This window comes from Vigna unguiculata, chromosome 4 (genome assembly GCF_037176805.1).
Source record: "Vigna unguiculata cultivar grain cowpea cultivar isolate G323 ecotype 2 chromosome 4, ASM3717680v1, whole genome shotgun sequence".
Taxonomy (NCBI): domain Eukaryota; kingdom Viridiplantae; phylum Streptophyta; class Magnoliopsida; order Fabales; family Fabaceae; genus Vigna; species Vigna unguiculata.
In genome coordinates, this window is record NC_140795.1 from 48,518,423 (window position 1) to 48,571,113 (window position 52,691).

At 29.0% G+C, this 52,691-nt stretch overlaps 3 protein-coding genes and 1 pseudogene across 4 annotated transcripts; 1 reads left to right on the forward strand and 3 right to left on the reverse strand.

Moving 5' to 3' along the window:
* Positions 1–5,579: 5,579 nt before the first annotated feature.
* Positions 5,580–16,343, reverse strand: ARF (ADP-ribosylation factor). Its single transcript, NM_001376047.1, is given in 7 exon segments — positions 5,580–5,841; positions 6,957–7,038; positions 7,232–7,350; positions 14,431–14,550; positions 14,988–15,058; positions 15,876–16,048; positions 16,256–16,343. Coding segments are annotated over 6 exon segments (546 nt in total). The 5' UTR covers positions 16,024–16,048; positions 16,256–16,343; the 3' UTR covers positions 5,580–5,835.
* Positions 16,344–16,760: 417 nt separating this feature from the next.
* On the reverse strand, positions 16,761–20,924 carry LOC114181534 (Pectin lyase-like superfamily protein). Its single transcript, XM_028068009.2, has 6 exons — positions 20,659–20,924; positions 19,913–20,044; positions 19,528–19,734; positions 18,729–18,936; positions 18,030–18,220; positions 16,761–17,376 (listed from the first exon to the last, which is right to left on the reverse strand). Exons 1-6 carry the CDS (start codon positions 20,851–20,853, stop codon positions 16,990–16,992), a joined length of 1,320 nt encoding a protein of 439 aa, XP_027923810.2. The 5' UTR covers positions 20,854–20,924; the 3' UTR covers positions 16,761–16,989.
* A 14,834-nt stretch (positions 20,925–35,758) lies between these two features.
* DRM2 (domains rearranged methyltransferase 2) lies at positions 35,759–43,630 on the forward strand. 2 transcript variants are annotated; one of them, XM_028068686.2, is made up of 11 exons: positions 35,759–35,890; positions 36,133–36,178; positions 37,751–37,791; positions 37,921–38,055; positions 38,917–39,016; positions 39,097–39,143; positions 39,875–39,991; positions 40,337–40,436; positions 41,671–41,762; positions 41,942–42,679; positions 43,044–43,630. In XM_028068686.2, exons 3-11 carry the CDS (start codon positions 37,789–37,791, stop codon positions 43,476–43,478), a joined length of 1,767 nt encoding a protein of 588 aa, XP_027924487.1. In that variant the 5' UTR covers positions 35,759–35,890; positions 36,133–36,178; positions 37,751–37,788; the 3' UTR covers positions 43,479–43,630. The 2 variants fall into 2 exon arrangements, with proteins under 2 accessions (XP_027924487.1, XP_027924486.1); XM_028068685.2 differs by having other exon boundaries at positions 35,852–36,016.
* Positions 43,631–45,998: 2,368 nt separating this feature from the next.
* On the reverse strand, positions 45,999–48,407 carry LOC146887360 (uncharacterized; annotated as a pseudogene).
* Between the last annotated feature and the right edge of the window lie 4,284 nt (positions 48,408–52,691).

The window sequence follows — 52,691 nt, forward strand, 5'->3', positions numbered from 1 at the left end:
AAAACTTCATAATTATAATCTTACAAATCCATTCAATATTGCAGTCATAAACGAATATTTGTATTTTATGTTTAAATTAGGTCTAAGTGCAATATTAATCCTCTATTTTGCTTAATTCCAATTCTAGTCCCTTTATTTTGAATAAAGACATTTTAGTTAATTAAATTATAATTGAATATTCAATTTTGTTTACATATATCTCTTTTAAATTTTAGTTAATTAAATTTTTTAAGTGGTCCCTTAAATGAATGCGAACATGATATTAGAGGAGAAAAAACAGCCAAAGTGATTAGAAGGTGCATTGGTTGAAGCATGTTCACCCCCAAAAAAATTAAAATAATTTTAAGAAAACCCTTTAATACTAGTACCTATGTATGTATAATGTATTGTTAATTGAATTAATTGTCTTTGGTAAACTCATTATATAAAGATGCATTGATATTATTTTTTCATATGTTAAAGTTTCAATTAGTTGTTTATTTTTTACTTTGTTGTATTTATAATTATGTTTTGATGAGAGAGCAAATAATTATATTAAGGTATATATGAAAAGAAATTTTAAAAAATGTATGTTATAAATATTGTATTCTTTTTCCATTATATATATATATATATATATATATATATATATATATATATATATATATATATATATATATATATACTTACATATGTACTTTAAATGAGATTAAGATCCTAAAAAAAGAAATGTGATCATTTAATACATAAAGTCTAATTGATTTTATATTGCACTATATTGCTAAATCTTAGATAAAAGTTCAAACAGTTAATTTGCACTAGTTAAATATCAGTTTAATAAAATATTTCATCCCATTTCTTATATATTATTTTATAATAGGAGTGATTAACATAAACTAAACTAAAAGCCACATTAGTTCAAAAATAGTGCATCTATTAAGTCTAATTTAGCTTTACAAAATTGATTTAATAAGGTTTATTTTAATTTATATATTGTAAATTAGCTTTATCTTTTGTTAATGTAGAATTTTCAACACATCATTTCATGCTAAGGATATAAAGTGTGCAAATTAAAATAAGCATAATAGCAATTGGTACAATAGGTCCAAATCTAGACTAATATAGGCTTTAAATCACTTTGATACCATATTAGATTTTGATATCATATTAAGGTAGTGATATTTATTTTTAACTGAACCACACTAAATTGGTTCTCTAGGATGAGGCTTGTTGCTTATATATTATAAATTAGTCTTATCTCTAGCGGACATTGACTTTTCAAGACAAACATATTAGAGAATAAATGTTGATGACTCCTAACTTGCCAATGAAATGATTGAAGATGGTAACAAAATTGTGAATATATAATCTATTTAATGCTTAGTTCTGGAATGAATGAAAGTCAATAGTTGTTTTTGAACATATTCACGAATAAAGTGACAATCAATTTCTATATATTTGGACCTCTCATGGTAAGAGGGGTTAGAAGTAAGGTACATGAAAAATTTGTAGTCGCAAAAGAGTATAGTTGTGTCAATTGAAATTTAAAAATATTTGAGTAACCATTGTAGTTAAACTACTTCACTTAACATTGAACATAAAACACAATATTTTGATTCCGTTGAAAACTTGAACAAAATACCTTTCTTGACAAACTTCCAAGAAATTAGAGAATCATTAAGTACAACATAACCACTTGTTATTTTTATTGTATCTAAACAAATGCCCTAATTTGAATCAATATATGCTAAAAGATAAAGTTTTTTAAACAGACCTTGACCAGGAATGGACTTCAAGTATTGTAACATGTGATAGAATGTGGCTAAATGCATGGTTAATTTGCATGTATCGACTAAGCTTGCAAACTATAAAAGTAATGTCTGACCTGGAAATGGTCAAGTACACAAGTCTCCCAATTAATCTTCTATACAAACAGGGGTCCTCAATAAGGTCATCATCATTGAGGATAAGTTTCAAATTGAAATTCACGTGTAATGTAGTTGGTTTACTACCTAAAAGATCATTATCATCAAGCAAAGATAAAATATACCTTCTCTAACTAAAAGAGACACCCTTACTAGATTTGGCAATTTTCATACCTGTATTATATTTAAAAGAACTAATAATCTTTAATGTCAATTGTAGCTTACTAACACTAGAAGAATTAGGGTTTGTTATGATGTTGTCTACATAGACCAAAAAAATGACCAATAAATAACCAAAACCATGAGTAAATAGAGAGTAATCATTATTGGACTGTGTTAAACCATGTTGCAGTCAGGTTGAAGAGAACTTGCAAAACCATTGTCTAGAAGTTTACCTCAGTGATATATAGATTTATTCAACTTGCAAACTAATCATTTTTTTTTCTTGTTATGTAACCTTAGAGAATATTCATGTATACTTCTTCAAATAACTCACAATTTAAGAATACATTGTTGATATATAATTGTTATAGGTTCTAACTTTTCCAGCAATAACGGCTAATAAGACTTTTATAGAAGTTTAGCCATTGGTGAGAAAGTGTCTGAAAAATCAATTCTAGTATGTTTTGTGCAACCTTTGTCTACCAACTGAGTTTTGTATATGTCAACTAAACCATCAAATTTAAAAGTCCATTTGTATCCTATGCAATGTTTGTCTTTCGGTATATGAACTAAAAGCCAATTGTCATTATCTTCCAAAGTTTTAATTTCTTGAGCCATGGCATATCTCCATTATGGGCAAGGAACTACTTGATGATATAACTAAGGCTCATAAGTGATGAAAATTTGATAGATGAAAGTTTTATACTTTTGAATGAGTTTGTTTAGAGAATAAAAACTCCAAATGAGATAAGGGTCTGAGTTGCTAGATCCTAAATAATCAAGACAAATAAGAGGGTTCTTAGATACTCTAGATGATCTCAAAAACAAAGAATTCAAAATCATCAATATTGGACATTGATGTTTCATATGCATCATGAGGCTCACTAAAGTGATGTATAACAAAAATATCTATGAAGACAATTTATTACTAATGGACAAAAAGAATTATCATATCATAAATGAAAGAGAAAATTTTTCTAGAAGTCATTTTCTTATTAGAAGAAAAAATGTTTTACAAAATACAATATCCCTTGAAATAAAAAGTTGTTTGGTCTTTAGGTTGTACAATTTGTATTCCTTCTAGCCTATAGGATAACCAACAAAAATGCAGGAAATGATATGAGGAGTAACTTTTGTTTCTAAAGGAAGACAAAGTTGTTGCATAAGTCAAACATCCAAAAACTTCTAATGAGTGATAATCAGGTTTGGATCTATATAGAATCCGGTAAGATGATTATTGTTGTACTACCGAATAGAAAACCATGTTAATTGAATTGGCAACTAGGATTGAAAAAATAAAATTAAAGTCAAATTCAATAGATGTTGATATTTTCTCTCAACTATTGAATTGTTTAGGTCTTTCCACATAAGAAAATTGATCTATGAAACAAAAAAGTTTTCATCTATGACATTAATAAAAAAAAAATGAGAAAGAGTCACTTTTAATATCATACTTAAAAAAAAGAAAGAAAGAAATGAAATTATTCATTAAATTAAAATGTATGGTTTGCTAAAAAAAATTAACTATATGTAATAACGAAACATATTAATAAGCTAAATAGAAAAAAAAATTATAATATTTATAATATCTAAAAATTAAATAAATAACTAATTATCTATAATATTTATAATATCTAAATATATTTTATTATAATAATGAATCCATAGAACATAAAAAATTCTAACAATATATAGACTTTCTTATCAATGTCATGTATATACAAAATCAATCAAATCTATTTTAACTTGAATTTATTTCCTTAATAACCTTTTTCTAACATTTTTATATGGAAATTTGTATGTTGTTTTCCTAAAACTTGTTGAAGTAGATTGAATCCCTTTCACTTCCCTTCTAGGTACAAGTCACTTGATCATTGTTTTAGAATAGTGTTAAAAACTAGGTTAGGAAATCCATTAGGCTAAAATTACACATGCAAAGTGATTTAAAATAAAAACCACAATTTCAAATCAAACATGTCATGTGCAAAGGCACTCTTAAATTTCTGCAACCCAATCTAATATGAAGAAAAGAATAAAGATGTTTGAATAGGGTAGGGTCTATCATTTCTTTATCTTAAATTTCTTTGTCAGAATTATTCTTTTGGAGAGAAAGAGACAAATCATATTCATCCACAACACAAGAGATTGCCTTAGCTGTATGGTACTGTTTTCTACTTTCTTCCACAAAATTATCATTCTAAAGAAAGTACCATCTCTATCTATTTATGCAAGCCTCAACAATTTGACATGACTAAATTTTTTGCTTTATTATGCAATATAATTATTTAAGTTATTGTTGAGGAAACAAAGTAGTGAAAAATATATTTTACTGAAGAAATTAAAAATATAAGTAAAATTAATTAATATATGGAACTTAACAAAAAAAAATACATGATGTTTTGATTTTTATTTTGTTGAGAAAATATATATTTTGTTTAATCTATTTTAGGTTTTTTATTTAATTTTTTTGTAATTTTTGTAATTTTTGTTTGAGGACAAATATTTATCGAAAATAAAAATAGTATAAACGTTGTACTAATTAAAAAAATATAGTGAAATAATAAATGATAATTTTAAGGGCAGTAATTTAAATGGTATTTCATATTAAAATAACCAGTATTTCGAATGGCATCTTAATTATTTTCACAATCATTCTTAATTGACATGTGTCCCCTTTTTAATGAATTCTGGCCTTTCAAAACAAAATCCATTTAAAATTGCATTACTTTGATAAAATAAATTTTATATTAAATTATTTCTATAAAATTGAATGGATATTCCATATTGAATTAATTAGCATTTTAAATGATTTTTTTTCGCAAATAAATTAACATTTCTTATTTAATTTCATTTTGATTGTTTCCATTTGAGATATAATTATTTCTAAACATTAAATCCTTAAATAAATTAATATCTCCTTTAGTATTTTAATTAATCACTCATTTGAAATCAATTATTCATTTAAATTTTAATCCATTAAAATGATATTAAATAATATCGAATTGTCAACATTTAAACCTCACAAAAAAATTATATTATTTATGGAAGAAACAAGGCTTGGGTATTTTATTATATTTCATTGAGCTAATCTAGAAACAAGTTAAAATGTCAATGCTTATTAATTAATCCAACTTGGCATTAACTGAACAGTTAAAAAAAATGTCAAAATAACATGCGAAATTTTTACTGTTTTTTATTGGATCACAAATGTAATTGCATATTAATTATAAATTATAATATCCAACTACTTTGAACGGAGAGAATTTGATATTTTAATACCAAAAGTGTGCGATTTTCTAATGCTGATTCAATAACATCACCAACAGCAATACCCATGAAAAAACCGAATTTGAATTTTCTGTTGATTTTTATTGTGCTACTCTTTTACTGTGTCTTTATAATACACCGATTATCACTAATTTTGATATTTTAGGATATATTAAAAAAATATTTAAAATACTAACACAATATATCTTTAATGTTCAGAGTACAAAAAAATATCAGTAGAGAATTTGAATTCGAAAAAACTCAATGAAAATATTCCAATCGATGATGAAACTAACAAAACACAAACAAAAGTTCCAATTATTATAGCTAAAAGTATTATCTAATTTAAACATTCATACAAAACCAAGTTAACACAAAATACAATACTTACAATAAGTGTTCAGCTATTACAACCTTAACCATATAAAACATAAGCATCTTTCTCCAAGAACCGCCAGACTAGCATGAAATCTCAAGACAAAACCAAGTTTTTTCAAATGTCTCACGCCTAAGAAATCACGAAATTTTGGTAAGTTATCAAATATAAAATATAAGATAACATACACAAGCTATTAACGATTTAACCAGAGCTTCTCCCATCTTGAAAGCAATCAAAGACAGTTTTGTAGCAAAACAGATTTTTCTATTTACACATTACTTGGATCAATATTGTTCGATTTAGTAGTTAATTTTACGTTTCGAAAAAATTTAAATCTAAAAACCAGTTTGCAGACAGTTTCAAACTATTTTCGGTACTTAAAATAAAGGATTAAATATGTTTTTATCCCTTAAGTTGTAGTGAATTTTATAATTAGTCCATCTTCGAAACTTTATACCAATTTAATCCTTCATCTTTAAAAATGCATGGATTTAATCATTTTTACCAAATTTTATTAAATTTATTTGACATTTTAAAGGCATTTTATGATAATATTTGAGTTAACATTGAAGTTAAAATGTGTCAAACAGTGTAAACAATTCAAATACTATCATGAAATACGTTATTATGAGATACACTTGAAACGTTAGATAAACTTAACAAAATTTGGTTAAAAGGACTAAATTCATATATTTTTACAGATGAAGAACTAAATTAGTCAAAAATTTTGAGAAGGGACTAATTTCAAATTACAATTAAAATTGAAGAACCAAAGATATAGTTGACCCTAAAATAAACAAAGAAAAACATACAAACTTGTAGCTGTTAGGTTTTCTACTCAGTTTTTTATTTCTCGTATTCTTCCTTAGACACTCATCTTATCCCTCTTCTATATATCTAAAATATTATTTTTAAAATCTGTTTTATAAAATAATCTTAAAAACTAAAAAAAAATCTTAAATAAAAATAGAAGTGTTTAAAATCTGATTTAAAAATTAATTGAACTCTGTTTTAATGTAACTTTTTTGTCTAGAGGTTTGTATTTGAACACAAAAAATTGGAAACTTAACCACCCGAAATATATATTCATTTTTTCCCTTTCAAATATTTACATACTTAAACATCAATAATGTTCCAAAAATAACCACATGGGAAGGCAATTATAAAAGACAACAAACCAAATCATGCACATGGTGTCATCCTAACAATAACATTTTAATTAGAGCTACAGCATCAAGACTTACCTTGCTGGCAATGTTGTTGGAAAGCCACTCCAGACCCTCATAGAGACCCTCTCCAGAAGTTGCACAAGTGCTCTGGATATACCTGAAATAAATCAAGCCATTTAATGAGAAGGGGTTGCTCACACATTCAAATCTCTTTGGTCAAATTAAATATTGCACTGAAGTTAGAGACTAATCAACCAGTGTTCGTGTTCCTCTCACATATATGCAAGAAAATTCAAATCATCAGTATTATCAATGGAATCTTTTAGATAAGGACCATATCTTCATCATACCAGTGGCGTTGACGGAGTGAATGAAGACCAAGCTTGTCGGTTATTTCTGCAGCATTCATTGCATTAGGAAGATCTTGCTTGTTGGCAAAAACAAGCAAAACAGCATCTCTAAGTTCATCCTGAAACGAAATCACCATCAAGATTCAAAAGTCACCTTAATAAATTTCCAGTATACTGTCACGTCATTTAATCCCAAAATCCATTGCTTACACTGTCTTCAATTTGGGTTGGGTCATAAACCCAAAATCTAATTCATATGGCCTTGCTCAACTTTTTATAAGCTCTACTTCACATCTATAGTTGATGTCGGATCTCAACACCCTCTCTCTCACCTATAGGATTGGACATCATCTAGAATGTAGCGATTGTAGGACAGATTTTTTATGAAAAATGATTTTTTGACTACTAAATTTTGACAACTTTCTCTTACAATCTTATGTGTTATTTTTTTAATTGATTTTCTATTTTTTCATTTTCTCGTTCTCAATATTCCAAAACCACATAAGAGATGACACTTCATATTGTAAGAGAAAGTAGTCAAAATATCATTATAATTTTTTATTTATATTATTGCACCGAGAAAGCTGCAGGGCTGGCTTCTTATATATTGCAATAGAAAAGCAACAGGGCAGGAATATTTTTGGACAACGGAAGGTTGTTGAACAATAACAACAAGAAATTTAAGGTCAATAAGTCAGTATTGCAACAGAGCAATCGAATTACATCCATCAAATCTACAGATCTTCTTTTGAGGTAAAAAAATCATAATTAAGAAAGTCCCAAATCAATGCATAAATTAATATAAAAAGTAAAACACCTTTCATTCCTTCTTTTTTTGTGTTTTCTCTTTTTGGCTTTTAAAAAAAGAAAAAACTTAAACACCTCTGAAGAAAACTAAAAAATATGGTTAGCTGCCACTACAAGAAATTGTCAGACTTCACAGAAAAATTGAGAAGAAATGTTAATTTGTAGATGATAAACACTCACGAGTCAAGACTAAAATACTTTTAATAAGAGGTAGTGTGGCTAGTCTTAGGGCTTTAGATAGAGATCGGAAAAACTGACAATGTTGGAAAAACAATCAATGAAAAGAAAAAAAAAAACAAAGCATATAAGAGTAGACCAAACCTCTGAAGCTCCCTAAATCCTTGTGAATGGGAAGCCACACTTTTGCGGGAGGGAATATATATCAAATCATCAAAGGGAAATTATTCCTATGTACAGCTCACAATGGGCAAAAATTATATCTTAGTCTAACCACAAAAAAGCAATATAGAAAAGTATGGACAAATTTCTAGATAACACACTTACTAATAAGACTCCTTCTTCCCCTGATATGGGCCTTTTTCTTTTATTTTTGGGTCTATTTAAAGTAAAATTTGTATAAATAGGTTCAATTTTTTTTTTTTTGTAAAAAAGGGTTAAGATTTTAGGGTGGGGGACTCCATCCGGCCGGTTTCTTTAATTATTTTCTCAAAAGCCATGTCGTCCTTACATAGGACATTTTGTGTTGGGAAAAAAAATGAAGTCGTCCTCTCTAACATAATGACTTAACTTTTTCATTTTTTTTTTTTACAATTTTTTTTCGTAATTAATGGATTTTGATTAATTTTTAGTTTAAACTTATTGGACGAATAAATAGTAAAAAAAAATAATGCAATAAAAATAAACATTAAATTAATATATTTTAACATTGATTAATAATTAAAATACCACAATTAAGTTAGTAGAAAATTATTTATGTCCTCCAGTTCTACATGGAGGTCGTCTTCTGGGTCTGGTTGGTGGTTGTTGTTGATGTGGTTCATCATCTTCATGTTGATGACTTTGAGAAAATTGGGGATGGTGAAGCGTTGTTTGGGGGGTTTGAGAAAACATTGGTGGAGGATAGAATGACATTGATGATAAAGATCCTGGATAACAGGCAGATAGTGGTGCCATGGCTAAAGTGCCAAACATCTATGATGAACCAGCACCATAACCTGACTGATGCAGTAAGAAACCGTACAAGGAAGGGACATGTTGGCATTGGGTGTTTGATGAGTTGCCAAACTGAGGATGTGAATGTCCAAACATTTGACCGTGACCCATAAACGAGTGTCCAAAAAATTGTTGGGGATGATGTATAAAATCTGGAGAAGACCCAACATGGCCAATGTAGGGTTGTGAAGCACGTTGGGAAGGTTCTTGTGACATATCATACTGTAAAATAAATAGCTAGGTCATTGTCATGAATAAGTACGCATGATAAAAAGATGCACAACATTGTAGTAAAACTGACTTCATCATCGGAAGATTCAGTATTTGGAGATATATAGCGGATAGTGTGGTTTATGTACCACTGCATGTAGGGTGTTTCATCACGCAAATGGTTGTTTCCGCTAAACGGTGTACCTTGAATGACCAAATTCTGTCGGTCATTCCAAATTGCAATCCACTGGTGATGATGTGCCACCCAATCTCTTTCATTTCTCCCCCTCAAGGCATCCTTGTGGACTTGATCCAGGTTAATCGGGTTATGCGGGATGTTTTTTCTTAATCCAAATTCACGCCGACCCTATCCGCATGATGGATTTCGACTATCGCAAAGCAAATTACAGGGAGTGTTGCTCTAGCCACTGCATAGATGTCAACCACAATCAACCGACGAACTTTGTTTTGAATGCAAGGCCTCCACAAGAACTGAAATAAATTTGTAAACATTAGTTTTAAATTTAGAAAAAAATATATTTCAATTAACTTAATTATTACCTGTCTTGTACGAATTTGATCAAATTTCAAGCGAAATTCATTAACTAAATTGGAACCAACATTTTTCCGATCCGCTTGGTTCATCCACTTAAAAAGTGTATGAATTTCAAGTAAGTATAATTACAAGGCAAGCACAGGCAAAAAAAATAGTTAAGTTAAAAATTAGCTTTTACCTTCTGCATATGGGGAAACCATCCTTATCGGCTACTTCCTCATCACTTAAAGGCTCAAGTTGTGGAGCTATAGAAGTAATCATCTCCCAAGCCCAACATTGTAACAAATCATCCATCCACCAATATTTTCTTGGCTTAGGTGAATGCCATGATCTAGGCCACAATATAAACAGGCCAAAACTGTAAACCCCCAACTATAATTGCTGACTACATTCAAGTCAGCTAGTTTAAGTAGATACATCACATGTACCTTAGCAGCAGACATGTCTGGCATTAAAATGCTTCCAATCAATGTTAGTATGTACGCTCTTGCATATTGAGCAATAACATTGTTGTTTGCATTATGTGGAAGTTGTTGGAAAGTACTATTTAACCAAGAAACTCTAATTGAGTTTCCTTTTATCACCGTCGGTGGTGGAATTACCCCTAGATGTTCATGGAAGGTCGAGAATATGTCTTCCACCGTGGTGGCATTGGTGACCACATCTCCATCTATCAGTAGGCCAAGAAGGACTGCCACATCCTCTAATGTCACAGTGGTCTCTCCATGTGAGAAGTGGAATGTGTGAGTTTCTTTCCTCCACCTTTCTAATAAGGAAGTGATTAGAAGGTGGTTGACATCCATGTCTCGAATATACAAGGTGTGTCCAAATCCAGCATGTTCAATTAAATATTTCAGACGCAGATCAATTAAATCTTTGTTTGGGTTGCTTCATTGTACACTGATTTTCTAGAAACACTTCTTCACCAACTTCGTTGCTACTATTTTCAAGGTTTGCATTTTTTTAAGTTTTATTTTGCACATCAGATTTTAGTCAATAATTATGATCTTTATAATTAATATTTTCGTCTTACTCTAATTTCCTTTCACCCATTTTTTTTAAGCATGGCTAACAACTTACGCCTTCCCCAGATATGTCACTACTTCGCCTTCAACATGAACATATTACAAAGGACTTATGGGAAGGCAACGAACGAGTTCTCAGACCCAGACGAGTTGGAGTCTGGATTCTAAATGACCAAGATTTAATTGATCCGCATGTGAAATATTTAATTGAACAAGCTAAATTTGGACACACCTTGTATATTTCAGACATGGATGTCAACCACCTTCTAATCACTTCCTTATTAGAAAGGTGGAGGACAAAAACTCACACATTCTAATTCCCACATGGAGAGACCACTGTGACATTAGACGATGTGGCAATCCTCCTTGGCCTACTGATAGATGAAGATGTGGTCACTGGTCCCACCACGGTGGAAGACATATTCTCGACCTTCCATGAACATTTGGGGGTAATTCCACCACCCACGGTGATAAGAGGAAATTCTATTAGAGTTTCTTGGTTAAATAGTACTTTCCAACAACTTCCACAGTATGCAAACAACAATGTTATTGCTCAATATCTGAGAGCGTACATACTAACATTGATTGGAAGCATTTTAATGCCAAACACGTCTGCTACTAAGGTACATGTGATGTATCTACTTAAGCTAGCTGACTTGAATGTAGTCAGCAATTATAGTTGGGGGTTTACAGTTTTGTCCTGTTTATATTGTGGCCTAGATCATGGCATTCACCTAAGCCAAGAAAATATTGGTGGATGCATGATTTTGTTATAATGTTGGACTTGGGAGAGGACTACAACTTGAGCCTTTAAGTGATGAGGAAGTGGCTTATGGGGATGGTTTCCTCATTGCAGAAGGTAAAATCTAACTTTTAACTTAACTATTTTTTTTTGCTTGTGCTTGCCTTGTAATTTAACTTACTTGAAATTCATACACTTTTTAGGTGGATGAACCAAGCGGATCGGAGAAATGTTGGTTCCAATTCAGTTAGTGAATTTCGCTTGAAATTTGATCAAATTCGTACAAGACAGGTAATAATTAAGTTAATTGAAATTTTTTTTTTTCTAAATTTGAAACTAATGTCTACAAATTTGTTTCAGTTCTTGTGGAGACCTTACATTCAAAACGAAGTTCGTCGGTTGATTGTGGTTGACATCCATGCAGTGGCTAAAGCAACAGTCCTTGTAATTTGTTTTACGACAATCGAAATCCATCATGCGGATAAGGTCATGCGTCAATTTGGATTAAGACAAAACATCCTGCCTAACCCGATTAACCTGGATTAAGTCCACAAGGATGCCTTGAGGGGAGAAATGAAAGAGATTAGGTGGCACATCATCACCAGTGGATTGCAATTTGGAATGACTAACAAAATCGGGTCATTCAAGCTACACCGTTTAGTGGAAACAACCATTTGCGTGATGAAACACCCTACATGCAATGGTACATAAACCACACTATCCACTATATATCTCCAAATACTGAATCTTCCGACGATGAGGTTAGTTTTGCTACAATGTTGTACATTTGGTTATTATGCGTACTTATTCATGGCAATGACCTTGCTATTTATTTTACCGTATGATATGTCACAAGAACCTTCCCAACCTGCTTCACAACCCTACACTAGCCATGTCGGGTCTTCTCCAGATTTTATACATCATCCCCAACAATTTTTTGGACACTCGTCTATGGGTCACAGCCAAATGTTTGGACATTCACACCCTCAGTTTGGCAACTCATCAAACACCCAATTCCAGCATGTCCCTTCCCCGTACGGTTTCTTCCCACATCAGTCAAGTTATGGTGCTGGTCCATCACATATGTTTGGCACTTCAGCCATGACCCCACCATCTGCCTATTATCCAGGATCTTCATCATCAATGTCATTTTATCCTCCGCCAATGCCTTCTCAAACCCCCCAAACAACGGTTCACCATCTCCAATTTTCTCAAAGTCATCAACATGAAGATGATGATCATGATGAACCACACCAACAACAACCACAAACACGACCAACTAGACCCAGAAGACGACCTCCATGTGGAACTGGAGGACACAGATAATTTTCTACTAACTTAATTGTGGTATTTTAATTATTAATCAATGTTAAAATATATTAATTTAATATTTTTTTATTCCATTAATTTTTTTTTACCATTTATTCTTCCAATAAGTTTAAACTAAAAATTAATCAAAATTCATTAATTACGGAAAAAAATTGAAAAAAAAATGAAATAGTGAAGTCGTCATATGTTAGAGGACGACTTCACTTTTCCCCAACACAAGACGTCCTCTGTAAGGACGACATTGGCTTTTGAAAAAAAAATTAAAGAAATCGGCTGAGTGGAGGATGATTTCACCTGCAACTAGTCCCTCACCCTGACGACTTAACCTTTTTTGCAAAAGAAAAATTGAACGAACCCATTTATAGAAATTTCACTTCAAATAGACCCCAAAATGCAAAAAAAAAAGCCCTATAACAAAGACTTAAACATCGTGAAACAAAATCAGTAAGAACACAAAACTACTAAAGTCATAAAAGGATAGATAACAAAGATGAGATGGAAAAGGGTGTAATAGGGGCATTTATGAGCAGTTATGCCCTGTGGCAATTATTTTATTTGTTTAATATAGGAGTAGCGTGTGATAAGGAAGCCATGTGCATTATAATTCTAAATTCAGAGCAGAGAACAGTATCTGTCATGATGCACGGATACGATACGTGTATCGAATTCGATACGTATCTGATACGTGTATCGAATACGACACATATCCGATACGTTAATACGTTTATTTTGAAAATAATAGGATACGATATGTGATAGATATGTGATATATAAATATTGAAAATTGTACAATAATTCTTAAAAACATAATAAATATATCATTGTTAGTAGCTAATGCTAGTAGACAATTTAGAAACCAATTATTTTGGTAGTCAAAACATTGGTGGATAATGTTAGTAACTAATTTAGAAACCAATTCATAATAAAAAAACTATTTTAATTATCAATGTAAAGATCAATTATAATTGTTTGGAACTATTTTAGCTGTCAATCATTTTTAGTTTTTGAATAGGTACCTAAATTGGTCACTGTATAGTGACTAAATATTTAATATTTGTTGTCACTAAAATTTGTCATTATTCAAAAAATTTCTCGTAGTGTACTACGACTTTATAAATTAGATAATTCATTAATAAGTATCAATAAAGTATCAATAAAGTATCATAAAGTATCGGACACGGATACGTGTCGGACACGGATACGTGACTCAAATGAAAGTATTGGTGCATGTAACTGAGGGACAACGCAGACAGTTATATTTCGATGTGATTTATTAAAATTTCTATCAATTTATCACAGGTGCTCTATCAGAAATCAGGATATATGTGAGTGAAAGTAGCATGCCTATACAATATACCTCATTCAGCATCCTGTGCAACTCATCCCTTGCCTCAACCACTCGATCTCTATCATTGCTATCAACCACAAAAATGAGACCCTGAGTGTTCTGGAAATAATGCCTCCATAGTGGACGAATCTGCATATAGCAACTAGAGTTATAGAAAAAATACATAAACCCTTATAATAGAAAAAAGTAAAAATTGAATAAGCAACATGAGACACTAACAGGTCCATCAGTGATTCCAAAAAAGAATAATTTAGCAGTAAATTCATCACATTAATCAATTTATATAGCAATATACAGGAGAGAGGCTTAAGAAAAGCTAATCCACTTCCCCAACCAAACCTTCGTAAGAAATATAATATCTAGTAGCAAATTCACAGAGTCCTCAACTCCATAGATCAATCAAACCAGGTGGAGATCATGCAAATAAAAGCCTTGAACAGAGCCAGGAAGTATAACATGAAAGACTCTTTAGGATTGAGAGTCATAGCCATGCATGACTATACTAGCTCTTGTTACAATTACAATAGGAACAAACAAGCAGAAAGAGACAGAAAGTGCAGTTTTACCTTGTCCTGACCACCAACATCCCACACAGTGAAGCTGATGTTCTTGTACTCCACAGTCTCAACATTAAATCCTACAAAGAAAAATGTGGCTCTAATTTAGCAATTTATACTTGTACAATCATAAGAGGAAATACTGCTCTAGCAAACCCAACTCATAATGTTTAAATTTCCACATTAATAATATCATTGCACAAGTGCCAGAAATATCATACTAAATAAATTAATAAGTGAAAATTAATTCAATAAATTAGGATCTCTAAGGACCCTCACACTGAGAAATGGACATCTCAAGAGTATCAAGTTTGCAAGACAGGACATTTGCAAGTGGTCCAATGACGGCCCAATAAGCCCACCAACAGTCATTAGGATAGTCTGTTACCACCTTAAACTTTGGGTTTAGAGCTACATCAATACTAGAATACAGACTTGGAAGGTGTGAGCTATCCATCACTTGTATGCTTTAAATTAATTTAGTCATATCACTAGTGATCCTATATTCTCCAGCAATTCCCATAACAAAAAATAATAACACAAATATCACCCCTGGCCATTCATCAGCTTCTGTAAGAGTTCAAATTTTCACATACTCAAAAATAACAAACAGTATGCCAAGTTGTATAATAAATTCTTGGTGCCTGATATGCACAATTCTAATTAATTTTCTTTAGTTTTCCACTGTGTTCTCCTTCAGGGACAACCATTTACCAAACAGTGAGTGCGGACATCTAGTTGCATGGATTCAAATCTTACTACTGCTACTGTTATTACTACTACTGATACTAATACTAGTAGTGGATTATAAATATAACACCAAGTACAACCAAAAAAAGTAAAAGAAGCATGTTACATGGAGCATCTATTAAAAAGGAAAACCGATAGTGAAATTACCGATAGTGGGGATAGTGGTGACGATTTCTCCAAGCTTGAGCTTGTACAAGATGGTTGTCTTACCAGCAGCATCGAGACCTACCATCAGAATCCTCATTTCCTTCTTCGCGAACAACCTACTGAACAGCTTCGTGAAAGACAACCCCATCGTCTCTGTCTCTCACTCCAGTTCGCTGTCCAAACCACACAACCAATCGCACAAATCCATCGCCAACAACACACAAATTTGAATCAGATACGGAAATAGCAGTTATCATACTCAATTGAAAGCTAATTAATAACAAACCAGACAATCGGAACAGAAAAGTTGTTTGTTGCATGAAAATAAATTGAGAGAGAAGTCGAAAAGAATTGAATCAGAGAAAGATAAATTTGTTTACCTCTTCTCGATTCCCAAGAGAAGAGTTGGAGCGAGATATTTTTGTTCTCGGAGAATGACAGAAAGAGAGAGGGAGTTGAGTCTTCTTCGCAGTGTTATTTCATGACAAGAGTCTTCAATACGGCGTCGCACGGAATCTTAGTCAAAACGCGGTCGTACAATTCACCATTCTTTTTACTTGCACTTGAAATTCGGGTAACAAAGGCTAAATGGATGGATCAATAATAATGAAGCTGATAAAGAAATATATCTTACAATGATGAAAAATTTAATACTAATAATGATACGGAAAAAATCACATTTTGTCTTAAATTTAAAATAGATATATATCAAATAAATAATAATGTGAAACTTATTCAAGTTGAGATTAAATCAAGGATATCTTAATTATCTTGATAAAATCAACTTCACAAATAATCTTAAGCTTAGAATATTCTAAACTAAGATGAGTCAATAATGCACAACTTGGAACAAATATAAGTTCTTAATATCAGAAAAAACAAATATAGATGTGAAAATTTATTATATAATTGATATATGGCTAAACACATTTTTTTCTACATCATAAACTTTTTAATCTAAATATATATTTGGCTTCTAAATCCTCACCCCAAATTACATATAATACAAGAATACGAACTACTTTTAACATATATATCATGGTAAAGCAACCACTAACAACAACTTTCTATGATGTATTATATGAATCTATGTAACCCTAATTAACATAAATGATCAGCAAGAATCAATGTTGGAAGCAAATCCTGATTTTGAAGGGTTTCCTCTCTGAAGACATTGAACAGGAGGGACTGTTTTGGTCTTCAATTCTCCAAATGCTTCCCAACAAAAGGGTAGATTGTTAGGGTTTTGAGATGATTGTAGCTGAATGGTGTCTAGGGTTATGCCAGTGCATGGTAAGCTATCACTGCATGCAAAATAAATTGGCTCTTTTGTGTATGTTCCTTTTATGTTCATGTAATGTATCCCTGACACTGCCACTGCTGATGATTCATTCCTGCACTTCCCACCATCACAATAGTATTGGTCAATGGAGATTGGAGTTTCAACTCCAGAAACTTGAACGTTTGAGAACATGATGTTTTGGACCGATCCAGAGCCACCCTGTAAATGGAAAAACATCAACAATTTTCAGTTAACCTTCCATCAATATGCATATATTTGGTTTCACATTCAAAATTACTCGATTGAGTTCGAAGAAATTCGATTTTTAAAGTGAGGTTTGCACTGACTTTTATATACTTTAAATTGGTTTTACTTGAGACCATCAAACTTTAAATTGGTTTTACTTGAGACCAAATGATGATGAGAGGATGTGGGACTTGGCTTGACAGGGACCGTGGTGCGTGGGACTAGAAATTAATGGGTAGTTCATTAGCGGTTCGATAATAGGTGGAACAGAATGTTCAAGAAAGTTCACTACGATAGACTCTAACCTAGCTCTGATACCATGTTAGAAGTAAGTTTTAAGTCTAACTCAAGCCCATTAAACCGGCATGTAAGGTAAGGTTTGTACCCCACTTATGAAATTGTCTTATTTCTAATCCGTATGGGACTTCTAACAAAATCAAATGTAAGATAAAACTTGTTATACTGTACATTCATCTTATCTTCTAATCCGTATGGGACTTCTAACAAAATCAAATGTAAGATAAAACTTGTTATACTGTACATTCATCTTATCTTTAATCAACGTGAAATTAACGATGGTTTCAAGCCCGCGAGGAAGAGAGAGGTTGAGGATATGTGATGAGTACCTGCCATGTTTTGATTCTAACACCAGTGAGGGTGTTCTGGATAGTGACATCTCGAACAGTGATGTTTCTAACACAGGCTTTGGTGTTCTCTTTGCCAAGGCTTCCGATACTGATTCCATGGCCAGGTCCACAATTCACGTTGTGAACATATACGTCTGAGCAACCAGTTTGAATCGATATGCAGTCATCACCTGCACAGTTTAACATCACAGATTTTACTCATCAACCAGTTCTTCACCATGTTTCACACTTCAAACTTTTTCTTTCCAAAGTTTGGAGAAATTTATGCACAATATAACGTTTGGAGAAATTTATGCACAATATAACACCATACACCATATTTTTAGTGTATCCCTATTATATTATTAGTATTTTCCTTTATTTGATTTTGCTGGTCTAATAGCATGAACAATTGGGAAACTATATTGTTTACTTTTTTGTCATTCACGAGAAGAGATAGTGTTTGTAATATTATATATGCTGTTGGTCTCAGAGAATGGTAGTTAGAAGTTATAGTATTGGATTGTGACTGACACAAGTTGAGACTATGGACCCATTTTAGGATCAAAACTTTCATTCATCACGGGATGAAACATTGTTTGTGACATCAGTGTTTGAAACCTGTTGATACAAGTATGATGAAAATGATGGTTTTTTGAGATTTTTTATTATATTTTAGAACCATAGATGCATGCTTACCACAAGCAAGTGTGGTGCTGTAGATGACCACATTTTGTGAGTTCTGCAGATGAATTCCATCAGTGTTGGGGCTATCACCAGGTGACGAAACCTTTATATCAAACACTTGAACGTTTGTGCTTGAATCAAACTTCAGATGGGTCTGTTGGCTGTTCTGAATTGTTATTCCTGTCACTGTTACACCATCACTTCCATAGAACCTCAGGGCCTAATTAACACAACACATGACAATGTTAGTTTTTTAAGAGAAATTTATTAGGAAAATACAATATTAAGATGTTTAGTTTCAATCTATATTAGAAATTTATAGGTTTATAGATATCCTTTCTTGTAAGATGTTTAATATTTTTTTCTTATCACGTTTAATAGTCTCGTATTGCTTAAAAGTGGAGACTTAAGACGGTTTATATACCCTTTCTCCTCTCACCTTCTGAGATGTCTCTTAAAGACAAAGCTGTGACGGAGCACCACGCTTCAAAATAGACAATACCTTGTATGCATGGTAATTGATTATAAAGGCGTCTCTTAAAGACAAAATCGTAACGGGCTCAAAAATACAGACAATTATGTGCATGGTGATTGACTATAAAGGCGTCTCTTAAAGACAAAATCATAATGAAGCATACACTCCAAAACACGGACGCTACCTTATATGTATGGTGATTGACTATAATTTTATGATCGGACTTGGGATTGGAACAATTTCTATTCAATGTAGGACTTAAACTCACTTAAACTTGTACTAATAATTTGGATAGAAAGAAAGGATAGTTTTTTAATGATGGAAGATTAATCTTACTGTTGGTTTTGTGCTTGGAAGTCTTCCACTGCTTTCCAGCTTCACTTGTGTGGAAGTGGGTGAGTCATTCCACCAAACAGAACCTTGGCCATCAATGACACCTTTACCTCTTATTGTGATCTTTTTAAGCTTTGAAAATTCAAGCCATTGCAGGGTACCAGAGCCCCAAGCTGCAGAGCTTGTAGGTGCAATGATTTTTCCATCTAACTGCAAGTGTTTTTATAACCAATTGCCATTAGTAAATATATAATAAGTTGTGTCTCATAAATCATAAAAGGTGATTCAGAAATACACTTTCAACACTCTTAACCTAAAAAAGAAATTGGTGTTTGTCTTGTATCAGAGAGAAAAATGGGAAGAAGAAGAAGAAGGATAATGTCTTAACCTGAAAAACAATGTTTGGCTCACAGTTAGGACCAGAGAAAGAGACTGGTTTCACCAAAAATACAGAACCAGATGGAACCACCATTGTTGAACCCTCCACCTTACAAGCAGCTTCCCATGCTCCTTCAAAGGCCTGCATAAATTTTTGTATGGTACCAGTTTAATACTCAGAAACGGAAAAGTTAATCGTAAACTTTACCTTAAAGATGGTTTTTAAAGCTCAATTAAGCTTAAAATTTATTTCTTTTTAAGGTAAATTATTTTTAGGATTAAATATGTTTTTAGTTTTTAAAGTTTCAGTCAAATTTGATATTAGTTTTTCTTCAAAAATTTTGATCAATTTAGTCTTTTATTTTTAAAATGTGTAAATTTAATCTTTTTAACCAATTTTTATTAAGTTTATTTAACGTTTCAAGCGCATTTCATGGTAGTATTTTAATTATTTACACCAATTGACACATTTTCATTTCAATGTTAACTCAAATATTATTATAAAATACGTTTAAAATGTCAAAAAAGTTTAACAAAATTTGATAAAAATGACTAAATTCACAAATTTTTAAAGATAAATGACTAAATTAGTATAAAGTTTCAAAATGAAACTAATTTCAAAATTCACTTGAATTTAAAGGACCAAAATCATATTTAACTTTGTTTTTATCAATCTCTGACAATGGAAAACAACGGTGAAAATGAATTCATTTGGGAAACCAATGAACAACTCGTTTGAATTGAAAAATCAATCACCTTTGTATCATCTGCATGACCATCACCTTTGGCACCATAGTCCAACACATTAAAAGTAGAAGAAGCTGCTTTGAGTTTCCTCCAATGGCTGACACGTGTGGCAGTGCAGCTTGAAGACCACACAGAGAATGCAATTGCGATGATCAATGCGATGATCTTTGGATTCATATTCATTTTCGTGTTCATGTTCTTCATTTTTGAAAGAGAAAACAGAGATGCAGAGTGAGAAGGTGAAGAAGAAGATGGTTTGAAGAGAATAAGAGATTTTCTGCAATTCGCATAGCGGGAAATTGAAGCTCTATTTATAGGGAGAAAAAAATTGTGACACTTGCATTGCACACGAGACAAACAGTATCAAATCGTGACCAGTTCACAGGTTATGGACAATACTAGAATTTAATTGCAATAGTTTTTTCTTTTGTAATAAAATTTCATATTTTTTCAGGAAAATGATTTTTTGACTGATAAATTTTTGACAACTTTTTCTTATAATCTTAGGTGTCATTTTTTAAATAGTTTTTCATTTTTTTATTTTCTCATTCTTAATATTTCAAAACTATTTAAAAGATGGCACCTCATGTTACAAAAAAAAGTTGTCAAAATTTAGTAATCAAACTATCATTGTTATTTTTCAAAAAATTATTCGGGTTTACAAATGTTTTCTTTCTACGAACGTTGTTTTTAATTCTTAATCAAAATTTTGATTGTTCCTCGTTATAAAAGTCTATGTGAATATAGCATCATTATTGATATACAAATAACTCCTCATCTTATTTAAAAAAGTTATTAGTTGTAATTAAATTAAATACATACAAGAAAGCTAACAAATTATTTATATCTTTCTTCCATTTTTTTATTTATTTTTTTATATTAAAAGTTATATAGTGATGGGTAGATTTCAATTATATTTTTTAAGATTAAATTTTAATAAACTTTTTATTTAAAGACACGATATCATCTTTATGAAATAATTTTGATAAATTAATATTATCTTAGAAAATGGATTATAAATTTAATTTAATCTTATAAAATTATTTAACAAGACAAAATTTATAATTTATTTACATATATATTACAATTTTCTTATTGAAATTGTTCAAAATTTTAATTCTAAAGTTAAGATAAAGAAAAAGTAATAAATTATTAGTAATTTAGTGGAATCTCTCTCTCTCTCTCTCTCTCTCTCTCTCTCTCTCTCTCTATATATATATATATATATATATATATATTAAATTTCATTATATATATTTGTGATTTAATATTTGAAATATAAAATTAAAAATAATTATTAAACTCAAGCATTTCGTGTGGTTTATTTACACTATTCACGTTAAAGTCGTTAGTTATCAGAATCAAACTTTTGACCTAATTGTACATGTTATATATTACACCCATTAACACGATATGTGGAGGTTCACGAACTTAAAGCTTCGAAAATGGATGAATTTTAACCCTAACAATTAGGGTTGAATCTTAGTAGCACGTTGTGGAGGGCCATACCAAAGACTCAAATTTCAAAAAAATAAAAATAAAATCCTTAATTCTTGTTATTGTAATTAAAAAATAGCACATCTTAAATAGAATACAAAAAAATATGAATTCAATCCTATGACATACGTATGACGAAACTTGAGAAATTTAATCAATGATGTTTTTCTTTTTATATTTCAAATGCTGCACTCACGGACTCATCTTACAAGTTTTTTAAAAATAGTCATATTTTTTTGTTCTGTTTTTGAAAAATTATTTGATGTTTATTAAGGATCAGAAACAAAATGCAACAATATTTTAAAAAGAAAAAAAAACATATTTAAATCTTCTTTTATTTTGTTTTTGCTTTCAAGTACATTCACACCTTTGGGGTATGAAGAAAAAACTAAATAATTAGTTTTATGCAAAATAATAATAATAATAAATTAATTGTTACCAACCCTGGATTTCAAGCAATGAATTAGCTTTCTCTTATTTTAGTTAATTTAGTTGACAATAATTAATACAAATTTGTTCTTATCTTATATCACTACTAGAAATTTTCATATTACATGAAATTTTTCTTATAAATATGTTAAAAAATTTGTAAGAAAAAACTTTTTTCTGCCATTTTTTCTAAAAAATTTAATTCTTTCATGGGTAATCATTTCCTACAAAATTATAAAATTTGCAAGTATTTTTTACAAAATTATTTGCAAAAAGATTTTATACAAAATATTTTGGAAGAAAATTGGTAGCAATTTCTTTTTACAACAAAATTTATAAGTATTTCCTACGAAAAAATTTTCAAAATAAAATTGACAGAAAATATGAAATTTTTATTAGTATATATAGTGTTTATTATTTCTTGTTGAAATTATGATTCATTTTTTCAATTTGTGGTTGGTTAAATGGCAAGGAACCTTGCAATGATGATATGTGGTTTAGGTCAAAGATTTGCACTCTTGTGATTAGGTCATTTAGGGTTCTTCAATTATTAAACAACATTTCATGCGACAATATCGCTATAAAATGTTTTTCATGAACAACAACAAAGCCAAATCACATTCCAATAAAATAAAATAGAATGGGATATGATGATTTTTTTTTTAAATGTGGTATCTTTAATTTTATTAAACGTGTACAATGGGATAAACATGCAATTGTTTTTGTATTCGTTTTTTCCATCTAAATCCTAGATATTATAATATAATTCATTTTTCGTGGTTGAAACATGTTTATGATTCATAAAGTTTTAAAAAAAATGGAGGAGGGTATCAAATTATAATTAATCATGATACTTTAGGTGAATTGTGATATTTAATGTGTGATCATTATCATGGATGCTTCATTTTTGTTTTCATTCGTAATTTGCATGGTTTTTTAGTTCAAATTATGATATCTTTTTATTGTGATTTTAAAATAGAAATGGTACATGTAATTTATTTTAATGTGAATAAAGTTTCTAATTACATCAAATGATAAAAAACGAGCTTCACTTTTTGCATTCTAAATATCTTATGGGTTGCTAGATATCAATATATGTATATAAATAGACTCCAAACTAATTATTAAACGTGTAATTTAATCTCAATTTTAGTTACTTATTTGTATAATCTATATCCAACTTATGTTTCTAATTGTTTCATTCAATATAAATGTTGTATTTATGAATATAACATTACAACATTTAGCCATAGTCAATTTCAATATATATCATAATATTTAAGAGATATATAACATTTAAATATTAAATTAATTCGTTTGAAATATATAATATGTTTAATTAAATATAAAAAATATATGTTAGATTCAGTCATATGATTATATTTACTTGTCTCTTATTTAAATAATATACATATTTCACAATATTTAAAGAAAATGAAAGACATAAATTTGGAAGAAATTACGCACGAAATTGGTGTTTAGTGAAGCCATAGAAGGCGGCAACCAAAACGGCAAAGTGAAGTCTGTGAAAGTGACGGCGCATGTGAGCTCGTGTTTCAACACAATTAGATATATTATTTCATTTATTTATTTTTTCTTCTTAATCTCAAATATGTTACGTTTCGTTTGGGTAGGTAAAGAGAAAATAAATAATAATAATAAATTAAGTGAATGATATAATAAATAAATTTACCATATTTTTTGTAAGGAAAAATTAGTTAGTTTAATTTTTGTTCGTAATGTTTTATATCTATATTTTATATATTTATTTAGATTTTTTTTTATATTATGTTTTATAAAGTGTATTTTATTAAAAAAATGGTGTAATTCTTATATTTAGTAATTATTATTTTTTATTTTAATAGTATTTCATGTAATGACAAATAATAAAAAAAAATTAGAGATATCAAAATTTATAGTGAAATCTAATGATGTGATAAATAAGTATTGGGTTGAAAAAAATAAGTTTATTTAATTTTTTATTATTTAAAATTATTAGTTTTTGTTTTAATAAAAAGTAAAAAAAAATACGCTCATTATGAATCATGAATAAAATGAAGTATGATGCATGGTTAATTTTGTCTTCAAATTGGACATAAAATTTATATATGATAAACATAATCACATGCTAAAAAAGTTTTCCATACACTTTTTTTCTTCTATTCACATCTCTGTCTTTGCTTGTGTCATTCAAAATTAATTGATTGATGTTACTCTCTTATCCACTTTCTCTTCTCTCTTCTCTATTCTCTACACAAATCTTAAGAAAATGGTGTAAACAAACACTGCAAATTTATGATTATTTAGGGTTTAAGCCAACATTAACTATAACCTAAAGTAGAATTTGGCAACATTAATTATAACCTAAAGTTAGAATTTTGTGTGACACAATGCGTGCATACTAAATTACTTCAAAACTACTTCGGTTATATATGTTTTGAGTATACATTTGGAATTTTGGTTAGTCACATGAAACATTTATATTCTTAATGATGTTCTATGTTCTATGAACAGAGACACAAAGTCAAGGATATGCTTGATGATTTGAAAACTGTGCCAAGTGTTTAACTCATAAACAGAATGTGATTAACGTTTAATAATGCTACTTTCAAGGATTGACATTGAAACAACTTTATATAGTTCGAGAAGTTTCTGATTACTAAATTGGTTGCATTTATCTGGCTAAACTTGTCAAATACTCATCTTTTTTATATTTATTCTATCTTCGTAATTTCTATACATAATTTCACGAAATTTTGTTTTAATTTTTGGAAATACAAATATAACTAAAAAAATTCTTAAATAATGATAAATTATAATAACAAAAAATAATTATATTGAAACTAAAGTTTTTAAACTAATAATACTTTGAAGTGTAGTAGATAAATTTGAGTTTGATGTAGATTGGATTTTTTTTTTATATGAATTAGTGTAATTGAATGATATTAACTAACTTTCTTAATTGATGTTACTAGATCTGATGCAGACCTCCCAATACTTTCAAGTTTCAAAATAGCAAGTTCACACACTAATAAATGACTTTTTAACTTGGTAAAATTAATTTCCCACGAAAGAATATTTAAATGAAAATTTAAAAGTCAAAGTCAAGCATAACTTTGCAGAAAATATTAGAATAAATCATCTAGAGAAATAGAAATCAATTTTTAATCACAAAGAGTTATCACGCCATCATCCATGTTATCAGAAGCTATTCTTCGACATCAAATCAGTGCCATATGTTTAGGCTTTTTTACCAGTGACCAGGGTTACATTAATTGACATTAAAGTGTTATAAATTAAAAATTCAAGCTGAATTAATTTGTGAATTTCTGAATATGATTTTTATCAAATTAATAGCAAAAAAAAATACTTTATATACATAATATAAACGATATACAGTGTTTAATGTAAGATATTTAAACTAAAAATAGATAAAATAATTTAAGCATAAGTCTTGTAAATTAAAATACTTAGCCATGTAAGAAGAATAGACTTTTGATTTTATAAGGTACACTGAGTAGGAAATTGTAGTACATATATTGAATAATTGATTTGACAAATAAAGTAGTGAAATAGGGGGTTTAAGTGTTTAACTATTTACGTTTGATGAATTTCCATTTTTTTTAATGAAAAAGGGTGAAAAAAGAAAAAGAAAAGTATTAAATCATATGTTTTATATTAATGATACTAAAAAACACATTCTTTAATGAATTATAAGATAATTAATTAAGTCATTTGGAGTTCATCTCATGGTATAAATTAAAGTAGTCCAAATGCTTTGAGTCATATTATTCTAAGTATAATGATACTATAACTCCTAGTTTTTGACACACATCATTAATTTTCATGTGAGTTAGTGTGGATCATTGATTAATGTACCACTATTTTTTTTTAAAGAATCAATGATACAACACACTAAGCTACATCAAAAAATAAATGATGAAAATAAAAAATGAAAATCAAAGTATAATTTTTTGTATTCTAATAATGAAATATACGATTATGATAAGTATCTTCAAGACTACAAAATAAGTTATGAAATACCAGTTTCTTAAATAAATTATATCTTTTTTAATAAAATTCTTAACTTAAAGTACCTTTGATTCACTCAATGTAGCGTGATAGCTATTGGTTCATTGGCAATGACTTGGACATGTGAGTTTCAAATTCATGACTTACTTCTTATGAGGATTTGGGTTCTTACTTGGCTTTGAAGTTATATCACATATATGTATATGCAAATTATTTAATGTGAAAGGTTTAAGATATATTTATATCATTGTCATGCTTCAAATGGTGGTGAAATGGCGTCTCATTTCATCTTTAAATTAATAGGTTCCAAATTGCACATTTTTTAAATTTAAATTTTCATTTAACTTAATCTTATCATCCCATTTTATTAACATCATTATGATAATCATTCTTATTAAATTTAATAATTAATCCTAATTTTGTATGTATTTATAATAATAATAATTCAAATTTGAATCTAAATTCATATTGAAATAAAAATGAAAAAGTTAGACATTATATATATAAAAAAACCATAAATTGATTATCTTAAATTTTGTGATGATGTCAAACATTTATATATTTATATTGTTGAAATACGAATAAATTATAATTTTGAACCTTCCAACTATTTAAAAGTGAATATTACAAATATTTTTTTATGTGACTTTTTATTGTATTTATTAAAATAAGTTGAATTAAACTTTGTTACTTTAGTAATTTTTTTTTTTATAAATTGGGCGTTTATAACTAATAGATATGTTTCATGTATTCATATATGTTTGTTCTGTTTTTTTTTTTTTTCTGTCAAAATCATTTTTCATCTGTTTAAGAGAAAAAACCAATTTATATATGTCAAACATTTAGATATAATAAAACAAATCTCTAATTAAGATTAAGAGATAAAAGTCATATAAATCCTGGTTTTTTAAATTAAAATCCCATCCCTAAGACTAGATGACAGTGCTCAAAATCTCACATCATTAATTTAAGAAAAATAATTAAAATTTATTAATGATAGTAATCAATATCCAAGACTTTATAAATCAAAAGTAAGAATACGTGTTACAATGATTGTGATGTATTATATTAGTTTTGTAATTTCTTGTTTAAGAGACAAATTAACTTCTAATCAACCTCTATACCCTTCTGATATGAACAAAATCTGGAAGTTTGTCTGGTACAAGTCAAATTCCAAAAGCAGAAGATTCTAACAATAAAAAAAAACAACAACCAATTAATGTCAAAATCAAAAGCACTTAATCTTAATTTCTACACCACTAATCTTAGGATCGGCTGAAGACTATTTGAGGCTTTTAAAATATTATTTAAATTTCACTATTTGAGACATGCCATTATTTAGTTAATTTTATAAATTAACTATTAATTATTATCTTAAACCCAAAAACATAATTTCTTTATAATCATGTCATAGATATAAACATTAATTATTAAAATTTTATTGCAAAATCTGACTGGTCAGTTCTATTATAATATTTTGGGTTAAATATATTTTTGATTTCTTAACTTTCAATGAATTTTGAAATTAGTTCATTTCAAAATTTTTGACCAATTTAGTCATTTATATATCGAAATACGTGAATTTAGTCATTTTAATCAAATTTCGTTAGGTTTATTTTATGTTTTGTAAGCATTCTAAGATTGTATTTGAGTTGTTTATATTATTTGACACATTTTTGCTTTAATGTTAAATCAAATACTATTAAGAAACGCGCTTGAAATGTCAAATAAACTTAACAAAATTTAATTAAAAGGAGTAAATCTACGTATTTCAAAAGATGAAAGACTAAATTGGTTCAAAGGTTCAAAATGGACTAAATAAAAAATATACTGAAAGTTAAGGGACCAAAAATATATTTAATCCTAATATTTTCTTATAATTACATTTTTATTATTTAAGAAAATTGAGTCATGTAATACTCATAAAAGAACAAATATCAATGAATCTAATCTAAAATATCTAAATACAAAACTAATGTGTTTTATCACATTTAATACTTTTAGTTCAAGATTAATTCTAACAATATTTTTTAAATTATACTTCCTTTGATTTCACACTTCTATGAAATCAAAGTTTTTGCAAGAAAAAAAAAATACTTACATAGTGTATATGCATGTCCCCTTATCATCATTTTCTGTCATCTTCTATATTCTTGTTCATATCTCACATGCACATGATTTGAATAATTTTTTTATTTTACTAATTTCGTTGTTAACTGCACCTGCACCAAACACAACACATCAATCTATGCTTCTACGCCACAAATCTCTGTTTATAGAAAATAAATAAACCAAAAAACAAAAATGATTGTACAAATTGTAAGCTTTACAATGTTAAAAAAACATTAAAAGTTTCCGAACTTCAAATCCTCCTTTTAACTTATACGACATGTGAAGTACATACGTAAGACAAACTATGAAATCAAAACCATATAGTTTTCACGTGATGATACTTTAAAACAAAGTTATATGCATTAATATTTTAGTGGGCTAAATATTTTTTTCTTTAATCAACTATTTCAGAATTTAACTTTTAGTTTATTTTTGGAGTTTTTTTTGTACTTTTTAGTGTCCAGTGGTTGATTTGGTTATAAAACTGTTAACTCACACTAACAGAAATGTATATTAACATGTTACATAGTTATGTGAATAATAAAATCGCACGAAATTCAAGAACATTACTTAAGATTGGGGTGAGCAAAATTAATCTAAATTAACGGCACTATATTATATTTAAAAAAATCAAATTATTTTTTGGTAATTCTATTTCTTTCAATTTTTTTTCTTAATTTGGATTTTGTATTTTTAAAAATGATTCAATTTGATTCTTACTGTTAATTTTGATTAAACAATGTCAAAGTCAACGTCATGTGTCAATTTGTGTTTCTTTTAATTTCTTTTTGTTTTTTCCACATGTCACTTGCAGTTGTGTCACGTATCAGAATAATTCAATTTGGTTCTTATATTTGTTTTTTGTTTCAATCTAGTCTCAATTTAGGTAAAAATGAAACAATATTGTCCATTCTTAAATTGATATTCAATTTTTTTTTTGTATAAATCTTATGATGATATTCTTACAAAAATTGACATTTTTATTAAATATTTATAGAAATAACTTTAGAAATGTAAATTGAGTGTTAATTTAAAAAGGGACAATATTGTTCAATTTTTATAAAAATTGAAACTAAATTAAAACTGAAAATAAATATAAGAATCAAATTAAATCATTTTGACATATTGTACAATTTTTAAGTGACATGTGTGAAAAATAAAAAAATAAAAAATCACAAATTGACACGTGTCGTTAACTTTAATATCGTTTTGTCAAACTAACGACCAAGATTAAATTGAATCATTTTTAAAAAATAAGAATCAAATTGAAAAAATAAAAATAAAGGACCAATTTGACATTACTTGACAAATACAAAGACAAATAAATTAATTTAACCTTAAAATTTGAATAATATATAATAAAAATCGAAGAACTTCAATTAAGTAATTACTCACTGAATTATAATTTTTTATTTTCTTCTTTTCAATCGCGTTATATTATATGTAAGTTAAATCGTGAATCCGCGCAACTTTTAGATTGATTGGTAGATATGATATGCTTTTGTAAAAAAACTTTTAGTATGAATAGTATTTTCATTAAAGAATTTATTACACCTATATGCCTTTTTTTCTTTTTAATATTCATTTCATATTTCCTTTCCTTTTGTTATAAAATTATTTGTATTAATTATAGGTAGGAAAGGAAAAATGATAGAAAAAATAGTTGAACAAAAAATAGTTTAGTGGAGTTCAGTTAAATATAGTTTGGTAGAACAAAAATTAGTTTAAAATTTGGATTATTAGTTAAACCAATATATCTAATTTTCTTGATGCATTGGTACCCTACAACTTTTGTCCAAAGATGAAATCTTTAATTGAATATGAAAAAAAAAGAAATATAATTTTTTTCAAAATATTTATATTTCTCTAAAAAAAAAAAGAGAATAGTGCACAATGAACAAAATTTTTTTTTTTAAAAAAAGTCTAACAAGGATTAACATCACTTATATGTATTTCTATTAAAAATGAAAAATTAAGATTTATGTAATTTTAAAAAATAATTTGAAATTTCTTTTTGTGAACCTAACAATGATCGACTTCATTCTTATGTATGTATTTCAATGACAATCACGATCACACAATTCTTAAAAACTATTTGTTGAAGTGTTGATTTGATTTCTTTAATCTTTAAAAACCTTTTTAAATTATTTAGTAAAGAGTGTTACGCATCGCTAACTACTAGACCCAACAAAATAAGAAAAGAAAACTATTTTTCATTTTAGTATTAATTATACATTTTTATTACTTTTTAATATATTTATTATTCTTTAGAAAAAATAGTGTATGTGTGAAAAAGTTGTGCGGCAAAAAGTAAGTGTGATAGCGTATGAAAAGCCTAAAACAAGTGGTTTAAAAAGATAAAATAAAGGTCCAATACTTAAACAGTGAGAAAAAAAAAATCTATGTATACGTAAAATATGAGATTTAATTATAATTGAAATAAAAAGTGTGGAGGTTGCATGAGTAACTCTAGGGTGCGACGAATATTAAAAAAATGAGTTGGACTGTCTTTTTTGCATTTTCTATTTGTTTTTGTCATCATTTTTTTAAAATAAAATGAAAGAATTTTCCCATTTTAATTTTTTTCTTTGATATAAAATTAAAAAATTAATTAATTTCTTTCCTTTTATGAATAAACATTTTTTTCACACCTTCTTATTTACTACCTTTCTAAAAAAAATAAAAAATCACCCAGACAAAATTTGACATATTTAAGTATACACATAAATCATACATTATCAACCTATATTCTAATGTATATTAAATCATACATCCAGCCACGGAGTTTCTTGGGACGGGTGGCTACCACTCTCCCAAATTTTTTATTTTTTTATATTATATTATATATATATATATATATATATATATATATATAAAAGATATTTTCTATTTTATTTATTTTTTAATTACATACAACATATATTGAAAATTGATAGAAGTTAAATTAGATATATTTTTATTTATTTTATGGAATCTAATATTTAATGTAAATAAATAATAAAACATAAAATTAAATGTGATGAAAAATAAAAATATTTATTAAGATATTTTTATTTTGTTTCTCATTTTATTTTTGAGTTTTTCATAAATTATATTTATCTCACACTCTCATGTATGTTTTGTTTTTGTTTCAAAAAAATAAGTTGGATATAACTTCATTATTTTTGTTTTCATTTATACTTTGTTTTCTTTAATTTTTTAAGAAAAAGATAACTCTTGTCTTACTTGATACCAGTATATTTTCTTAGTAGTTATCATTATTTTCTTATCTCATGAGTTTGTTATATTCATTTTTGATGGATATGAGACAACAAGTATTGTATTATGTGTTTTTTCATAACTGTCTTTTAATTAGAACTTGATTATCATATATTTCTCTTTTAGTAGCTCTTAAATTCTTTTTTTTATTATTAAATTATGATAAATTATTGTTTTAATCTTAAACTTAAAAAAAAAAGATATATTGATGAAGAATAAAATAATAAATTTATTTTTAAAAGTGATAAACTATAAGCGATTTTAACAATAAAAACAAGACAAATTCAACTTCTATACTTATTCCAAAGCATGATACAAATAATCATATCGTTTGATTATACGAACGTGGGGAATTTCATGTTAATTATTTGGAATGTGTTAGTATGCATATTGTAAAAAGAAATAGTTAAAAATTTTAGTTCTTATTCAATTATTAATGAATCAATAAATTTGAAAAAAAGAATAATTATTTGTATATGTGTGATTTCTATTATAATTATAATTATACTAAATCATGTATTCATTTTTATTATGTTAGTGATAATAATTAAATATTATAAACTTTAAATATATTATTTTGACTTCCTCAAAATTATCTGTCGATATATAACCCATTATTTTATGAAAAATGATAGTTTGACACACACAAAATTGACAACTCTTTAGATAAAAGAAGATACTATTTTATTACTTTATTTTGATTAAAAAATAAAAAAAATTATTTAATTCTATTTATAAAAACTTTATCAAATTTGTCATAAAATAATTGTCAAAAAATAATTTTCCATATTTTGTAGGCTTGATTATTATTTTTCTTCTCATATGTATGAAGTTGGTTCAATCTGATGCACATACACATGCACCTTATCCGTGTATCTAAAAATTGTTTCAATGGCTTCAAATTCAAATTTGCTAATTTCATAAAATTCTTGTATCACTTGTTCACATGTTTTTTTTACATTATTACTATCTTTATATTAACAACATGTAAACATAGATTTAATTATCAAATTTTCTTTAATTTATTAAAAAAAATTATTTTATCGCTTTTAATCTTTCTTTCTTTAATATTAATTACCAGCATAAAAATATTATTTAATTTATTAATTATCATTCAGTTTTTCTTTAAATTAAATTTACAAATAATGATTGTAATAAATAAAAATAATTTCAAGATACAAGTTAAATTTTAAAATATTAATACCAAGTTGTTAACAACTAATACAATATTACAATAGTTTGAAATTTTTAAACTATAAAACTAAATATTTATATGTATTACAGAATTCAAAAAACACAATAACTTAACTATTATACCACACGACAATAGTTTAAAATATTGTTACTCATATACTTTTTAAAAAAAGTATATTTTTAGTTTAATATATTTAGCATACAATAATTTAGATAATAATTATTAATAATTTGTTAATTATAGAATGGTTTAAAATAAATTATAATAACATATTTAATATAAATAATTATTGTAGGAAAAATATGTGGTATCCTATATTTTTTAAAATAAGACGAATTATTATACCAGATCCGTGTCGTATCTAATACTTGTATCGCACATGTGCATCAATTTTGTTCTCAATTAAGTTCTCAATTTTATTTTTTAAAAGAAGCTCCATATGATCATTTATATTAGATAGATGTTAACACCGTTTAGAAAGTAAATACGTGTCAAATTTTGATTTTTTTTTTCTTCTCCCTCCACCTTCCCTAACATCCTCCATTTTCCACCACTTTTTCTTCTCTTCTCCACCACCACCTTTCAACACCATCTCCCTCTCTAAGTTTTCCAAGTATCTCCTCTTGTTTATTTTATACTAGTAAATTGACAAAATTGAGCTTTATGTGAAACTTGTAAGAAAAATGGATAAAGGCCTTACCATTGTCACTACCAAAAATTATATAAATTGCGACAATCATTTTGCTACATTACATTACTTTTAACTGTCATTATTTATATGTATTATGTTTTCAAAAATATTATAAATTTTGTGGTCAAAAAATTTAATATGATAGCTTAAGATGAACCACCATAATACCTATCATACTACTATACATTATATAGAAAATGACATTTTAATATAATAAAAATGTCAGTTAAAACTAGTGTAACTTTTTCTTTAGAAAACAAATTCATATTATTGTATATTATTAATTCATATTTTGTTAATTTATACTTTTTTATAAAATTAAAACTAATTAAATATAAATGTGCATAAGAATAAATATTTAAAACTAATATATTATTAATCCATTTTTTCAATATATTATTAATCCATTTTTTCTATAAGATTAAAATTAACTAATAACATTTATTAATAAATATTAATATAATATTTGATCGTAATTAAAAGAGGAACAAAGTTGTTTTATTAAAAAAGATCTCGTTGAGATAATTTGATAAGAATTGAGATCCAATTGAAATAAAAAGTTATATGAACCAAGAAACTTTTCGACCAAAGTAAATACCAAATAAATAGTTAAGCCTTTGTATTATATTAATATGTGTTGGTTCGTGAGAAATGAAAACAAAATTAAATAAAGATGGATCAGGCTGAAGGAGAAGAATGAATTAAATCAGAATATTGGTTCTGTACATTTTTGTACCCACACACCTTTTAATCAAGGGAATATAAAAATAAAATAATATATAGATTGAATTGTAAGATAAACCAAAGTACAAGTGTAATATTTCTAGACACATTCATGTAAAATAACAAATCATGTATTACAAATTTATAACAATGTTAAGAGAAATGAAAAAGAAAAAAAGTAATATTAAAAACAAATAAAGTTAAAAAAATAAAAATAAAAACGTAGAAAACAAATAATCTTTAACTGGTAATAAATAGTTATTCTAAAATAAGTAACTCGAAGAATATAATCGAAACAGTAAAAGAAATTAAATATGATGTTTGGATAATCGCCATAATTATTATAACTTTAAATTCAAGTAAACACTAGATAAATATACTTCAAACTCATTAATTGATATATTTAAAACAATATTTTTACTTTTAATTCCTATACTAGAAGTAACAAGTAAAATTTATGATATCATAAATGTAAATTAACAATCAAAATAAGTATTTATTCTTTTACTCTATGTTAAAATAATATTTTTGTTTTTAATTTTTTTATATAGAAGTAACAAATCACATTTATGTTATCATAAATGTAAATTAACAATAAAAAATAAGTATTAATATTATTTATGTATAAAAATAAGATTTATGTTAAATATTAAATTTATTAAAGTTAAAATGTTCATAATATAATTATATATATATATATATATATGAAATTTAAGATATTTAAGAAAAAAATAAATTTTAAAATACAAATAAACATTAGTGCATAATAACTTTCATAAAAGCTAATATTAAACTGTCACTGACGTTGAAGAACCATTTTAAAACTTCAATTTTATTATATAACATTTTAAATTAAAATTCATGTAAAAGAAAAATATCAAAATTCAGAAAAAGTAAAATATTACTTTTGAAACTCGTATTGTAATTAATAAATATTTAATATTTTAGATTAAATAAGTGAAAAAGAAGAGATTCTTCTTTATCACTTACGCCACTCTCTCGAGTATGATGAGTGAATCATACTCGCGCATCACTCATGTTTCATTGTTGTTTCTTATGTCACTTTTGCTTGACGGAAATATATAAAATAAAGTCACACCAATTTTAGAATTGTTACGGAATCAAACGGTTTAAAACAGGACACGTGTAGTTTAATTCTATGATATTCATGTGTCCTTCACCACCGTTTGATTTCTGATAACATCTCTCGTGGGAGAGTGGAACATAGAACGAAAATGTGCGAGTGGGGGAAAAGCTTCTCCATGTTGGTGTTGTTGCATTGTTCATGATGATAATTTGGCATTGTAAGTCTCATTCAGAATCTGACCCAGTCTGTGTTCTTCAAAAAGCTCTTTTTCCCTTCTGTGTCTTTGTTCTCTCCTTGCATGCATCAGCACCGCTAGCTTTTCTTCTTTCTTGCACGAAGAATGGTTTTGAAATTTCTCCTTTTTCTTTTCCTTTCTCTTTGATTGTGTAAGTGTATGAGTTGAATCTGTTTTGAATATATATCTTTTCTTTCTTTTTGTTCTTTGTTTGTTTTATGCAGAGCTGAACCTGTGGAAGTGCATTCTGGGTTCTGCATTCTCGGACGGGTAGTGATTCTGCAACTGTTTCTTGTTTTTCAATCGGTGATCAAACTTGTTTTCTAGGGTTTGACATGTTTTTTTTTTTTTTTGTGTGGGTGTGTTTGGTTAGTTAGTTAAGAAGAGTTATTGATTCCCTTGAAAAGTTTCTGTTTTGCAAGGAAAAAATGGGTGAAATTTGTTTCCATGTTTTTCCGGAGCTTTCGTTGTATTGTTTTTGGGGATTTTATGGTACCAATATTCACCTTTTAGTACCATTAAAGGTGGGTATTTCTGATCAACCACACGAATCTTCCACTGAAGTCAATTTTATTTGAGGTGGGTTAGATCATTATCACTACTACGAGTGACAAAGTGATTTGACAATTAAATGTGTTACAGGATTGAAAAATGTTGTCTTTGAAATATTTAGTGGGTTAACATTGCTTTGTGATTCATGCTATGGAGGAGCATGGTTTTCTGTGAACACGGTCTCGGAGTATGTAAGAAGAAATTGGCCCTTAAAGATGTTGAAATGTGTCCACGCTGCTCGATCCTACTGCTTGTGTGGTTTTCAGTTATTGTGAAATGTACTGAAAGAAATGTCTCTTATCATGTGCAGTTTACATTTTGACTTTAAGAAATTTAGTCTCACTGTCTTGATCAATTTGAAAAAGTCACGTGGAAATCTCACTTGTGTAAATCTCACTTTATAAGCCAGTTTTATGTGAGATCGAGTTAAAGTTAAAGTCTATTTCTTAACATTAAAAAAAGAAGCCAGTTTTTTGTAAGATCGAGTTAAAGTTAAAGTCTATTTCTTAACATTAAAAAAAGAAGCCAGTTTTTTGTAAGGTCGAGTTAAACATAAAGTCTATTTCTTAACATTAGAAAAAGTGGAAATGAAACAATTAATTAATTGAAAAAATAGTACTTGAACGGTAACAAAACAATCACTTTGTCCCATGGAGGAGGGGTTACATATTGTCGAATTAGATGGATGTTGAACTAGATTATATACTAGAGAAACTGAAGAAACCTTATTCCAGTGGGTAAGGTTGGCTGCATGGGTTATATGATGTTGTAATTAGTGTATAGTGTTGTTCTTGGTTATAGTTAATGGTCCTTTTATTTTAGCAATGGCTAGTAGTATTACCTCTTAGAATTAGCTGTTCGGAGTTTTGGTGAATCCTAGTTTTCCTCCCACAGTTTTAAGCTGTTTAGATTGACTAGTACTGGCTTGTGCTTGCATGCTGAAGATCTCTATGTCTTGAAAACTAGTCCAGTTCAATTGGTTTTTCAGTGAATTGAGTTCATGAATCCTGGTAAATAGTTTGGTTTGACTGGTATTCCTAAATGTGATTAGGTTTGGTTGATACTAATTATTAAGAAAAACAAAAAAGGTATAAGGAAAGGAGAATTCTGTATTGATTATACTGAGTTTTGTGCAATTGATGACTTCTGTTTTCAGCAACTATGTATAAGCTACAGCAGCATTTCTAATGGGCTGAGTTTGACAGACAGCTGTAAATAAGAAACTAACAGAATACAACTGATAAGGAGTTATTCACTCAAACTAATTCTGTTACTTCTGTGCTTGGGCAGCTAAAATACCTGTATTCTGCCAAGCTGAGAGATTGAAGATGGTACGTTTTACTTGTCATTAACTACTACACGTTTAGGTTTTTTTGGGAGCATATGTAGCTCTGAAAAACTTTTCTCTCACTTTTTCTTGCTTCTTAGCTTTTGCTTCTCTTTCTGAACAATTATTGCAGGGTGGGGATGATTCCGCTGTGGAGAGTGATAATTTTGATTGGAACACTGAAGATGAGCTTGAAATTGAGAACTATCAGTCTTCATCTTCATGTTTAACTGTTCCTAATGGAGATGCCGTTACCGGGTCTGGAGAGGTAAGCTTTTTTAGGCTTTTCTCATTGCAGATGTTGTTGATATGATAAACCAAAATGATAAGCTGATCTCGCAGGTCAACGAGGAAAAAATTCTTCAGAAACCGTATATTTTTTTTTTCATGTATAATATAATATCTATTTTACAACTTAGGTTTTGTGGAATTCATACATGTATTAATTTTTCACTTTTTCGCCATAGAGCATTGTGTCTTTCGATCTATTGAAGCAACCTCACTTAGTTGGCAAAGGCTGTCATTACTGCTTATGTTTCTCATTTCATCGTAGCTAGTTCTTCATGAATCAGTTTCTTCTTTTCTATTGCTGTTATGTGGGTTTATTTACTGATTTTGCATTCCCTCCTTGATTTGGGTAACCTTAGTGTATCTTATAATTAGAGGGTTTATAACTTTACTTTCAAATACTCACAAGCTGTTACATTTCTTTTGGTAGTGTCACTTCCTCTATTTTATTGCACACACAAAATATGTTGGATTCTTTGCATTTTCTATTTTTTATGAGATCTATGTTTGCTATCGTTAAAGGGATTCTGATTAGGACTTGGGTATTATGGGGTGCTTAGTCCATTGCAGAATGGTATGGAATTTTTTATGAAGTATTTAACTGTTCAGTTCTCCTCCTTTGACAGCTAGGTCTTTAGGGAGGGTTCCCAAAGTACTTGGGTGCTTATCAGAAACTATTCATTTTCTTTACTAACTTTATGGTTTTTCTAATTACGCATTCAATTAAGCATATTTTAAACCCAATGAAAAGAATACATTCTTGTGAACATGTATGTAGAAATAACATTGCGCAAAGGAAATAGAGTTTTTAGCTACTAATGTCTATTCTCTACCCCTCAAGGCAAGCTCGTCTGCAGTTTCAGCTAATTCCAAGGTATTCAACCACTTCATTGGCATGGGATTTTCTAGAGAGATGGTTTCTAAAGTAATTCAGGAATATGGTAAAAACATTGCTTCACTCTATTTAAACATAGATTTGATTCATAAAGTTCACAAATAATATTGCCTGATGAACTTCCAGGTGAGGAAAGCGAAGATAAACTACTTGAAGAACTTCTGTCATACAAGGTGAGGTGATATTTTAACAAGTCCTTGAGCTATTATTGAATTTTAAGGAATTTCTCTACTGTAGTCGTCATACCTTATATTTACTAAATTAATACAGTTACATTTCCATATTGTTAAGATTCGTTCCAATTCTTTATTAAAAACGTAGATGTGGAGAAAAAGTTATATTAAAACTTATAGTTATTAAAGATCGGAGTAAGCTTTTATTAAAAGTTATTCATCTTTCTTTGTTGGCTTCCAGTACTCATTCCATTGTTTAAAAATTAATTGAAGATTAAAGAGTTTATTGTATTAACCTCTATCCTCCCATTTATTTTCCTTTCTCTCTTAATAGAATATTTTGTCAAGAATTTATTTCTTCTTTTAATACAAGTTTCTTTTGGAACTGGTTATGGGACTTTCTGGCCAAGAAACTCTGAAATGATTGCAATTTTTCTTCTCTTAATTTGTTCTTGGCTCGAGTTGCAGAAGATAGGATGGGGTTAAATGAGCAGCTAGATCACCCTATAATGACAATGATGTTTACCAACTGCAATGTGTGGTCTGTGGTTTCTTTGTGCATATAATTGCTCCTTTTTTTCACCCTTCACCTCTTCTACTTTGTTTTGTTTTTTGCTTTCTGATTTCTTATAGATTTCTTCCTTGCTTCATTGATATATCGTTTGCATCCTGTATTATTTTGGCTGTTCATGTTACAGTTATCTTGGTGCATTTTATTTTCATATTTGCAGGCTCTAGAAAGTTCTCCCCAGCCACAGCAGCGTATTGAGCGGGATCCTTCTTCTTCAGAAAATGCAGGGAGCTCTTGGGATGATTTGTCAGACACTGATATTTTTTCTGATGATGAAGTAATCTCTGCTCTATGTTTAGACGTTTATTTTTTAGAGTTTGTACGATTTGATTCATTTTATATCTTGTTAATTTTTGCCTTTAGTGTCATCTACTTGGATGGTTTCTCCTAGTTCTATAGGACACGCAATTAGACATGTAATCATTTTCAAACATGTGACACCACAGGGGCCTGTACAATTTCATTTTCCTACTAAAAATGAATTTTCATCATGCTTCCACTTGATTTTACAAACATTTATTTATGGGGTAGGTCTGTAATTGCTTATGCTAGGAAACAATATAGGAATTAGGAATAGTTTCTGTATGATAAGATACAGCTTGCTCATTTTATATTTTTGCAGGAAATTGCAAAATCTTCTTCTCAGAACGATGATACATTACAGACTTTGGTGAAAATGGGGTACAAGTTGGAGGAGGCTATAATTGCCATTGAAAGATTAGGTGTGTTTTGCTTCCATTTGTATATTGGTGTGGGTTACTGGCTTGTTATTTCTGCAAAAAATGAGAGAATTATTGTACTTTATATTTGTTACTTGTATGAATCACTCGCTAACTTTTATTGATCTTAAGCACATGGATTTATGCCCCTTGTGCAGTTGAGCCATTAGACAAATAAAGAATATATTTGTTTTCTGAGGTTTAAGTGTTGATATTGGTTCCCAGTTGTTGGATATTTTATATGCACTCCAAGCACAAGTTATCGTCATTGCTAAAATGAACCTGTTAAAGCTTTTCTTGACGAACTCTTCATATTGTAATTCCCAAGAACAAAGCAGAAGACCTCTAATGGTTTTGAAGTTATAGTAGGAATCTTTTTAATGAACCAATACCACGCCATCACTCTATTTCACATAGTAAACCATGATGGAGTTTCCTCATTCTCTAACTTTTATAATCTCCCAGTTGAGTCCTACCTGCTGAATGCATATCAATCCGCATTTAATATAATTGTATACTCAATACAATACACAGAACATCAAGGCATAATAGTTCGCCGGAGATTATCTGTTCCAATGTCCACGTTAGGGACAGATTCATATCAGTTTGGAACCACCGTTATTGTATCTCTAATAGATAAAGAAAATCTTCTTGTCCAGTTACCTTATGAATATACTGCAATTACTTTTAGTCAAACCAAGAAAAAAATGTGATTGTTTAGTTGCTAACACTATAATTAGGATTTACATGGAGAAGTAACATCTGTAGGTCATGTGTTATATATAATTATGTCTAAAGAAGGCCACCATAACCAAAAGTTGTTAGCACAAGCAGTTTGGCACTTAAGAATCCCTTAACCAATGTCAAGGGTCTGGCTCTTGGTCCCTTAACAAAGATCTATGGTTTCCTTCCCGGCTTGGACATGGAGTCTCAATTGGAGGTATCACTTTACCGCAAAACTGGGCTGACCTGTGCGAGGGGGACTATGCAAAAAAAGAAGGCCACTATAAGATTGTTCAACTTTGTATAAATAAGCTAATAGAAGATGAATGCTGCTATTCTGCCATAAACCATATTAATCAAATTAACATGGTCAACCACCATAATGATAATAGTAAGTTAATAACCTTTCATGGCCTCTTTGTTTGCTTGTGTGTCCAACTTTCCAAAATGTCTTGTTGAATGAACTTTTTCACCGTCTATTTTGTTGTCTCATTTTTCTAATGAAATGTTACAGGTCGAAAGTCTTCACTTGAAGAATTGGTAGATTTTATAGATGTTGCTCAGCTAGCAAAGGCTGAAGATGCTCTTCTACCGCCTGAAGAAAAGGTAGCAACGTAGCATATTGCCATATTGGTATTTTGTGATGAATAAACTAGACATTCAATGCATATGCGTATATATTATTCTGTAATTTTTCCTTGAAATTATGTAACATCATTTATCTGTTGCTGTCTACCCCCTCATTTATTTGTCACATACCAATTATTTTATTGTTATTTTTGCAGCTACAGTACAATGACTATACTAAATCCAATAAACGAAGATTGTATGATTGTGAAGTGTTGGGAAGGAAAAAGCCTAGGGGATGTGAGAAGAAAATCATCAATGAAGATGAGGAGGAAGCTCTTCATCTTCCAAACCCAATGATTGGATTTGGTGTACCTACAGAGTCAAGCTTCATTACACACAGAAGGATTCCGGAAGATGCCATTGGTCCTCCTTACTTCTATTATGAGAATGTGGCCTTAGCACCAAAAGGTGTTTGGCAAACAATTTCTAGATTTTTGTATGATGTGGAGCCAGAATTTGTGGATTCAAAGTTTTTCTGTGCGGCAGCCAGGAAAAGGGGCTATATTCACAACCTACCCATCCAAAATAGGTTCCCACTTCTACCACTTCCACCGCGTACAATACATGAGGCTTTCCCCCTAACAAGGAAGTGGTGGCCCTCATGGGACCCAAGGACCAAACTTAATTGTTTGCAAACATGTATTGGCAGTGCAAAACTAACGGAAAGAATTAGGAAAGCTTTAGAAAACCATGCTGGAGATCCCCCTGAACATGTACAAAAGTACGTTATTGATCAATGTCGGAAATGGAATCTGGTTTGGGTTGGAAGGAATAAAGTTGCTCCTCTTGAGCCTGATGAAGTTGAAACCCTGTTAGGCTTCCCAAGGAACCACACCAGGGGAGGTGGAATAAGTAGGACTGACAGATACAAGTCACTTGGCAATTCGTTCCAGGTATGATAATTCTCACTCTTTTATAATAATGGCGCATCCACAAAGATCTTTCTGGATGTATTTACTGTCATAAAGAAATATAATTGTCCTTGGAATTATCTAGCAATGTTTCAACTTCTAGAGTCATCAGGTAGAGGAAGAACAAAAGAATAGAAGGAATAGAATGAACGTGTTAAAAAGGATTTATATATAAATAACATCTTTCCTCCATTAAAAGATTGGTATTTTGACAGAACGCTACTTATGCGGTTTCAGCAAGTTTTCTTTTATATGGAACTTCTTAATGGATTGTGTGAAAGTAGTGGTTAATGCATCTATGTTTCTATGTAAATTTCTCTTTCCTTATGGGTTCAGTTCATTTCAGGTTGACACTGTGGCATACCATTTGTCAGTTCTGAAAGAGATGTATCCTGATGGTATCAATCTTCTTTCTCTCTTTTCTGGAATTGGTGGGGCAGAGGTAGCTCTTCATCGGCTCGGCATCCCTCTCAAGAATGTAGTGTCTGTTGAAAAATCAGAAGTGAATAGGAATATTGTTAGAAGTTGGTGGGAGCAAACAAATCAGAAAGGTAATTTGTATGACATGGACGATGTAAGGGAGCTAGATGGTGATCGTTTGGAGCAGCTGATGAGCACTTTTGGAGGCTTTGATCTCGTTGTTGGTGGCAGTCCTTGTAATAACCTGGCTGGTAGCAACAGGGTCAGCAGGGATGGACTGGAGGGAAAAGAATCCTCTCTGTTCTTTGATTACTTTAGGATTCTGGACTTGGTGAAAAATTTGACAGCCAAACATCGATGATTTTTCTCCATCTCCCGTTTTGTATTTAATCCAAACTTTTAGGATCTTGGTATGCAACCTGAAATATTAGAGACAGTTACTTTTCTCACCCCATTTTTGTTGCCAAAGCAATGCAACACTTTCAAATAAAACATTTATCTTAAAATCTCTCATTTCAGGTTATTGTTTTTCTTATCCCTTTGTGGGTACAGTACTAGATGATTCTTGCCATGTTTCACTTTTCCATTTTCTGGTTATGATAATCATGACTTTTGTTAGCAGCAACTGGGTTTCACCAGTTACTTATTGGTCTTGTGTTGGAATTTGACCTCAAAAGGATCTGTTTTTGACTGTGCTCACTGAGATGAGATGCTCTCTTGTTTGTTTTGTGTCTATTGTACTGTTGAGTGGTTTGTTTTGGATTTAAGCCCCTAGAATATCTTGAGTTTCTACAAAAGTACAAGTTCGCATGCAATCAATATTTGTTTGTGAATGAATTGTAATTTATGTTGAATTGAATTCTTTGTTATTACGTAGGGTTAAGTATGTTTTTATTTCTTAATTTTCAGTGAATTTTGAAATTAGTTTATTTTGAAATTTTGAATCAATTAAGTTTTTTATCTTTCGAAATACGTGAATTTAGTCATTTTAATCATATTTTATTAAGTTTATTTGACATTTCAAGTGCGTTTCATAATAGTATTTGACTTAACATTAAAACGAAAATTTGTCGAACAGTATAAATAATTCAAATTCAAATCTTATGTATTATGATTTGAACAAATTTAACCATCTTTCAAACAGAGTATTATAGAATGAATTCTAATACGGTTTTGTAACCTATGCCCTATATGTATGGAATTAGCTCTTTTAAATGTTTCTCTTAATAAACCAAAATGGTAAAAAACAGTAAATATTTAAATGTTTCCATTTACATTAATGTTGATTTTAATTCAGTGATGTCCTGATTCTTAGTTTCTTACTATATAATTTTGTTGAAGTTCTTCACTATTCCATTTTCTTTCCCGTGAGTATTTTTTTTTCACACTTCTCTTTAAAATAAAATACTGCGATAATTCTTTGAAGTATCCATAACTTAACTTTTTATTAACTTCTTTTTTCAAGAAAGTAAAATCCAGTACACAAATTGGCATAAAAGAAGTCTTTGATATGTGATTTCTTGATCAAAGTCTTTAAATGCAATATATTTAGGTGAGTAAGAAGACAATTGTTTTGATGTTTTTTCTCTTTTAATGTTCTATTGTTATAAGTTTCTAGACTTGGCTTTGAGGCGTTTTTTCATGTTTTATTTTCATGTCTAACCATGACATTTTGAGTTTGTTATGTAGTGTTAGCCATTGGAACATATATTGTATGGATCATTTTTGAGAATGAGAAATTTTGACCGTTTCTGATATATGACTTTACATATATGACAATTCATATGATGCATGACTATATTAGATTGATAAGAAATGTTTCTAAGAAAAACATGAGTAATGACTTGACTGAATTTTTTTATTTGATTTTTTTTATATATATTCAAATTAGAATTAAGGAGGGAATTTCGGATTAAATAGGTCTTTTGGAAGATACTAAGGTTGGTTGGATTGATTAACATAGAGGGTGTTGAAAGGAGTTGTCCTTAACATGGTGGTAGAAAAATATTTAAAGGAAGTTGTGATGATAATATTGGAAGATTTTTTATTTATTTATTTAGGCATTAAAAAAATATCTACATGTCAAATTAGTTTTTGTTATTTTTTCTATTGATATTTCTTTATTTGACGAATTGAAATATGTTTGGTTAGAGAGTGATTTTTTAGTTTATCAAGTATTTTTTGACATTCAACTTTCTCTTTTGTATCTCAAGAGAAGATGGATTAAATGCAATACGGATCACAAGACCTTTGAACTCAAAATTTCTTGTGTCTTTTTGAAAAAAATCCATGTGTCGATACATTTGTTGATTTATTTATTCAAAATAAATTTAATTTCTTTTGGTTTAATGATTTACCAATTGCTTTGAGGTTAATTTTTTCTCATATAGATATAGCCTCCAAAACTTTAGATTTGGATTGGTTGTAACATTGGCGAGTATGTTAATTTTTTTGTTGGACATAGGTTTGATTTAGTTGTATTTTTTTTTTACATCTCTTTAATGTTTTTGCATGTTAATTTTGAGATGCTAGTATATGTAGGGTCACAAGACTTATGAAGCCCAGACACGAACACGGACACGACACACGACACGGACACACACACACACACACACACACACCCCCACACACACACCCACACACACCCACACACGCACGTACCCACCCACCCACCCACCCACACCCACACACACACACACACACACACACACACACCCACACACCCACACACACCCACGCACGCACACACCCACACATATATATATATATATATATGTATATATATATATATATGTATATATATATATATATGTATATATATATATATGTATATATATATATATGTATGTATATATATATATATATATATATATATATATATATAACAATTACAATTCATAGTCTAAAAAATTGAAAATTAATATTTATATAAAAAACAATCCACCAATTATACTTCATGATCTAATAGAAATCAAGATAAACAATTATAAAAGAAACAAAGTCTAGCAAAAGAAAAACAAAAAAAAACGTAAGTAAATCATGATGTTTAACTCTCATATTTGTTCATCTTCATTGAAAAATGCTTCTTCTAATTCTGGTTCATCAAGAGATAGGCTAGCAATCTGAAGAATTCCGCTGTCTTCCAATGAAAAGTCATCTCCTCCAATATCCCACAATTTAGTTTCCTCTTCTTTGTACTTTGAGGAGTTTCTTGAGAGAAGACGGAGATTACTATGGATAAATACTAAATCTTTCACCCTTTTGGGAGTCATCTTATTTCTTTTCAAAGAATGTATAAAAGAGTAGGTACTCCAATTCCTTTCACAACAAGAAGAAGAAGAAGGTTGTCCAAGTAGCTTAAGAGCTATTTTTTGAAGTATTGGTGCCTGAGATCCATGAATAATCCACCATGATTTTGCATCCATTTTAGTTCTATCCCTTATAGCGTCCGGATCTGCAAAATCTTCTCTTTCATTTGAAAAGTTTGCAAACTCTAGATTTGCTTGCCTCCTTTCATCCACATCATCAAAGTACTTCATAAAACATTTTTTCCTTTCATGAGTAAGTTATGCATCTTTATGTGGGGTAACTCTTTGTGAATCTTCACTTAACCATTCATCACTATAATATCTACAGTATTAAAGAACATAAGCATAAATTAACATAATATTATATATTATAGATAAGACATATACAAAAAATATATAATAATAAAATAATTTAATAGTATACTTACCTTGGATTTAAAGAATGAGCAAGACAATGAAGAGATGTGCTACTCTTAGTCCAACGATCAATTAATACTGAGTTTACTGCCTCAAAAAAAGATAAATGTTCAACCTGTGCCTTTCCTTCATGTTGGTATATGATCTTCCTCACATCTTCAATCATTGAATCCCACATCTCATACACTAAATGAAGAGTAGTCATATCCGTATCTGTTTTTCTGATAACATCATAAATAGGGGCAGTAAAAGCAAGTATATAGTCAACCTTCATCCACCAATTATCATTCAATCAAGTTTCTTTGACTGTTCGTGCATTATCAACATTATCCTTTTTGTAATTAGACCATTCATTACTAATTACCATCTCTTGGAGTCCTCTTTTCAAGCTTCTAAATCTTTTAAGCATGATAATGGTTGAAGCAAATCTCGTTGGAGCAACAGAAAGAAACTTACATGAATTGAAGTTATTAAACATTGATAATCTCATAGAGTGCCCCATAATGAAGTTTTTAATAAATGTAGCATCATCAGCAATTTGTGAGATCCAATAAAATTCTTCATAAAGATCACTATTTCTTTCTGTATTTTTTGCCGCACAAATATTTTTCAATGCAAGATTCAAGGTGTGCACTACACAAGGAGTCCAATAGATTGAAGAAAATTCTGATTCTATGATCATACTTGCTGCCTTACATTCTGCTGCATTGTCTGTGATAATTTGTACCACGTTTTTTGGTCCAACTTCCATAATTACATCTCTCATGTGTTTGGCAATAAAATCCTTGTCTTTTGTCTCACCAGATCCATCCATTGCTTTCAAAAACATTGGTCCACTCTCATTGATAGCCATAAAATTGATAAGAGGTCTTCTTTGAGGGTCGCTCCATCCATCGCTAACAATTGTCACACCTTTTGGCTTCCATGAACTCTTTATAGGTTGCAGAAGATTTTCTACATGAGCTCTTTCTTTATCAAGCAGTGGACCTCTCAATTTATTCTATGATGGTGGTACATATCCACTAAGGTTAGAAGTATTGGCAGCGTAAGAAAAGACACTCCTATAATAAGGACTTCTTGCGAGATGAAATGCTAATCCTGAAGAATAAAACATCCTTGCAATTTCACAATCAAGAGCATCTCTAGCTTGAATGTTGAAAGAAGCTTCTAGAGGACCCTTGAGTTTTTGGTGAACACCACCACTGCTTGTTTGCTTTCTTTCCTCAGATACAGGTGGTAGAGAAACCTTTTTCTTCTTTGAATTTTCAATTTTCAAAGTTGCTTCATTATCCAATCTTTTAAGCTCATCAAGTTTTGTCGGATTCACCTTTGGACAAACTCTAACCCCTTCTCCCTTAATTTTTAAGAGATGAGCTCTCACTCGAGTGTAAGATCCATTAAATTCAAAATCACACAAAGTACAGTTGACCATATAGTTTCCACCACCGGGAGTTTTTCTTATCTTTGTAAAATATCTCCAAAGAGGTGTTGTTTCATCTTCTTGTTCAATAGCTTGATTAAGTCTACTCATCTTAATTTCCTATAATAAAATAAATTGAAAATACAAAATTTACTTAATATTTAAAATTTAAAAATAAAACAAAAGTATATAATTTAAATAATTTTTATACATAATATATTTATAAAATTAAATTCAAAATATAAAACTTATAATTTTATGTTTATAATTTAAATTATAAAATAAATTAAAATTATGTAACGCATATGTATTAAAATCTGAAATTAAAAACTAATAAAGTATCATGTATAATCTAATCATAATATAAAATATAATTATTTATAATATAATATATTTTTAAAGTAATGTTAAATTATTAAATTATTTTATATTGTAAAAAGAACAAGGAACATAGTACCCTCACATGTATAAGTTATAGCAAATATGATGGATGCATAGAATGACATTAAGTATTAAAAAAGTTAAATTATTAGCATTTAATGGATGGATTTAATAAGTAGAAGGAAAAGAGTGTGTGGATAACATTTAATATAGAAGGCAAAGAATTTAATAGATAGAAGGAGAAGAGACATAGAGAGTACTTACATTTTTCTACACACTTCTTCTTCTCAGTATTTACTATTTTCTCCTGCTCAAAATATATCTCTTCTTATTCTTCTATCCGAGCTTCTTCCTTCTTCCTTCTTCATCCAAGAGCTTTCTTGCAATGACTATGTGTTTCGCTCACTAAATCTCAACGTTTCTTTCTTTTACCTCTAACTGATTTCTTTTTTCTTTGTATATTGTGTAAGTCTCGTTATGTATTTATAGGACATGTATAAGGTTTTTATTATTAAAACATAAAATATAAAGATATTCAAATAGATATATTTGAAGATTATTTTGTTAAAATTTTTAGTTTTAATTCTATATAATTTATTAAGATTTTTAAAGATTATTTATATATTTATCTTTATTTTTTATTTTTTATATAAAGTAATTTATTTATATTTATTTGAAATACGGAACATTTATCTAGTAATTTATTTATATTTATTTACATATAAAAAAGTGAAAGATGTTATAGATTAAAATTAATTATAATATAATATATTATATACTGATAAAACAAATTAAAATCTCTTTAAATAAAATATTATATTAAGAAGGAAGAAAATTTTAGATAAAGTGAAAATGTGATAACTGAACAGATTTATTTGGGGATCCGTAAAATTAAAACAAATTTCATATAAAATAACTAAATTATTAAATTGATAAGAATATGATAATGTTTTCTTTTCAGATTTTTCTTTTTCTTTTGCTTAATTTTCCCTTTCCTATCTTCTGTCTTCTCTTCTCCGTTAATTTGCCTGCAACGTAAACGGTTTCAACTCTGCAACTGTGTCCACATTCCACCTTTTTGCAGCACCGCAACGTGTCTTTTCCGCGTCCAGAGAGAAGGTCGTGTCCGGCCCAAAAAACAACGTCCGACACCGCGTCGTGTGCGCTTCCGGCGAGTGTCCGTGTTCGGTGCGCCTCCGAAACGGGGAAGCGTGGCTCAGACGCCGTGTCGGAGCATCCTAGCACAAGACTCCATAATTAACATTATTTTATATAAAAAACAACATATTTAATTTGTTTCTATCAAACTATGAGATATTTTATAAAAAAATTTATCATAAACTTGTTTCAATAATGATTAATATAATATTTTTTCAAAATTTAATTATTAATTTTAACATTTTAAGATTCCTTTTACTCCTCTAAACTTATATAAAAATTAACATATCAGACAACAACTTATTCAAGTCTAAATAATTCATAGAAGATATACATCTTATCAAGTCTAAACAATCTATAGAAGATATCTAACTTTTTCCTAGCACCTTAAACCTCTGTTCAACGCAACTCAAACAAAGGTGTCTCTGGAAGAGTTGTGCCCAACATTAGTTATATGGCACCCAGAGCTACCCTTTAGTGCACAACGTGTCCATGGCATGTTGAGTGAGAACATTGTTGGAGCTCCCATGAGTTTAGAATAGAAGGTAGCGCTTGATGACCCTTGATGGTGCCCAACGCCCACAAGTCAGTGAATTCACAAACTTTGTGACCTCCAACAATACACAAATTCCGCCCAATGCCAATTAAGTCAGAGGTCATTGTCCAAGTGGCATTCAACGGCATTGCAGAGGTGCTTGATGGTGCATCAAAAACTTAAACTTTCTCTTTGAGATTTAATTGAACAATTTGACTCTTCTTAAGTTATTTCCCACCTGATAAACTTCATATGGTTATAATATATCAATCTCCTAGCTCAAAAAGTGTCAAATCTAATCAATCAAAGGTCTCGTAAAGAAGTTTTTATCAACAAACAAATCCCAATTCTACAAAGACAAAAAGAATCTTTGATACCAAGTGAAACAAAGTTATAAATAACTCAAGTGAATGACAAATCTATTTCTTTAGGTTTCAAATTGTATTTTCCTTTCCTCTTCACAACTTATAGTAAAAAAACTTGTCAATTACACCACTTGAAACCAATGAAGTTCATTTTATCAATTATTGAGATGAAAATGGCAACAATTCACGCTTTCACATATGCATCTCAAATAACACCAACCATTTAGCCAAACAAAATGTACAATTCTTCAAACCAGTTTCAAATCACATATAAAATTCAAGTGAATCCCATCATATATTTATACCAAACACAACAACACAACAAAGGTCCTTTGACACTAAGTACCCCTAATCACAAATATAAACAATATTTATACAAAGAAGATAGAACAATTCGATCATACTCTAATAATACTAATTGAACACAAAATCCTCAATAGCTCCTGAACCATACATGCAACCCTAAACTCGTCACATGCATAACAAAACCCAAACGACTCTAAAAGGCGTAAAAGAAGGAATTCCTTTGTGTAATAAAACAATAAGATAGAAGTGTAGGTCTCTTTTCCAAGAGTTCTATATTACACTCTAATCTTCAAAAGGATGAGTAAGGAGTTACAAACTTTAGAGAGAAAATAGAGAACGTGAGAAAGATACTCTTTTAGAGAGATAATAACTTTTATAAAATGAGGTTTATTTAACTGATTTATATTTATAATAAAACTTTTTAATAATAAAATATTAGAGTGTATCTTATAAAAGCTTTATCTCAATTAAATAATTTGTAAGGTCTTATAATTATTATGGTATCTTACTTAAAGATGAATATGAAAGAAAGGAAAAAGAAACGCCCATCATAGAAAGTATATGAGGTCGTAAATAATTTTAAAAAATAAATATATAATAGAAAATTAAAAATGAGAGAAGAGCACTAAATTGAAATCAACATTACTTTTTAATTTAATCATATAAATGATTTTTTGAAATATTTGTAATGTTACTTATTCTTATGGAATGAGAATTTGGAGTATATTTTCATTCATTATGGAATTATTGTTCAAATTATTCTCTAAAGTTGATTTTCTAGAACATCCCTACTAACATTTATCGTTATAATATTAAGATTTTGGAGTATACTAAATTTGAATCTAAAATAATCAATATTAAAGGTGATTGAATAGTCAATCTCAAAGGTTATTAATTCATTCTAAAAGAAAAAAAAAAAACTTAAGAGGTAGCATGTTGATGGCAACATTTTAAGTATACAAATAGAAAAAAAAAACAGGAATTGCATTAGAATTTCACATTTTGTAAGGGAGAAAACAATAAGAAGAAAAACATTTTGTAATTATTAAAATTGTAATAACTTGTTTGTTTATTAGTCCATTTCAAAGTTAATAAATGGAGGCAAATGTCAAAATGTCAAGATATAGTGTCTTTAATTAGAAAACAGTCATTGGATCTTATATCATATAATTATGTTTTAGAATGTCATTTTTGCATAAATGACATTTTGTTTAAGGGTAATAAATGAGTTTATTTAAGAACTTAGTTCCTAAATACAAAAATTATGATTCTAATTTTTAAAATGTATTACTTTTTAACTACTACTCATGTGTCAAACCAATCCTAGCTTATATAATTAGCATCCATTAATGTTTCTGATATAAAAATTCAGTTGTGAATAATAGTAACAAAACTAAGATCTATAAATTTAACTATATTTATCTATTTTAAAATGAATCTTGGACAAATAAATAGTGATTTAATACTTAGAATGTTAGTTTTTTTTTTTTTAATATTTTTGAGACCAAACCCAATATGCTCTTATTGAACAAAGATATCAATGAGTGTAATTTTTATATGGACCAAATTTAGATAACAAAATTAATCTCTTTTAGTATATAAGTCATGTTTGAAGAGAAATATTATGCTTAATTTTGTGTTTGGAATATGAATTTCATAATTCATAAAAAATATTAAATTGGAG

Bases quoted from the DNA above. Each gene is read 5' to 3' on its own strand.
- DRM2 (XM_028068686.2), top strand. The intron at 38,056-38,916 runs GTAAGCTTTTTT...CTACCCCTCAAG, and splicing joins CCGTTACCGGGTCTGGAGAG to GCAAGCTCGTCTGCAGTTTC. The intron at 42,680-43,043 runs GTATGATAATTC...AGTTCATTTCAG, and splicing joins CACTTGGCAATTCGTTCCAG to GTTGACACTGTGGCATACCA.
- LOC114181534 (XM_028068009.2), bottom strand. From the start codon at position 20,853: ATGAAGAACATGAACACGAAAATGAATATGAATCCAAAGATCATCGCA. The intron at 20,045-20,658 runs GTGATTGATTTT...AAATTTATGCAG, and splicing joins GTCATGCAGATGATACAAAG to GCCTTTGAAGGAGCATGGGA. The intron at 17,377-18,029 runs GTACTCATCACA...TTCCATTTACAG, and splicing joins TTAGAATCAAAACATGGCAG to GGTGGCTCTGGATCGGTCCA.